The following is a 72,089-nucleotide window of genomic DNA, read 5'->3' on the forward strand; positions in this document are numbered from 1 at the left end:
CCATCAATTTCATTGTCACTTTGATAATCCATTTTCTTTGCAATTATTTTTCAGCCTAAAAAGGAGTCCAATAACATTAAATAATTTACTCGTGAGCGAAAATTTATAGACCCAAAATCTAATAATAAATACAAATAAATTAAAATAAATCTATAAATAAGAAACAAATTTTGCTTGCAATAATAAATTAATCATAAATGTTGTATGAATTAGCAATTATTTTCGTCAATGCATAAATCTATAACATATTGCTTTATCTTTCTCAAGTCTTTTATCCCTTGACGGAGCTTTATCATTTCTTCTTCTTGTAGTTTTTCTTTCGCCCATAATGATAGTATTAGTTTAAGTAGTTCTGAGATTTCATTTTGTTGTTCTTCAATCTCTTGGTGTTTTTCATTCAGCTCCTTGTAGTTGAAGTCTTCAATTTCAAAAAGGTTTTTGTCTTTTAGGTAATTGATTGCACTCCATGCTACTGAGTTTTCAGACTTTTCTTTTGTAGTTGATGGAATTCCAGATATGGTTTCTGTTTTGGAGTCATCAAATATGGTAACCTGAGATATATGTAGATTGTCTTCAAATTTTGAGGTGTAAGTTGCTTCTTCTATGTGAAGTGAATCAAGTATTTCCTCAAGCATTTCTTTTTGTGACGTAGAGTATTTATATTCGTAATCCATATCCTGCAATATTTAATAATAATAAATGTCAAAAAAATATATATCAAGGGTAAACTTATGATATTTAATATATTCCATAGAGTTGTACAATATGATATTGATGGTTCTTTAAATTTATGCACTCTACTAATTATGATTACACCCTTACGATAAGACATAGACTTTTAATTACTTTTGATGTTAGCTAATGATAATTTACATTAATGTATTCGTCGTGAAAATAAAGATTTATTTTAGTTGAACTTGTTACAGGTTGGACAAAATATAATTTTGTAGAATAGAGTTAGCTTAAGCATAACAAATACATAATAAGGTAATTATTTCAACTAATTTTTTTAATTTAATATGATCTGTTACTTTATAAATTTTGTAAATAAGAGGAAAATGTTGTACCTGTATGATTGCTTTACTGGAATTATAGAATAGCCTGCAATATACAAAAGAAGAATTTAGAAACTGTAAAAATATTTTGATAAATCGTAGAATTTATATGTATAGTACTTGCGTTTTCTAATAATACCTTTGTTTGGAGGAGAGAAGCTTTGGAGATTAGTGGAGTATGGTGTTTGTTTGTGATTTATAGTTGTTTTTTTGGATAAAGATTCATAGGTATTGAGATAGTTATAGTAGTAGAGTTCTAAGACTTCTAAGACTCTAAGTGTTGTGTTAGTTTTAGACTTTTAATTGTATAAGACTTCTAATTGTCTAAGAACTGAGTTAGCTTTAGACTTTTAATTGTATAAGACTTCTTAAAATTTTCCTTGGACATTCATAATAGTGTTTAGAGCCTATAACTGAACATAAGGAACCTCGACTTTACAAAGTATAGAAGAAAATATAAGCCAAGGGCCCAACTGAGGAGGCCAACGTATCCTCTTCTATTACACATCTAAAACTAATGAAAATTTACATCCACGAATAAGATTAACAAATTTAGTACAATTAGAGAGCTAGGTTATTGGTTAGAACTTAGAATAGCTGATAAAATAAACAAACATTAAAAAATCAAGTGCACACACAAGTAGAAAGACATTGGATCCCATAAGGTATTCAATCCTAGAACCTTTAGTGGATTATGGGTATTCAGACTGTTTCTTTTGGTACTTCCTGGTCTTCTTTTGTCAAAACTTTTGTCTATGTAAGCACTGGCTGGTCTTCTTTTTAAGCTTAAAGTCGGTCATGTTCTTGTTATGTTTTTGGCAAGTCAAATCAAAATTCTATGAAGAATCCATTTTTATTTTTCTGGTCCTGCAATGCTTCCTAATCTGCAATCTTGAACTCTCCATCTAGAACTTTTTCATTTGGTGACGAAAAGTTAGGGGGTGTAATATATTAGAATACTTGTAACGAAAATCAAAAGTGGGAACTAAAAAAAAAAAGTCAGACATTAAAAAGGGACTACCATAAAAAAGCAAAATGGATAACTTTATCACTTTTGGTGAGGCAGATCAATTGTACCTAAGGAATTTATCTTGTCTATGAATCCTTATTCCATAAACTTTGGAAGTGCTTAAAATCCAACTAATATATGTGAAGGTCTTGCTCCTGCTTATGCATCAAGTCATGTGGGATTGTCAGTCCTCTCATGCAAGTCCTTTTCACATTCTTATGGTAATGCTAAATGAATTTTCAAAAGTAAAACAAATGCTTAAAGAATTTCGATAGTCCATCAAATATAGAGACATGTAGTATGATAACATAGCGCTCAGTTAGAGTCAACTTGGATCGAACATGCTACCTTGAAACAATTGGGAATACTGAATATAGTCTCTAGTTATATCAGAACTCTGTAGCTATTGTTGTTGATGTTGAAGATCTTGATGATGAGATTGTAAGAAAGGTTGTGGTGTTTGAGAAACTGGCAAAAGGGGTGCTGGAGAATCATAAGTAATGAAATTGGTCACTGGCGAAACGGGTAAAGGTGGTCGAAGCCTTACGTTTTGTTTTGTTTTGCTCTGTTTCCTCCTCGAACTTGAGTGCGGCTTCATCATAAGCTCTTTTTGTATCAAATGTACCTAACCAAACTGCATAGCTAGTAAATTAAATGAAAAAGTTGGTCAATTATTAAGCCTAAGATTGAAATTTTTCAACAATAATACTTTTAAATATTCGGTCCAATAAAACGCTTAACGGTAAAAATACGATATCGTGTTTTAAAAGCGGGTATATCTGAATATATTTCTTTAAAAATTAGCTATATATTTTACATTTAAAATTTTGATATATAAGTATATAACGTTTTTATTTTTATTTTACAATTTTATTCATGAAAAAATAATACAAATGTCATTTTATTAAGCCAAACCTTATAATTAAGTGAATAATTAGCGAATAATTAAAACAATTATAAGCAACCAATTCGCGAATTAAACCATTATCATTCAAAAATTCGCCGAATTATTCGTTTTATTCGCCAAACCTTATAATTCGCGAATAATTCGTGAATAATTCGGCGAATTACTAGCTATGCCAAACTGTAGCTGCTTTGTGTGGATCTCTTCTTTCTGCTGCCCATTTTCCCTAGGGCCTTTGTCTTACTCCTCTATATCTTCTCTTACTTTCTCCACCACCGCCACTAACAATAGCAAATTCCTTCTCCGTCTCCTGCATTGTAAGTAGTGGTTTATTCTTTTGGAATTGCTACTTGAGTTTCAGCTGTGGTAGTTCATTGTAGTTGATGTGATGCTTCCACCTTCTTGTTTTACTGTAGAAAGATAGGAAATAAAGTCAAAACAAACACCTGATTCCCTCAAATGAGGTGGCCTAATTTTTACGTGGAAGTGAATATATATATTAGAAGAAAGAGTAATGTTCGATAAAGATGAAATAATATTAGTTCACCAACAGAGTTGTAAAAGTATGTTAAAGAAATGTTTCATAGGAAAATTCAAAATCACTAGACACAAAAATTTAAATGAAGCAGATAATTGAAAATGAGACAGGAATAATAAAAAGGACACTATTATAACTATAGACTACTGGTGGTTTGATTAAGGGAATCAGGGAAACCTACCTCTCCACATCAATTGAAAATCTGGAGTATCAGAAACCATAGCTATTGTTAAGAAGTTGAGAGGAGAGGAATCAACAGAGAAAATGTGAACAACTACAACTGGTGAAAGGAGTTTCCAAAAAATAATATGCAACAAATGAGAAGCAGTATTATGGAAATAACGCCAAAAGTAGATGAAGACAAAAGAAAAAGTAGCGGTTCATTAATCAATCAACAACATAATAGAGAAAGGTAAATAAGAAAAAACTTACAATGATAGTGAGGAGTAGAGAATGTCAAGGAAGATTGTTAAAGACTTCTTGGAAGACAATATTTTTGGTATGCTAATGCAATTTGTCTTCTCTATCGTTTAATAAAATCTTCAAGCCAGAGCGTGAAGTCACACGTGACACTGCAACATATAACTACCCATGCGAGAATACAGAATTTTTGAGATATACTGCAATGTTGCTTAGAGTTTGGCCTTGGCTTTTGTTTATTGTCATACAATAACAAAGCTTTATTGGATACTGCGTTCGGCGTAAGACAAAAGGCCAATTTTTATTTTCTGACTTCATCACAATCCAAGGAATGGTGTGTTCATCTCCACTTCGTACTCCAGTAATGATTTATGCTTTTAGGACATAATCTGTTATTTTTGTCACTTTCATCCGAGTACCATTGCAAAGTCCCTTACTTTGGTTTTTGTTTCTAATAAGCATGATAGGAGCTCCCTCTTTTAGTTGAATTTGATGATTTGCAATCCCTGATATTTGAAAGAGTGTTAAGGAATTTCGTAGGATACAAAATGTCTTGATCTGTGATTTTATCAGATGCCGCACTTAATGTGTCTGCACTCAAGTATTCATGTATTTCACCTGGAATTAATGAGAGAACACATTTGTTTAACTCATCTACAGAAGCATTCGTAGGTGTCAGAATGCATCGACTTCTCAAGTATTCTACACCTTTGTAGTTCCTTGAAAGTTCTGTATAAATAGTATTTACAATCTCTTCTATCCCATCTCCTTCGGAAACGAATAATTAGATCTTCAGGTATTTCAATCCATGACGGTTCTTCCCCTTCAATGATTGACTGGGCAGTTTTCCTTCACCAATAGCTAATATCCAATTGTTAAACTCTACATCGGATTGGGTACTTGGTGATGTAGAATCTATTCTACTCAAATGCATGTTTATGGAAAGACGAAAAACCTTGAAGTGACGCCATAAGTAGGATCTGTTTATCGAAGCTGACACAATAGTTTCTCTTGAGCCTTTTTCTATAACTGGAAGTGTCTGCCTGAAGTCACCTCCCAAAACAACTGTTTTCCCACCAAATGGTTTATCTTTCAAGCTTTTATCAATCACAGACATTATATCTCTAAATGTCTTGTCAACAGACTCAAAGTCATTTTTCTTACTCATTAGTGCTTCATCCCATATGACCAAATCTGTATTCTGAATGAGTTTTGCCAAGTGCATCTTTATTGTGACATTGCAAGTTGTAGATTCATCTAATCGAATGGGAATTTTGAACCTTGAGTGGGCGGTTCGACCACCTGGTAATAAAAGAGATGATATGCCTAATGATGCTACAGGTAGAACTGTTTTTCTTTCAGAGTGCAACTTTGCAATTATTGTATTCCATAGATAAGTTTTTCCTGTTCCTCCACTTCCATATACAAAGAAGAGACTTCCAACATTACTTTCAACAATGCTAATGACAGAATCAAAAACATATTTTTGTTCGACATTCAATCCACCATGAAGCTGTAAGTACTGTGAGGAAAGTAAATTACAATTATAATTTAGTTCCTCTTGTATCATTATGTTCTCAGCTTCATTTGCTTTTGGGATATCAAACTTATAATCTTTTAGACTCCACCCATTTTCGTTCATTAGATTTCAACTTCAAGAAGTGTTTTCTTTTCCAGTTCCGATTCAGATAAATTTGGATTAGCCCTTAAGATATCATCAGATAGTAACTCCCAATGGCAGTTCCACATATTAATAGCATTGGATAACTCACAAAACACTAAGAGTGTTACAAATAACTGACGTAATGACAGACTGGAAGACCATTCAGCTGCTTCTTTAATGGCAAGATGCCATTCATTGTCATCTTGTAAAAGACCAAGCGCACGACAAGCTGATTTGTAATCATCATAGAGAGTACCATTAACAGTTCTGATTTTCTTCAAAATTTCTAGCTCCCTTTACAATGTTTAGAAGCATACGCATATAGTATCTTTCAATTCGCCTTGTGTTGGTTGAGCATAAAATATTTTTCCAATCTTCAATCCTTGGCTTCTTCTTTTCCATTCCTGAAAAAAAATTAACAAACATGTATGTTATGAATAAATATAAATTTTATATTTAATTTCAAATATTAATTTTTGTTTGGAAATTGTAATGTATTGAGACCTTTGCATTTCTGTCCCACACAAATTCTAAAGGGAAGTCAACATTGATAGGGTTATATACTAAAATCATTACTTTTGTATTAACTCAAATTCTTTATATTTTGAATGAGAATCATATGGGCAAATGTTATGCATATTATATATGTTATTAGTTATATGCATGTGTCTAATACTTTATGTTGTAGATGATATGGTGTGAACACCGCGAAAGATCATATCATCAATACCTTATAAAGTATAAGTAATCGTTCACAACCTAGATGGATTTGGACAAACCATTAGTACGGTTGTAGTATAATCTGGTATTAGTCTATCTTGACTATATGATTACACTAGTACACTTTGTGTATATTGGACAGGACCAAGTGAGGTTGTTTCTCCTTATACTGACTATATAAGAGAACAAATGCCTCTGTTATTATGGATGCTTGTCCTCCTAATCCGGATATAATAACGGGCACTTACATGCATTGTACATTGCTTTAAATCATCAATGAGTGAGATTCATTTGTGAATCAACAAACTTGATGGATTGGGTAATGACATTGTATGTAAGGTGTGATGTTGATTATAGAAGGAATCCGTGTCCCGCAAGAAGTCGGGTTAATGATGTCCCCTTGAGGAGCTTAAAAAGATTGTCATGTAAACCCTGCAGGTGGATTTATTCCGACATGACAATGAGGTTGAGTGGTACTACTCAAGGACATAAGAAATTGATTAATGTAGTTGTCAGTAACTTGACTTAATCAACGGACATTCGATATCTTAAACACGGGGAGATCAACGAGCATATAATATGGAGCCCATAAACGCTGACACGTAATTTGGGATTAGAGCGGTAGTGCAACAATGGCCTTTAGTGGAATAAGCCATTTGTTGTCGGACTTGGGCCGTGTGTTCTGGGCGAACATGGGAAGCCCAAGCCCGTCAGGAGGCCCAACCCTAATTTCTCCTCATGATCCCTGTTGTAGCCTATAAATAGAATACTCTATCTCTGGCTGAAATTCACTATTCATTGTTCTGAAAAAGAGGCAAGAAAAGTAGATCTGAATTCGTTTATGATCTTGAGAGAAAGAAGGGGGTTGGTAGATTGTTGTCCACACAACGTCCAATCTATTCTAAAGGAATACAACAGAAGATCAAAAGGTTGATTTCAGATTTCATAAAGCTTGGATTCTCAAAGTTATCTAAACCGATTCTCAAAGGTATGTTTTCCAATCACAAATCATGGACACCCATTAATTCCTGCTGCGCGTGGTGTTCGCGGTTTGTAGAAATAGTCATTCTGAAATAACGGTTCCTACAAACATATGTAAGATGTCTTCCACTTGGGTCATTTTCATTAATACACATCCACTCAGTGAACATAGTTTTTTTTTTTTTTTCACTTGCAACAATTTCAACTGGATCCCCATTTGCACGAAAAACAATATTCTACTGATTTTCAAGATGGAAACTCATTCTTTCAACAGAAGGATCTTTGTACTGGATGTCAAATTCATAAATCCTCCAACTTGCTTCTGATGTAGATACATATCTGAAGTCTAGATAGTGCTTAATCTCATCAACTTGATGTACGACCCACTTCTGGTTATCTTTGTCATAGACATTATTTTCTTCAACAATACCTATAGCTCGATCTTGCCCTTTTGAAATGTACTTGAATAAGTATTTAGTCATCCGTGAACGGTTACAATGTTCAACATTGATGTGACACTGAAATTCTTTGGTAAGTTCAGGGTTGTAAGGAACAACCCACCGCTTGTCAATTTCAACCGGATTTTGACGGCCCACCATTGCAATTCTTTTATTATCTCGCCTTCGATAAATTGCAAAACCTTTCACATCAAATGTCGTTTCACTGCAAAAATCGTTTGGAAATTTCCTTGTACATTTGTTCTTCTTAGTGTCCATACATAGAGAACCCTTTTTTCTCACCACACGGACTATGAAACATTGTTTGGACTATAATATCATACAGTAAAGGTTCACTGGCTTTGTCTAGCAATTCAGCTGATATCATCTTGTCTATATCCGAAGCACTTTTAGATTTATCTTCCGGATGTAAAAACAATAAAATGTGAGCATGTGGCAGTCCTCATTTTTGAAATTCAATAACGTACAATACTGCACACAAAAAAGAAAAATTTATTTAGTAGCAGTCTTTAAATAATTATAAAGGTATATGATCTTATCAATAAGTAAGAAATGTATCTTCCTATTAATTTGTAATATAAAAGACTTCTCACAAATCTGTAAGTGTTACTCTATAGAACGAATCCTAGAGTTATTTTTAGCCAATCAATTAACTGATGTATCCATTCTATCTGCATGCCACTTTAAGTGTGTGTGCTGTCATAAGACATGACTAAGTCAAACATTAAATGACAGACTGTCCCTACTCCAAGTCAATTACCCTCATAACTATTGGTTGCCTTCAGAATTCAGATCACCTTAAAACATGAAGAATGTCCATCCTGCAAGCTAAAGTAGCTACATAGAATTCAGTACCAAAAGGTCACACAGAGATGGCAGTAACTGATTTCTTCGTAGGAGAACTAACACTGACAGTTAATAGCAAACATGAATTCCACATTTATGAATAAATTATTAACTATTGTTTCACATTTTACAGGTTTTTGCTCTACGTCAATTTATAGTCCTACTGGACATGATATATTCTATATAAAAAAAAAGGTATGTGATTATAATTAACCTGCAATGACTCTGCCGGAATGATTTTCATAATGCAATCTTTTCATGATGCACTCGAACTTCATTTTGAATACTCGACACACAACATCAGGAACATCATTAGGCAATAGTCTAGGGTCTTTTTGTGGATAACTAAGAATTTCATTCCAATTTGGATTGCAAGTCACAGTAATAAAAAGATCAGGTGGTCCTACCCATCTACATATGGCAATAGCATCTTGGTAGGTCTGTATCATGTATCTAGGGCCTCCTGTAAATGTTGATGGAATGATCAAATGTTTACCAATTGATGCTGCTGAAGTATCACCTATGTTTATTTTAAAATGGGTTATTGATAGATTAAAACAAATCATAAGCTAATGGAAATAAAATTTAAAATTTAAATAATATTACTTATATACCTGCGACCACTGCATCCATCACATTGCTATATAAATCAGCCCTAATTTCTTCTTGGTGTGTCCGATACCAATGCATTCTTTGATCTTCTATACATGTATAACCATCAACAATGACTGTTTGACATAAACGTCCATCTATCCAGAGTAATCAACTTTCTAGTGTCCTTCTTTGTAGTCTAAAAGCCCAATATTGTCTCATAGTAACCGTATCTCTTTTATGATCATCTATATTAAAAACTTTTCATTTTCCTCACTATTAGGAAGGTTTCTATAAGGAATCCCAGGTCTATAGCCATCTTCACCACGGGGAAACATTAAAGGATATTGCAAAGCCATGAATTTAGGATGCAATTCATTTATTCTCTCCAAACCTCCTCTAGTTTCAATAATTATGTCCCTAAAATCATTAACATTAAATCCATCTCCTTCAATTAAAGCTGCAACTTCATTGCCAGTTGGCAGATTATATTGTCTTCCATCACTCTGCCGAGAATTAATAAGTCTTAGGCGGACATCAATCATTTCATCTTCTTTAAATCTGTCTCTAGCCATCCTAAAAGATCGTAACTTTTATTGTGTTGATCAAACATTTTGATCAATCCATCAACAATTGCAGGATCAGGAAGTTCATTATATTCATTGAATATTTGCATCATATTCTTCAATTCATTTTGAGTGTCATATACATATAACTGGGCAAATTGAGGAGGCTTATTTTCGAATGGAAGAAGAGACCCAATTTTATGATGGTTTTGCCCACTTATTCTGAAAACGCAAGGACCTCCTCCATTATTGATAGTCTTATCTATCTTCCCTCCTGCAGAAGTAAATTGAAACATGGAGTTGTATGTCCGTATATATCTTCTAAATTTAGTAGATCTTATTCCTCTTTTCAAGTCTAAGAGTTTATTAATAAACTCAGGGGCATCCTCAAATAGTGGAAGTTGAACTTTTCCTTCTCCACAACATATAGAGAACGTTGGAATAGATGATTTTCCTTTGTTGTTTCTTTCTTCTTCCTAAAGAATTGCTCCACGTTACATACACTCTTCAATTGGTGGTCCAAAGTCATGAACTCCTAAAATATAAAAATTATTAGTGAATTTGGCAAACATTCTGAATAAAATATCAGAATTGAAGAAGAAAACACATACCATCACTGTTAGTATACTTGCTTAGATCACGATGATTTTTTTTTTTTTTTTTTTTTTTTTTTACAAATGTTTATTCCTTTCACTGATATTTGTGATTAGAGATATTGAAGTCATTATACGACGCATAGCATCTGTAAGATTCAAAGTACCTGTTTGGCCTGTGTAATAAAAATTATCAAATTTCAAGAACTTTAATTAATCCTCAACCGAATATAGAATACAATTTTACCTTTATTTGAATGCAAATTGTGTTCTTTGGATGCCAACAAACGATTAAGTTTCTTTAAAGCCAACAAACGACTTCGATTAAGGCGAGCTATTTTAGCAGTTTGTTCCTTTGTAGATTCAACATTGACTGTTTGAGAATTATACCAAAAAAGGGTCAACTTTAGCCATTTCTTGTTGAAAGGATATTAGAATTGTTTTGTCATTATAAAATCAGTAAGTTCGTACTAGTACTATTGGTTAAATGATTGCTCTGTTGCTCATTTAATTCCTGTGTGTGTATCAATTCCTCTGTAATAAAGGCATAAAGAAAAATATAGATATCAGTTACTTACATCTACATAATATCTTAAAATCTAATGAGAGTAAAAAACGGTATTTTTTTTATTTGGCAAGTTACATACCAGTGTGACTTTGATATTCCATTAGTTGTGGATGTTTTCTTCTATGCTCTTTTAGCACTTTTTCTCTATGGTTGATGTTTGTACTTGCAGACATCATAATTCTTCTATGACGCATAAGATTAGAACCTTCAATATATTCGCATAAGGTTAGATCCTTCAATATATTATTTTGTTAGAATATTTATCAAGTATGTAAAATAAAAATTAACACTTCGTACCATTATTCTTTTTCAGTGCAAGAATACATCATCTATTGTACCGAGCAATTCTGGAGGTATATATTTTTTCCTCATCCATAAGGTCTACCTCAACAATTTTTCCCCTTTTTGGCTAAAGCCTAAATTCCTCTTATAGTTGCTGTATCAGCAACCTTTGATGATTTCTTAGCAATTGTGTAATCTCAAACTATAAAACAGTTTGTTTAACGTAAGATATTTGTGTCTAGAGCTTTTGCCAAGAGGAGACAACACTGAAGAGGATCTTGAGCTTATGAGCATGAGTCTTTGCAACCTCTGTCAAGAAAAAACAATTTGCTTAGAGCTTTTGTGGAGAGATTTTGTTTAGTATGAACTAATGAGGAGAAGATGTATAAACACTCAGATATCTTTTCTTATGATATATTTTTTTTTGTGAAAGTATACGTATTCATTGGTTTATTCCATGTTTTTTTTTTTAATCACACCGAGAGTTTTTTTTTTAATGAAACTCTGCAAGGTTTTTGATAAGTTGTTTGTAAATTTAAGGCAATGACAGCTGTGGAAACAGCTCATAGTCAGTAGATTATGGCCGAGTGTTCACTGGGTGCTTAAGAAAAAGTGAAAGTTGTGCAAGATGAACGAACCGAGCAATCTGGGTGGAGTACCTTTGGTAGATCCCTTGCTATTCTTCAGTGATAAGTTTGGTTGTTGTATAATTGAGCATCATGAAAACAAACAACTCAGTACTTTGGAGTGATCTTGGTAGACTTAGTACGTATCAAGTCATAGGGGAGGTTACAAATTGAAGGGTTTAGTAATTGCTTGAACATATAAGCTATGCATATTTTGTCATCAATGGGGAGTGTGGAAAATCTCTTCATTGGCTATTCTTCATTCTTTTGTTGCCATTAGAAATTTTGATTCGAGCTTTAAAAAAGTAGGGATTAAGTTTGAGCTAGGCTGCAGGGTCTGTGGTAAGGTAAATATGATGGGAGAGATTCAAAAAATCATTGTAGAGGTTTTGTAGTTATGCATATCTGAAATCCAGAAAGAAGGCTTTCACAGTTGACTTAGATTGTTGCTTATTTTTTCTTTCATGGCTTTAGTTTAATCATTAAAAGGATCAACCTAGAGTTGAATTTCTATGCAAGTAAGATAATGTTAATGTGAAGTAATAAAGTACTTTGAAAGTTTGCAAAGGGGGATACTTCATTCATTATTAATATGAACGATTGTACCATCATGGCACTGCTTCACCAACATAATATATAATAATACAAAACGTACCAGTTTGTTTATTAAGAGCATAAAATGAATGGAGATTTTCATTTGTATTGAAAAGGTACATCATTCTGTTGTGCAAACACAATTTAGTTTACCAATCAACTTCACTTCATTGACATCGTCATGCAGGTCCTTTTCACCTTCCTTTGGTAATGGTAAATGAATTTTCATAATTAAAACAAATGATTAAAGAATTTCGATGCTCCACTTTTGCAGCTCCACCTATTTTTCCCATCATTCATGACAACCTCGATCTCAATGCCACCGACATTGGTAATGTAGGGATTGCATCAGTTACTGGTGCAGTCTTTGCGCGAATTGCCATGGGAACAACATGTGAGCTTTTTGGCCCCTGACTTGCATCTGCCTCAGTCATCCTCCTTACTTCACCTGCAGTGTACTTCACTGCACTACCAACTCTCCAATATTTTTCCTCCTTGTTCGTTTCTTTACAAGATTCTCACTCTCAACCTTTGTCTCCACTCAATTCTGGATGAGCAGCATGTTCTCTGCTCCCGTTGTAGGGCTTACCAAAGGAGTTGCGGGTGGCTAGGGAAACCTTGGTGTTGGCGCCACCTAGCTCCTCTTCCAAATCAAAGAATATCTTCATTAGTTAGTAAAAGGAAAGAGAAGAAGACCCTACGGACTCACTATGTCCCCCCCCCCCCCCCCCGCTCTTACAGTGAGATGTAGGGATAGCAGAAGATTGGTGTCACATTGATAACTAATAGAATCAATGACATTTGATACCTATATCATGCAAACATTTGGTGTCACATTGATAACTAATAGAGTCAATGACATTTGATACCATTCTATTCGAATTAGGTCAACAAAACTGAAACACAAATTCCCAAAACATAACAAAACCCATAAATGAAACAAAGTGTAACACAAAAACATATTCAAGAGCTAGTAAACTTGGTAACTACCTTAATTGGTACCCTTGAAATTTCAACACAAACCCATTACAAAATTCAGTATTATTTGGATAAAAAAACAACAACAACTACTTGATGGCAAAGTCCTAATTGAGCCTCCTTTAAGATATATAAGGTACATATGTAATAAAACATCTAAAACGCCCCACATCACATCTGAAATGCTTTTGTTTAAACATAGAGATAACTCTCCTTAGTACATGATAACAGTTTAGCACTATCCAAATGTGAATTGATACAAATATTTAATAGTAAACGCACATAAATCTCAATGCATTTGTAGTTGAGAAATTGTACTCAAGAAATCTATTTGATCAAGATGACTGAGAATATTACTCCAAAGACCATTAAGACTGGGAACAATGTAGAAATATCTTGGTCACTTAGTCAGAGCAATTTGTAAAAAGCAATTCTTACATCACTCACCAAGGATAGTAACTTCAATGCAATAGAGATTGGTTAAAATCTAAAAGCATTATAGGTTTATATCGGGTACACGGTGATAACTTTCTAAGTGAAGATAATTACCTGTCTAAAGGCATAGAGTTGTCAAATACATTTGAGGAGAGCTTTCTCTATAAAAGACTGTTCTTTTGACTCCCATAACTGGCTGCACAAATGAAACATTTATAAGCTATGGCTTTGTTAAATTAGATTGCAAACTAACTAAAATCATTAGACCTCGAGTGGAGTTTACCTTTGCAAAGAGAAAATATTGTGCGGATCCTCTCGCCTTCTCGAGCAATTGGTTGATGATGGACGTGAATTAGCAAAATAATCCATGTCTTAGCTTGAGTACACATCCTTTAACTTATGTCAAGCCAGTTCAAAGCATAAAAATAGATCAACACATGAATCTAAGTTAATCCCCTACTTGATCTTAATTCTAAAAAGTTGTCTAACCAAAATCAAAGCAACACACTACAAAATTTTATCAAACTTCATAACAATCACATAAAATTTCAAAGGATTTCCACCTTCACTGCACATGTACAAAATACTGAAATCTATTAAAATATAACCTAAACCATATAAAGCTACTATATCCAATGTTCTAATCTAATTATCCTAGTCAAAGCCACTTTAAACAAAATATCAAATCATCAAATCTTTACATACGGTATGTGAACCTTTTCATATTCTATTGTTTCGATATGTTCCACCAAAGTATAGTCATATCACATTATAGAATTTGATATTAGATAATCTGATTGGTTGGAAAGTGCACTGTGGATTGCTACTAAAAAAGAAAAACAGATGCTCACGACAGAAAATACATTGTTTCGCTGTACTTACATTTCTCATAAGTAGGGAAGCTTCCATATGATGCCTTAGAGTACTATGATGAAGAAGGCAATGATTCTCTATTACGCAGTTTTTCTTAACTTTGAACCTCATTCACTCGCTCTATCCCTCTTTGGCTAAAGCATAAACTCCTCTTATAGCTGATGCTTACCTCTAAAGGACCGGAATCACCCACCATCCCTGTTGGCTGAACTCAAGACAAATATCGATCTTATTCATTGCAAGCTGATAATGATTTAGAAATTGTCTTCTTGGACAGCACTTGCTGGACTATATCACCAACCTTTGCGGATTTGGACTTTTTCTGTGTTAGATAGACATATGTTGTAGTAGCCACCATTGTACTTTGGCTGACGGATCAGTTACAACATTAACCTCTCCTTGTAGTATTAACAATGGTAGAGATACATGTATCATATACTCTTATTAACATTATTAACCCACAACATCAATCAAAATTGAAACTGATAATTGAAAAATAGAGTTCATCTTTTAATAATACCAAACTACAACAAAAAAAATACTTGGCCTGATATTTCTCTCCCTCTAAAAAGGTGGAAGAAGACAATGGGTCTCTACGCAAGAGGGTATTCCAAAATCTTAAAATTTCCTTTCATAAGACCAATAACAACTCACAACTCCACTCTGAGATGGCAGAATAGAGAAACTTTTGCTGAGTTTCTGTCTTTCTACCTATCAAATGACAAAGAAGATCACTGTAGTCTATATGTAAGCTACCTTTTTCCGTTACATAGAAGTATGGTACTTTATTAATCTCCTCATTTTCTTTCTCAACCATATTTGTACTTAATATAGAATCGAGCATTTGGCCAAAACCTTACCTCGACAGTCGGCACGGAGCCAAATACTATACATTCCATGCAAGGACATCTGTTGGATTTCATCTCATTTTCTGCAAAAAAGGAAGACACACATATCATTAGGGAGCATAGAAAAAGTAAGGCACATTTAAGTGCTTTCATCATATTTATACAAATCATTCAAATCTTTCAAACGGTCCACCTGCTTGAGTTTCACCAAAATCTTCAATCACAGGGTCAATGTCAGCATTAATGATGCCTTCCACTCCCGTTTTTGTGGTAGAAATTTGAGAAGTAATCAAGCTAAAGATATTACTCTCTGCAGGAAAAGACAATCTCAAATGAGATTCTAGCGGCTCAAATTTGCAAATGAGTGCCAAACCAAGTCTTACTCTATTTTCATATTGTACAAACGGGAACTCAAGAATATGATTGAATATGACTTTTGGGAATCGAGTGAGGAATACATGCAACATGTCAACAAATAACTGCTCTATGTGATCATACAACTCTTTACTTGATGCATATGATCGGCGGTGATGGGGGAAGGGCAACCCATAGTTAATTCAAAATTATTAGTGTTAATAAGAAGACTAAAGAACAATTAATAAGAACACTAACACAAACCCTCATTTGAATATTGTCAAAACATAATGAGTAAGCTCATGAATAGCTCATCATTTGAACAACTTTGCAAATCCTAAAATCTCCTCATTTGAAACACGGGCTCCTTTCTTGACCTACATAAACATAATGTGTGCTTATATGTGAGATCATCATCAATGAATAGCTCATCATTTGAAACACGTGCTCCTTTCCTAACCTACATAAAACATAGGCCTCGACCCCAACCAATGTGTGCTTATATGTGAGATCATCATCAATGAATAGATTAATCAACCCAATAACTTTAATAACCATGCCTTAATGAAATCAAAATACAATGAAATTATTACTTTGCTTAAAAAGTCATCCGGATCTTGATATTTTTATTCACATCCAAGCCAAGTCAAAACTGACACAAAATATTGCATCTTTTTTTGTGTGTGGAGGGCTTGAAGGGATGACCTTAGTTTAATTTTGGAAGAAGAATTAATTTGTTTGAGATGGTTTGAAAACCAAAACTATTATGATGATTTTTTTTGATAATATAATTATTTGTTACGAGTTTTAAAATGGGTGTTTTTACAAATTATAAATCCATAATTTTAATTTGTCTTAATGTATTTTCAATTTTAAAATGTAGAGTGGAAAGAAGAGTTTTGGTTTTTCTATTTTGAGTTTGTAGATTATTACCTTTGACATTTTGTAATATAAATGAGTTTTAAACCAATTGAAAAAAAGAAAATATCTGCAAAAAAGGGGCTTTAGGGTAGGGAGTAAAGTAGATTTTAGACTTTTTTTTGAAGGGCTTTAATTATTTAGGGTTGTAAAAATCATGTGTCACCCCTAGTCTTTTGTACAATTTTTAAAAAGAAAAAGGGTTTTATCTATTTTGACGGGGTCAAAAAAAGAGAGCATTCTTTTTATCTCAAAATTACTCAGTACTCATAGTCTTTTTGATATGTGGGAGGAATAAAATCGGTCTTTGATATGTGAGGGAGGGGTAAAACCGTCCATTTATACAATGAAATTCGGATGCATCTCTCTTGATTTATCACATCCAGTATTCCAATTAACTAGTTCCAATCTAACAGCCATCTGAATACAAATTCCATTTGTTAGACTCAATTGTGATTTGACGCAAGTTTAAGTAATAGAAGTGGTGGTTAGCGAAAAAAAAAAAAAAAAAAAAAAAAGCCTTCTGAAAACAAATTCCATTTTAATCTAACAAATTTTCCCGCCAATTTAACAAAAATCCTTCTAGAAGATAAAACCAACCAATTACACTTCTCCAACAAGCTTTATCATTTTATATATATAAACGAGCTCACTCAAAAATAATTGAAAAGAAAAAATCTGATGGAGTTAAACAGAAGAAGAAAACCCTTATCAAATATTACAAACATTCTCCCCGTTTCTACTTTGATTAAACCCAAATCAAACGATACTAATACTACAAGTATCGGTTCTAACAAAACCGAAAACCCTAGAACCCGGTCTCATACACTTTCATCTCTTCACCGACTGAAATCTGTTGATATTTTCGGTATGTTTCGACATTTCATGAGTTTAATTGTTCTGTTTTTAGAGTAGATATTATTGATTTGTTTGAATTTTATGTTGTAGTTGATGGTGCCTGTGATAAAGGGACCAAGAATACTCGGTATGTCAAATCAAATCATAAGTTTGCAGAGAGAAATGGAACTTATTATATTTAATTTTTATCTGTCCCTATATAATAACATTGTAACATCTATGTCTATCAGTGGCATTACCCTGAAAGTAGTTTTCCTTTCCCTTCTCTTTTTGTTGATAAATAAGTAGTGTAATTCGACCTGATCACTTTTTTATTCTGTAAATGTTCCCGCAACCACTTCTTATTGTTAATGACCATGGAACGTCCCTTAATTTGACAAACATGCTTTCCATTTTAATGTAGGCAGTTGTAAGAGCTGGAACCTTTATATTTGCATCACACTATAGGCTATATGCAAATTATCAGCTTTTCAGGTCATGTTAACATTACTCGGTTTGTTCCTTGTCTTGTAATAGGTTTGAATTGGACAAAGAGCATCCTGATAGGAATAAACTACACAAAGAACAGATTGGTGTTTCTCTGTCCAAAAGCTCGATAGTTCCTCGTCAGGAAAGCACCAGATCCAAGAATTCTGAGAACTCAAGGTCTCAATCTCAAGCGTGTACTCCTGAGCGACTGAAATCTCCCGCTGATTTTGGTAATTTAACACCATTTCTTGTATATGAAGAAATTGTATTATATCTTCACATAATATGGGAATCTATCTAGAGTAATGGTCTTTGTGGGATCAGCTTTTGTTCCTTGAAGATTAGAGTGGCTATGGAATGCTCTTATATTTATTTTTTAGGAGTTCTCTGGTAGTTGAGTTTAAAGCCTTAAATTTGAACTGCTGCTAAAGTCTGGGCTTAGACACATTCTCAAATTCTTATTAGCTATGTTGAATTTAATTTTATGGTGATGAACATTTATATTAGACACTAGATTCTGCTAACGAGTATTTTGATAAATGGTAGTTCTTTGTGTTCTGATGTGTGGAGTTATTTGTGGATATTGTAGATGATGTCGATTTTGACGGTTCCAAGACGAAAACAGTTTACAGTCGAAGACAAGGTCTAACAAAAGTAGAAAATAAAGGGAAAGTGGTTGCAGCTACACCACTAAGTTGTCCACCACCCAAAAGAACAAAGACTTTATGGTATGCTAAATGATTCTCTTTTTCTTGGTTAGTCTCTATGTTACATGGACATGCCGTATTTTTAAAATAATCTGTGTTGGATACGTGTCTATGTGTCAGTGTCGGACACGACACACACATATTGTACATGATATACTTAATTTTTGGTATTTTTCCGTGTCGGACACTTCGTATCCGTGTCGGATGCGGATACACGTATCCGTGTCAATGTAACTTAGGTTAGTCTGATATTCTTGATTGATTATCCATTGTAGATAGCAATATATTGTTTTTGCTTACCATTTGAAAAGATAAAATGATTTAGTCCATGATGGAGGATGAAAGTTGCCTCTCTTGTTTATTTTCTGATCAATATATCCTTCAGCCATTGTGTTTGTGACTGTCTATGTGTGCATGTCTGCTCAATTATCAAAAAAGGGAAGTTTGTGTTTTTTTTCCTTGTAATTATTGTATGACACTATGATTTTAACTTTTATTTTGCAATTTTATTCTTCCTGATATTGTTGCAAATTGTGGATGTTGAGGATCCAGTCTAGTGTTCCAACTGCCCTGCTTTCAGTTCTCCTTGTAGGAATATTTACTCTGGTCTCCATGAAAAACTCATTCTAGTTCTGCACAGAGCTCATGGTGATTCTCCCCAACTAGAGCATACCAATCACCACCTCGGCCTACATATTTCTTTTTTAATGAAATTCACCTTTACAGAGCAAAATTAAAATAAAAATAAAAAACGAAAACAGTAACAAGGAAACTGGAAAACATGATGCTTGATTAACTATAAAAAGGGCTTGAGCTTTATGATTGTTTTAATATTTTGCCTAGGGATAATGTTCTGGTTAGAGGTGCTGAGGTGGGATCGCTAAATTTTGGTACAGCCATACAGCTGTTAATGCTATAAGTTTGTTCTTATTCTTTCTATTTCTACCATTAGTGTTTGTGATACTTTACTTTACTATGTCTTTAGGAAATAATGAGAAATTATAACATAATTGCCTCCTGCAATATTGATTCTTACACTACACTTCTCATTTTGACTCTATGGGGATTTTATGATTCTTGCCTTCAAATAGGGATGATTCGGAGAAAGAACAAGGTGGTGTTTGTTCGTCTAAGACCTGCATCGTTCGTAATCCAAAGGGCAAAAAGGTATGTAATAGTTATCATCATATACATGTTCTTTGCTGGCAGCCGTTTTAGGTTTGAAACTGGGTTTAGACTCTGGAATTATCATTGAGCAAGCCAGTTAAAGTTATGCTGTTGAAAATTCTTGCTAAGATGTCACGTGGTGCTTATCTTTTACCTAATGATCATGCATATATGTACGATATATCATTTTGGAGCTTTTGGGGATATACAAGATTACAGACACCTGATCTGCAGTTGAAAAATGCCTTAAAACCTAAAGACTTTCACATTTTTTAACCTCAGAATATGGCTATGCTATTTCTTCTCATATTGAGCTGTTTCCGTTTCCTGTGATGTGATTCCTCTGAGTATTGTTTGAACTGTGTAGCTCGAGCAATGTCTTTCCCCAACCCCTCAGCTTAAACTTCTGTGGTTGCAGGATACGTATTTGTGACCATTGAAACCCACTTAACATAATGCATATGCCTTAACAATAGGTTTCCTTTCAATTTGGTCTTACTCTCGATCTATACTTGAGAGAGTGAGTGTGTTCCTTTACAAATTTACCTAGCAGTGTTCGCCCTTGTAGAAATGTCCAAAGAGAGTGCTTGCTAGTTTACGTATTCTTCACTGTCAGATTTTCTATTTCCTTTCTCGTTGGGTTTTATCTACACAACGTTCTCTACTTTGGTCGAGTCTAATTTAATCAATGATGTTGCCACTCTGTCATATTCTCTTCTTATTGTTGTTTGACTTTTGATTCTCGTGACTTTTGGTCTGTTATTGACACACTTAATACTTGTCGTCCATCACAGAGGCGTTTCTCAATGCCTGAAGTGTCTCAAGATTTTATCAACCAGCAAAACGCATACTTTGCAGAGATTGATGATTTTGAGCTATCAACGGAAGAAGTTGCCTCAGAGAGTGAGTTGGAGTAACTGGGGAAATGGATGCAAATTTTCGATAATGTGATTATTACTGGGTCACACTAACGATCACTTCCTGTATAGATAGTGACACTAACTTTCAAGTAACTGGAAATTTTGGCTACGGCATGGTTACTTGGTGCATACGGGATGTCAATATGGTCATATCGCTACTTCTTGTGTACTTGATTTACACAAATCTGTTGTAATTGCTTAGGAGTGAACATGAAAAAGAAAAAAGGGACACCGTTCGAAAAAACACGTCAAACTTCCTCAACCAGTGATGAAGAATATGTCATCTATAATTTTACTTTCGCAACCTTCAGTTATTGGTTTGAGTATATGAGAAATATTTCCTTGAACATCTTCGTAAATAATTAAGTAAAGAGTACCATCATGAGCCATGGCATGTTAATGCTGCAATTTGTGGTGCTAATTCATTTTTGGGTGAAAAATATCTAAACTCGAGCAGTGCAACTCCCCAAATACAAGTATCTCCATGTTGGTACAGAACGAATGGACATTTTCACTTCACTAAGCGTATTTTCTCGTTTGTACACAAACCAGTGACATTTGTCCAAAGCTGAACATGGCATTAAGATGTCTCCGAAACAACATTAATGGGAACGACAAGCTCTACAAATCTCTTACAATTTCTTCCTGAATTACTTGTTAACTCTGTTAAAGTAAGCAAATTATCAGCCCAATTCCTGCAATTTCTTGTTTGAAATACACTTTCAGCATCCTAAATCCTCGGAAATACACTTCCGGCACTTCATATGCACCATCACATTGTGCCAAGTGCTCTTGTTGGGTGGGTCTATTGAACCGTATGGGTATAGTTGGGGAACTGGTAGTCCGATATGTCAACTACGTATATCAGAATCAAAGTTCTGATACATCAGACTTGCCTTTGTCAGATAGGTAGATGTTAGGATCAGAGCAACACAGAACTAATTTAGTAACAGGGAACCAATTCTGCGAGTCGTAACTAACATTGTGTTAAGGAGGAACATCTGCATAATTGACTCTGGTATAGTTGGTGTCTTGGGGAACTGGTAGTCCGATATGTCAACTACGTATATCAGAATCAAAATTCTGATACATCAGACTTGCCTTTGTCAGATAGGTAGATGTTAGGATCACAGCAACACAGAACTAATTTAGTAACAGGGAACCAATTCTGCGAGTCGAAACTAACATTGTGTTAAGGAGGAACATCTGCAGTGTTAAGGAGGAACATCTGCATAACTGAATCTGGGATTGTTGATTCACCGCATGATAACGGAGCAATTTACAATATATACTACGAGGCAAGTTAATGGTATGTCATTCTTTCTCCATTTTAGTGTTCATTCTCCACAGTAATACTCACAAGTTGCAGTTCACATACATTACCTGCAAAAAAAAAATCCAAAAAAATTGCAATAAGAATTGGAATAGTAATTAATAATTATGCAAATAGGTATTTTCAGCAATCAATGGCAGGACATGCAAACAGTTGATAATAATATCGAGATTTCATATCTTCAGTTCTTCACTGAATGTGTAAGAAATCCAAGATAGAAAGTTCGGTACCCTTTCAGTATATTTTTAGCATAGCTAACGTTTATAGAATTGCAAATGGGAAATAATAAAGCATCCAGGAATAACTAGAAAAAGTGAAGACACAGGAATAGAGGGCATTGACCTTAAAAACCTGTTCAATACTTTGTAACATTCTCCCAATGTTATATCAAACAATAACATTAAATTGCTATTACTAACAATACGAGTCAAAAGAGATAAAATGTACCAACACAAAAAACAAGAACAGAGGATATCAAGTCGAACATCCATTACCAAGAGATTTTATCAGCATAAGCTGCATATTAGTATGTTCATGAAAGGTCATCCATAAACGGCCTTCGCCAATCCAAAGGGTAACAGAAGATGAACAAAAAGTAAGACAATATTTTATGGCCACCAAACGAGTAAGATGACGAGTAATGATACACCACAGAATGCATTTTTCAGAATGATCTCATTTCTCCTAAAATTTTCATCAAAATATGGCCAAAATACTAATGACACCAAGCACACCTAACATTTACAAATTCTTTCGAAGGGAAAGGTTTCAATTTTCATCACAACAATGTTCTTTTTTGATAGTTAACATGTTATTCCCAATCCCTTGAACTCCCTTTTTTCTCCTGACAAAGGTGGGAATCGAACCCAAGATCTTCGGTCCAACCTCCCTAGTCTTGACCAGTAAACCACTGGACACCTTCAACAAGGTTCTACAGATTAGATACCCAAAAATGTTTGAGGAAGAACTCTTTTTCATCTCTCCTACTGTGAACACCAATTTTCTAAAGGAGAGCCAACCAAAAAAAAAAACACCAATTTTCTAGCAAGAATAAACAAAGCCATTACACACTGCAAACAACTACAAAATTAAACTAAAAACCAGAACTTCATCCTCTTTCAAAAGTTCCATCAAAATTGGATGATTTGTGAATCTAAATCTAACCCACCCCCCCCCCCCCAAATATATATATATAAGCTATATGAAGTCATTCTTTGCACTACCTATATACACTATCTCCAAAAGGCCATCTTTTCCCTCACTATAGGGAGTTGTACAAACTTGAAAGTTTCAGAGTCATATGAAAATTACTAATGATTGCACATCACACCCTTATCTCTCTGCCTCCCCCCATGAGTTCAACTGTTTACATAGTGGTTCTTTCTATGTCTGTTACCAACACTTTTCTTAAGCCTCTCAAAACTTGGTCGCAGTTCATCCTCAGCATTGATCTACAGAAACCCTCAAAACTACCCGGTTCCATGCATCACATGCATGCTATGATGCACGGATACTCCTAAAATGCTATTGCAGCCGTATTGGTCGGGTACAATACCGATACGGGTACTGGATACTTCTGGGGTACTGGAATCCCTAAAATAGACTTGATCTGATAGTTCTACTCCATTGAAATGTAAATTGTTCTCGAGGCTTCAAGCTGTATTGACTTTGACATGTGTTATAATAGTTTTTCACATGTTCCTGACTAACCTTTCAGAATACACATAAGTTTAGTACAAGCAAACTAACATCCCAGCTCACTATATAGACACCAGCACTATCCCAAAAACACAAGACACAGCCATAAGCATAAACATCTTACATTCACCAATGCGATAACCATACGCTTAAGATTCTAAAACAAAGAAAGTAAATTCCAAAACTTGACAATGCATATGAGTATATTATTTAACTATCCGAAAGGCCGGTAGGTAAAAGCCTACGCTCCAACACTCGACAATGCATATGAGTATATTATTCTAAAAAGCTTCATCTGAACTAACATGCAAGCTCATTCTTGTAAGCACTATCACAAACAAAACAAGATAACATCCAGTACTTAAGATTCCAAAAGATTTTAAATTTCAGCACTTGACAATGTGTAACTCAATACACTGAGTACAATACCAGAAATTGTTTGTGTAACATAGAGTTATCACCATCATAAAATGTAACAAGAACAAAACATGTAACTTATTCTAAAAAACAAAAACATAAACCCTCGATTAAACCCCTCTCTAAAACAACATGAAAATTGTCATAATCAAATAGGAACATATCTTTTAACAACATGTTTCCCAGCAGCCAAACCACCAATAACACCAGCAACAACCGCAGTTCCTCTCTAACAACAACATGAAAATTGTCATAATCAAATAGGAACATATCTTTTAACATGTTTCCCAGCAGCAACAGCACCAGCAGCCCATCAACAACCGCAGTTCTAGAACCCGAAGCAAGTTTATAAAAAGACCCAGTGCCCAAACCAGCTAAAACATTATTCCAAACATCATTAGTATTTCTATAAACCACAATCCCAGTTTCTAATCCACCATAAATCAAACCCAATGCAGCTAGTTTCGAACCCCTGGCTCCAGTCGAATTCAGTATCCGGCTAACCCTGATTTTTCTCGACTCACCTTTTTCTCCTGACCTAATTCCTTCGTAAATTCCTCTCGACCCACCTAATAATATACCGGTTAAGTAACCTGAACCGGTATAGTAAGCCACGTTTTCACCCCATGACCGTCTTTGGATACCGGCTTCTTCTTGGAATAAGAGATCGAAGTTGTAGATGTTGTTTAAGTCGTATTTTGGGTTGTTAGGGTTTTTTTTTTTTTTTGTAACAAAGTTTGTTGTTCCACCTCGAGGAAAGGAGGTGGTGCTTATTTTTTTTCGGTTGAAATAAAAGACTTGGAAAAGTGTCGGGCACTGTACACCGTTCAATAGACCTAAAACGTGTGTTTCACTTCTCGTGGTGGACAGATATGGGCCTTCTGTAAAAAGGTCCGTTGTATTAGTCAGCCCAAGTTCGCGACTTTAAGTCATTTTACCAGCCCAATTCTATAGACCTAAAACGTGTGTTGACTTCCCGGGGTTTATAATGGGCCATTCGAAGAAAGGCCCATGGAATTTATAGTTTGCCCAAGTGCAACTTTAAGTCATTTTAAAGGCCCACGGTTGTCAGCGCCCAGCCCAAGTACAACTATAATCATAGCAGTAAGACTTGTGTTGTTGCAGGTTTTTTACTTTAAGTTCTTCACATTTAAAATCCCTAGTTGCATAGTCGCATGTTTTTTCAGTTGCCTATGTGCTTGCTGGATGAGTGGATGGGCTTGAGGCAACATGCCAACATTACAAGGAGAGCTTTTTGAATCCTTTAATTTAGGGTTAATTAGTGAAAACCCCCCATTTTATGACATGCATTTGTGTTTACCCTCCAAATTTTGAATCATCACAAAAGTCCTCCCATTCCATTCTGGCCTCGTTAAAAATCATCTATATTTGCTTTATTGCCTAAAATACCCTTGGGGGGTAAACACAAATTATTGCAAAAAAGAGTCGTTGGCATCTGTTTGTCATTGGCAGTCGATTGAAATACCTATTTTAGCCCTTTTGACTTTGACAATTGTTGACTTTATCGTGAAAAACCATATTTAACCTTTGTAACAATGGGAAATCATTATATTTCCCCCCAAACTCTTAATAGTATAAAACCCCCCAAATGATTACAATCTTAATTAAGAAACCCTAGTTCTCATAACTGCTACTGTCGTGGACACGGATCTAGCTATTTATGCAACACTTGTTCTCATAATTTCAACCATAATTAAGAAACCCTAATTCTCATAATTGGTACCGATCTAGCTGTTTGTGCAACACTTGAGGTACGTTGTTGAACTTTTACTTAAGCATTTGAAGTTTTGTTTGTAATCTAGTTCTTGACCTTGCTGTATTTTTTAATAATGTTTGTATTATCACCTCGATCTCACCATTTGTACTTCATTCCACTAAAAAATGTTACTTTTGTGTGCATATTGTTTCCTTGTTTGTTTGTAGGACAAAAATGGTTGTGTACGATGAATAGAACTTTTAGAACTTTTAGATTTAATTATGGTGGGAGTTTTAAAGTAACTAAGAGGAGGCACAATGTTGAAGTGTTACATTACGAGGGAGGGGAAATTGTGGATACTGATTGTTTGGAGGCTGAAGAAACAACCTTGTTGGGATTGGTTTCTTAGGTGACAAAGACAATTTCGTGCCCTCCTATTCCTGTGATTGAAGTCAGTTGGATTGAAGGTCATGATGTTAAAGTTATTATTTCAGATGCAAACTTGTTGTATATGTGGTCTCATGCTGTGAGTGATAACGAAGGATACACTCACTTGTATTTGAAGATTAGTGAAACAGTTGTGATGAGTATGATAGTGATGAGGACAATGACATTGACAGTGAAGGTGAATATTTTAGTGCTGGTGGTGGGTACTATAATGGAGATTATGACAGTGAGGGTGGAGATTCAGGTGATGGCTGCCCTCACAGTGATGATGACAGTGTGCATGAGTTTGGAGGATATACTGGTAGAAAATATAAGGTGGGGAAGGTGTTTGACTTAGCTGAGTGGCCTGATATTGGAGTATATGACAAGCTGGACAACTTGACAAAAGGCAGGTTCCAAATGAAACACAAATTGTTGGAATATAATATTGAGAAGGGTAGTGGGGTTAAGGGGCATGAACCAAATGGAGGGGACCACTTTGTTGAAATATCATCAATAAATAAGAGTAAAAGGGGATCTGCTAGTTCGACCAACCAAAAGGGAAAGACTATTCAGATTAAATGTATTTTTCTTCTCACACTACTATTTTCATAAGTCATTTTTCTCTAAACTTTGTTTTCAATGATTACAATATTGCAGAGGATGTTGCAGCTAATGTCAATGCTTCAAAATGTTTGAAATATTTACTGATTTACATATGGGGTTGAAACATGTATTTGTGTTTTCATTTATTTTTTTTTTTTTTTTTTAATTTGTTGATTTGTTTATATTCATTTATAGATGGCCCTGTGAGGGTATAAATCAATTTTGATCAAATTGATGCAGAAGAGTGATATCATAGTGATACTTCATCATATAAGGATTATGTGCCTATTGAGGGTGAGTCTGATAGTGATGAAACTGTTGGGGGTTTTGTAGATGAGACTGAGGTGCATCAAACTAGAAATGCTCAGAACCAAGTTGATGTAGATGATGATCTTGTAGATAGTGTAATACATAATACATTTCAGATACCAACTGATAAAGGTGTGACTGGTGAGGAAAAAGGGTTAAAACTTTTTGTTGGGTAGAGGTACGGTGGAGTTATAGATATGAATGTAGAAAGTATGTAAGATTGTATGCTATTAAGAATAAGTTTGTAATATGGTTTAAAAGTAATGACAGTGAGAAGATATAAGGTATTTGTAAGAACAAAGGCAAGGAGCCTTGTCATTGGAGGTGTTACATCAGGGTAATGACAAATAAACATACCATGAAGCCTAGAAAACTTAACAATGAGCATACATGTGAAGCTGATGCTGAAGATAAAAATTCAATGTCTAATGATACATGGATTGCAGAACAAGTTAAGAAGGACATGAGGTTACATCACAAAACTTTTAAGCGTACTGACATAAAAAAACATAGGTTCAAAGTTAGAATTAAGTATTAGCAAGCTTAGAATGCTAGGAACCTAGCCATGGAGAAGATACATGGAAACTATGATTTGTCATATGCTAAAGTGGCTGAGATTAGGGATGTCAATGGGCTAGGGCAAGGCCCGAAGCCCGACCAAGCCTAGTCCGATAATTTAGGACCTATACCTCAAAATATGTCCGAAACGCAGGGTCCGGTCCGATAAGCTATTGGACCAGTTCTGGACTCAACATGTTCGAACCCGATAAGAGCCCGACCCGAACTTAGATATAATGAAGTGCAACAAATATATTAACCTAGCCCATTAAGATGCCACCATTAATAATTCCCCAACTAGAAGTCAAGAATCCTCCACCAACGTTGAGAATTGAGATGGCTTCTTCTTTTCTTCTAATGTAAACCTTTTCCTATTCCAAGATAATGATCTTCATCCAATAAATACTAATAAACCCAACTACTTGATTGTTAAAAACTACACCTGTAAATACATAAAAGATGTGAGAAAGGTTCATCATTACCAATTATCAACTTATCCAGTGAAGATTTGTTTTCTCCAATCCCTACAAGGTATTCTTCTTCAACTTCATTCAATAATTACAAAAATACTTCTTCCATATCTGTAATTCTTTGTGACTTTGTATGTATTAGTGACTTGGAGTTTTTTGTTTTGAATTTATATCTTGCAGAAGAACATGGATGAAATTCAACATGAACCAATTGCAGTGGATGCCGTCGATCGACCTTTCTCCAATTGAACACAAGCTAAGGTCAAACATTTGGCAAAAGTTTAAGAAGGTGAAAGGTAACAATGGTGAGCAGTGGGCTTTCTGTAACCTTTGTAACAAACGATTTACAGGTGCGAGTAGTAGTGGTACTACGCATTTTTAAAAGGCATTTGACAAAATGCCCAAGGAAAATATCTATAGATGTTGGTCAACAGATGTTGTCTGCTGTAGCAAATGCTCAAGATAAATCTGTCATTATAAAAAATTGGAAGTTTAATCAAGAAAGAAGTCGATTAGACTTGGCTCGTGCAATTCTGAAACATGAATACCCATTTAACATGGTTGAGCATAAGTTTTTTAGGATATTTCTGAAAAACATGCAACCTTTGTTTTATGTCGTCTCGCGAAACACAATAAAAAATGATATAATAGAAATTTTTAGGATTAAAAAAGAAAAGTTTTGTAGGAACCATTATGGTTGCAACGAATGATCTACGAACCGCGAAAACCCACGCGCAGCGGAATAAAGGGTGTCCACGGTTTTAGATAGAAATCATACCTTTAGATCGGCTAAGATAACTCTGAGAATCCAAAATATACGAATCTGAATCAACCTCTTGATCTTCTATTGTATTCCTATCAATGAAATGGACGTTGTGTGGGCAACGATCTACCACCCTCTTCTTTCTCTCTTGGCCTCTCTCACTCACAGAATTTGGAACCGATTTTAGATCTATTTTTCTTGAGCAAAACCTTGATTAAAAAACCGCCAGAGAAAGAGGTTTCTATTTATAGGCTACAACAAGGACCATGAGGAGAAATTAGGGTTGGGCCTCCTGACGGGCTTGGGCTTCCCATATGCATGTTCGCCCAGAACACACGGCCCAAGTCCGTCAACAAATGGCTTATTCCACTAAAGACCATTGTTGCACTACTACCCTAATCCCAAATTACATGTTACATTTATGGGCTCCATATTATATGCTTGTTGATCTCCCCGTGTTAAAGATATCGAATGCCCGTTGATTAAGTCAAGTTACTGACAACTACATTAATCAACTTCTTATGTTCTTGAGTAGTACCACTCAACCTCATTGTCATGTCGGATTAAATCCACCTGCAGGGTTTACATACAATCCTTATGGACATCATCAGCCCGACTTCTTGTGGGTCACGGATTTCTTCTATAATCAACAACATACCTTACATATAATGTCATTACCCAATCCATCGAGTTTGTTGATTCACAAATGAATCTCACTCATTGATGATTTAAAACAATGTACAATGCACGTAAGTGCACGTTATTATATCCAGATTATGAGGACAAGCATCCATAATAATATAGGTGTTTGTTCTCTTATATAGTCAGTATAAAGAGAAACAACCCCACTTGGTCCTGTTCAATACACACAAAGTGTACTAGCGTAATCATGTAGTCAAGATAGACTAATACCAAATTATACTACAACCGTATCAATGGTCTGTCCAAATCCATCTAGGTTGTGAACGTTTACTTATACTTTATAAGGTACTGATGATATGATCTTCTGTGTGTCACCACATACCATATCATCTACAACATAAAATATTAGACATATACATATAACTAATAACATATATAATATGCATAACATTTGCCCATATGATTCTCATTTAAAATATAAAGAATTAGAATTAATATAAAAATAATGCTTTTAGTATATAACCATATCAGCTTTATCGTCAGTTTGATATAGTCTCACTTCTCGAATTAGTCTTACCACAAATATGTGGACGAGCGGGCAAAATGATGGGTATCTATGTTTGACAACATTATGTTAATGCTGAGTGGAATTTGCAAAAGAAAATTATTAATTTTGTAATGGTAGGTGATTCTCCGAATGTTGAAACACTTTATAGGGTTGTTCTAAGGTGTTTATTAGATTGGAATATTGACAAGAAGATTTCTACTATAACATTAGACAATTGTTCTACCAATGACTTTATGATCACTAAGCTTAAGGTTTCGATTGGTCAAGATAAAAACCTCCTTTTGAATGGGGATGTTTTTCATATCCGTTGTTGTGCACACATTTTGAACTTAATTGTGCAAAATGGATTGAGTGTGATCAAGCATGTCTTAGTGAAAATAAGAGAAAGTGTAAAGTATATCCGAGCTTCACCTGTGAGAAAGCAAAGATGGGAGGCAACAATTGGTCAATTAAAACTACAAGGGAACAAGGGTGTTAGCTATGATGTTCCGACAAGGTGGAACTCAACTTACCTTATGCTTGAATCTGCACTTGAATACAAAGATGCATTTTCTCGTTTGGAGCAAGCCAATAACGATTATAAGGTGATAAACCTTATTCCAAGATTAATAAGTAATCTGCATTTTAAATTACTTATTTTTTATGTAAATAACTAATTGAGCCTTTAATTTATATACCTTGTAGGCAGCACCATCAAAAGAAGATTGGGTGATGGCAAAAGTTATTTGTGATATTTTGAAGAACTTTTATGATGCTTCAAAGTTATTTTCAGGTACAACATTTTTAGTATGTTCAGCTTTTGTTAAATAGAAACATGGAGTAACTAACACTCGTGTCTATTATGTATCTAAAGGCACTTAATATCCAACTACAAACCAGTATTTTCCTGAGGTAGGTGATATCCATTTAAATCTGATTAGGTGGTTTGAAAGTGACAATTCAATTGTAAGCACCATGGCTGAAAAGATGAAGACAAAGTTTGATAAGTACTGGTTTGTTTGCAATCTGGTTTTGGCTATTGTAGTTGTTTTAGATCCTCGTTTTAAGTTGAAGATAGTCAAGTACTACTTTAATTTGATCTATGGTTTTGATTCTTACACTCATTTTATGAGGATTCGAGATGGACTTTATGATATTTACTCTTGTTATGAGAGAACTTTTCCATCTAGTTCTTCCTTGAATGTCAATGTTGGTACTAGTTCTGGCAGCTCATCATATGATATTAGGAGTAGTAGTCAGGAGAAGCTCAAGGCCTTTGATAGTTGGTACAACAATGGGGTTTCTACTGGACAAAATAGAAAATCAGATTCGGACTTGTACCTAGAAGAGCCAATCTTTCCAAGGGTGGAAAACTTTGACATTTTAGTTTGGTGGAAAGCGAATGCACCTAAGTATCCCACACTAGCAAAGATGGCTTGTGACATTTTGATGATTCCAATTTCAACTGTGGCATTTGAATCAACTTTCAGCACAAGTGGCAGGTGCTTGATCAATATCGGAGTTCTATGCTTCCTGAAACTGTGAAGGCTTTGATTTGTGGACAAGATTTGGTGCAGTATGAAGAAATGGGTAATATTTTGTTATCTAAAATGCTTATTTCTTTTATATTACCGTAGATGTTACTAATTCATCTTTATTCTTATTCTTTAGATGTTGGCACTTGTTCTTCTAGTGGCGGAATCACCAATGAAACCAATCCAAATGCTCCTATTTCATCTTATCAGGTGAGAGTATTAGAAGTTATATGAGACTTTACTTTGATTCTATTCCTTTTTGGAGAGTATTCAAAGTAGTGATTCATTTAAAATTTTGCAGGTTTAACTCAAGGATGTTGGAGTATGCTGGATGCAGTTTTTGAAGGTTATTGTTGTTGTTGCACTGTTTGAAGTTGAAGTCTATTTTAATGCATTTTCTAGCTTAGAATTTGTAGTAGGAAGTTTTTTGTTTTTTGTTTGTTGTTTTGCTTGTTTTTTTTTTTCTCTTTCTTCAAGTTCGAAAGCTAAGTGATAGAATGGCATTTTGTGGACTAAGGATTCATGTTTAGAAGTGTTTAGAATCCACTTGATATTTTGTTATTTTTTGTGGGGAGGACCTACCCCAGTTGTTAGGTCCAGTTATTTTCTTATGGAATGTATGCAATTTTCGTTTAGCTTGTTTCCATTTTTCTTGTGCAAAATGAATGAATGAATATCAATTTTATATAGTTAAAAAAAAATCATATTCCCATTTATTATTTTATTTGATGTCCTTAATATATAGTTGTGTTTTTCTGGATCTTCATGAAATGAATCAAGTGAAGGTTTTCGGGCTGGTTGGATTTGGGCTGGGCCGGTTCTGGACTCCCAAAAATATTCTCTAGGCGAGTCGGGCCTAAACACATACATTTAACAAATGGGCCGGACCTAGACTTATGTAGGTCCGGCTCGAATCCGACCCGTTGACAGCCTAGCTGAGATATGTAGGCAACTGCTAATTTCTAATCCTGGTAGTGTTGCTAGATATAGTAAGGATGCAAGCTATATGAGTTTCACAGGTTGTTGTGTATCTTTCAAAACTTGCATAGATGGTTTCATCGAAGGGTGCAGACCTCTTCTTGGACTTGATGGATGTTTTATGAAGGGGAAGTATAAGGGAGTTTGCCTCTCAATCATTTCTTTAGATGGTAATAATGGGATGTTTCCCCTTGCATTTTATGTCTGTGTTGCCGAGAACATTGAGACCTGGAACACTTTTTTAGATATTATGGCACCACATCTCCTTAATCACCCTGAGAAGCTAACCATTATATCGATAGGCAGAAAAATTTAGTGAATGCTGTTGGAAACTATTTCCCCAACTGCAATCACAGATTTTGCTTTAGGCACATGGTAAAGAACATGAAAACTAGATGGAGGGGCTTGGAGCTTGAAGCTTGGAATGCTGCAAAGACTTTCTCCCTAACAGAATTTGTGAAACTCATGGATGTGCTTGGGAAGACGGAGGAGAATGCAAAGCAGTATTTGTTGTCTAAAGACATTACTCTTTGGGCAATATCACATTTTGATCAAACAGCCAAGTCAGACCATCTTTCTAACAATTTTATAGAAGCATGGAATAGTTTCATATTGGAAGCTAGGGACAAACCAATTGTAAAGATGGTGTCCTGTATCATGATTTTACAGATGAAGTTGTTGTATGATAGGAAGGAGAAAAGTAAAGATTGGACTGATGATGAGCTGGTGTCTAGGATTAAGGAGATAATCCACAAAAAGGAAAATTCAATTGGGGAATTCACTGTTGCTCCAGCAGATGACAACAAGTTTCTTGTGAGAAATACTTATGGAAAGTGGTGGGTTATTAGTTTGGTGAACATGACATGTGAATGCAATGAATGACAAGTTACAGGGATCCTTTGCATTCATGTTGTGGCTGTGTTAAAACCAAGGAAGTTTCAATATGTTGAGTAAGTAGTTATGTTTTGTTTTTAAAATTATTAAATGTGTTTTACTCATTTTTACTGATTTACATATTGTTTTATTTGGTGTTGGGGGTTTTGAAGGTACTGTAGCCTTTACTTAACTGCCAAAGCTTACAAAGTTGCCTGTAGTGGTCATATCACACCTTACTTTCATGAGGATGAGTGGGAGTTGGTTAGTTTATGGCTAATTGTTTTATACTTGTTGCCGGTATATATAGATGCTTATTTGTTGTACTTTTATTTTAAAGCCTCAATCAGCTAAGTACACTTACCCCCCAGTGAGACAAAGATAACCAGGGAAGCCTAGAGTCAACAGAATGAGAGCTGATGATGAAAATGTGAACTCAACTAGGTGTTCAAGGTGTAAAGTGATTGGACATAATGTAAGGGGGTGCCAAGGTGGTGAGGTGGGTTCAAATCCATTTTCAAAACCAAAGGGAAGAGGTGGGAGGCCTAGAACTAGATTACTTCCAAACCCATACCTAACTTGACCACTTGACCCTGAAACTGGGTTACAAGTTCCTGAAGGTACTGAACCTGTAAGAGCAGAGGAAGGGGCACTAGGGGAAGAGGAGCACAAGGCAATCAAACTAATCAAGTTCCTGAAGGTACTGAGTGATCTCTACACTTCTACGGTCTAAAGATACGAATAACTCGTTTCGGTGTAGATTTCAAATCCTTACTCATGTATTTGTGCATATAGTTTAAGTAAGGGTAACCAATCTAAATTCTATGACATCATACAAATTTCTAATGCTCTAAGTTAGGAAACATAGTGAGTAAGTTTTTATTTTAATTTATGACAAACATGGTTGGTTATACTAAACTACTTGGGTTCCTTCTAGATTTTTAAGTTTACTTAACATGGAAACTACAATAAAATGAAAATCGATTTATAAAAGTGTGTAAGGAGTAAATCCACTCATGTTTTGAGACACCTTCTTGCTTGACTCTAGTTATTGCATATTAATCTTCCTTAAAATTCCTAGACAAATTTTAAATAAGATTATATTTTGATCCCTAACAATATAACTCACCTCTAAGATTATGTTGCTAGCATGAGAAACTAAAACAATGACTTATCTCTAAGTCATCACCTTAGTTCCTAACTAAACTCCACACCAACAACCATTTTGGGGTAGGATGTAGAGTCTAGCTTATGGTTCTAAACAACTACTATAATTAAATTAAAAGGGTTATTCCTCACATGAGCATCATTAACCTCCACAAAAGGAGAGTCTAGCTCATGATCATGGGTTAAAATGAAAGTTACAAGATAGATAAGTAAAAAGAGATAGAAAGAAGAAATGAATACAAAACAAACTAATTACCTAAGGAAAATAGAAGTTTTTATTTAGAACTAGAAGTGTTGTCCACCATTAAAGTGTTACAAGCTTTTCTCTAAAAACAACAAAAGCTAAAAAAAACAAAAACTAAAGACAAGGCATGTAAAAGAAATAAAAGTCAAGGAAGTAAATGCTAGCTCCTTCCAAAATCAGCCCCCCTTTACATAAGAGAGCATTTTTCTCTTTTCCCACGTGAAACATTCCCCCTTCATTTACTTTCCTCTTATCCAAAACTAATCCCCATTTGACACATCTCCTTTTTTTAGATAATCATCACTTAAATCCAACCACTTCATTAATTTCATACAAGGTATTAAATTTGCACCAATTATTTGCACCTTTGTCTTGACTTTTATGATGACTCATCAAATCTTGCGGGCCCGCCTAGTGGGTCCATGTGCAGTGTCCAGTGGCGGTCCGGTCTTTTGACATTTTTACAACTTTCCACCTATGCGTAGAGTTCATCGCACTGATCATCTGAGCAGCTCACTCATCGCATTCAGAGTCCTGGTTCAAGAGATATGAGCTTCGATAGTTTGATGCTTCGCGTAACGTAAATCCCGCTTTATTCTCATTACGTATTGTTTGAGTATTTGGGCTTTAGTCTGGATTTGTTGGGCTTCACATGGGCTTGATCGGAAAGCTTATGTATACTCTTTATTCCATGCTTAGATGCTGGCTTTATCATTATTTGTACGTTAATTGCTCAAACCTGCAAAAACACAAAAATGCGATTATTTCATGATTATTAATCACAAAATTAACCGAAATGTTATGTTTCTATGGGGTTTTATAGTACAATTTTCGGTGCTTATCACACCTTCCCCAAACAACACTTTGTTTGTCCTCAAGCAAAGAAGAGACATTAAAACAGATAAGTGGCCAAAACTGTGCATTATAAGCTAAGTCTCGTTTCGTAGAGTGCGGTTGCATTAACAGTATGCAACAAGGCCTTAAACCACTAGGAATTCCCTAGTGGACGAGTTATAGCCTCGTGAGAGTTTTCTAAAGAAGATACTCACAAACTTCATTTATACTACAACGACTTAGTAACAAAAGCTTGTTTCCTAAATTAATCTCAGATATCTATACATCTCCTTAGCGGGGAACGAGGATTAATTCCTTTGAAACTCAAGTTAATATGCATACAATAATTAAAATATCTACATATGAACATACATACAGTGAACTTTATATTGAAATGCACTAGCGGGTCGTTTCTGGATCCTTTGGAGAGCATACCTAAATGGGTTCTCACAGGTATATGTCGAAACACAAATTTGCTCATAATTTTTCCACTCAGGTTTCGTTAACTCCAGTGTGTAGTGGGCACACGTTTCCTCACATACTCGATGACAACAGAGGAGTTGAGGTCGATTGATCAAGTCTACTACTTAATATCTCACTATCCTACTTTTAATTGAGCTAGAGGTCTTTATTAGTATTGTGGGGCTTAGGTGATGGTGTAGAAGAAAATGAAAATGGATAATCAAAAATGATAAGTATGAGAGAATAGGGTCTTCAAGATATTTACACTCGAGAAATCCTTGTTTTCTTTTCCTGCTTCTACCTAAGTTTTTCCACTTTGCTCTTAAGCCTTGTACTTTTTTTTTTTTTTTTTTAAAAAAAAATATGATTCTATTTTCCTTTCCTAAAGCAAGTAACTAACTTTTATTTGGGTCAAGTCTTTCTCTTTACCTTTCTATATTTCATTATATTTTTCATACTTATCACTTAGGTAGGTTTTTTTATTTAGGATTAATAGATAGGTAAGGAATTTTTGGTGAAAGTGAAAAGTTTAATGAAAGTTTCAGTGGAATGACTAGCGGTAAAATTTGTAACAGGTAAGAATTTTTAGCTATGTCGATCCAAAGAAGGCCTAAATTCTCACCTAGGATTCGGATGGTGATGAAGTAAGTCGACGCGTGATTTTCTCTATTCGAAAAACTACTCCTCTGTGTCATCACACACATATCACTCATGTCGAGGCTTTTGGTTAGATTCTCACAGGATTGATAGTTTAAGTAGACTAACCGTAGGTTCCAGAAACTTACTGCTATGTACAATCAATGATACTTAGTGCATGAATACTCATGAAAAGATATAAAAACTATTGCGTACGTATTATCTTAATTTTTTAAAAACGAATCCTAATTCGAATGCTAATGTGAGACTTCTAGACAATTTTCATCATTGAAAAGGAAACAAGACTTTGTCACTAATTATATTTACTAACAAGAAAATATACAGACTACAAGTTACCTAATTTTTGCTACAGGTTTAAAACACTCCCAAACAGAATGATGCTTAGTCTTCAAAGTAAAAAAAATAGATAAAGAAAGGAATTACCTAATAACCGTGAGCAAAATTAGAGCTAGATTGCTGGAACAGAAAGTTGTGGTAACATAATATATTATACAGAAAAAAGAAAAACAATAGCACACTATATACAACTATATACAATTTCCTACTCAAGTTTACCATCCAGGATGTGGTGATGGTCTGCATCTTCTTTAGTGAAATGCATTCCCTTAGCATCACGCCAAAAGATAATCCTTTCCCAAATGGTGGCCCATTCTTGTTCACCGGATTTGTTCAAATGTTTCAACATCTTATCATTGTTTGGATAACAACGAACATGTCTCAAGTACCGTGCAGGATGTTTCCATTGCCTAAACCTTAATGAATGAATGATTTTGTTTGCTGGGGACATAGAATCTACCTTGACCCAGTCATGAAAAGTAGCTGAAAACTGTGGAAAATGTGTCTTCATGATTCGGCAAGCGGTTACAGGTAAAAGTATATACTGATCCCGAAAAGTGTGAGCTCATTTCAGATTGGAGATAACACAGTTTAAGAGATCAAAGAATGCATGACCTTGGGCAAGCGCATTGAAGACTACACATGCAGCATCATTGGCAGTCGAAAAATGCCAATCTCCCATGATGTTTAGAAAGACAAACAACATTGCATTTCCCACGTTCATAGTCATGCTGGCTAAGGGAATGGTGATGTCTAGCCATTTGCCAAGTTTAGTTCCCTCATCTTTAATTTCAAGACCATCACCGTATGCTACGCGAAAAGCAGGCCATGAAAATGAATGAGTAGAGTTGTGATAAATGTATAACTATGTTGCTGCTGGCTCGTGATATGGAAGATCCAAAGTTAGGGCAAGCGTTGGCTCAGAAAAGACATGGTGTGTGCCACCAACTTGGATTGTGAATCCATCTAAGAAAAAGCCATGAGCAGCGTTGAATGTTGGTGTATCTTCCATATTAGCATAAAAGTAGGCCGCCAAACTTGGAGAATAAGTTTGGTCAGGGCGAATAACAAGGGAAGACCACCCGATGTTAGTGATGTAATCACGGAAATAAATGCCATAAGCATTGGAATCCATCATAGCCTGAAAGGATTGCTCAGGTATGATTTTCGGAGGTGCCATGCTTGATGAAGATGCTACGTTTGATGAAGAAGCCTATAGGAACCATTATGGTTTCATGTAATAATTTACTACAAACCGCGAAAACCCATACGCAACGGAATAAAGGGTGTTCACGATTTTGGTTAGAATCATACCTTTGATCAGCTGTGATAACTCTAAGAATCTAAGCTCTACGAATCAGTAACCTCTTGATCTTCTGTTGTATTCCTATCCCTAGAATGGACGTTGTGTGGCCAACGATCTTCCAGCCCCTTCTTTCTCTCTTGGCCTCTCTCACGCACAAAGTTGGAACCGAATTTTGGAACTCACTTTTCTTGAGTAATCAATCAATATTTCGGCGAAGAAGGGTTTCTATTTATAGGCTACAACAGGGACCATGAGGAGAAATTAGGGTTAGGTCTCCTGACGGGCTTGGGCTTCCCATGTTCACCCAGAACACACGACCCAAGTCCGTCAACAAATGACTTATTCCACTAAAGGCCATTGTTGCACTACTGCCTTAATCCCAAATTACGTGTTATGTTTATGGGCTCCATATTATATACTTGTTGATCTCCCATGTTAAGATATTGAATGCCCATTGATTAAGTCAAGTTACTGACAACTACATTAATCAACTTCTTATGTTCTTGAGTAGTACCACTCAACCTCATTGTCATGTCAGATTAAATCCACTTGCAGGGTTTACATGACAATCCTTATGAGCTCCTCAAGGGAACATCATCAACTCGACTTCTTGCGGGTCAGGGATTCTTTCTATAATCAACAGCACACCTTACATACAATGTCATTACCCAATCCATCAAGTTTGTTGATTCACAAATAAATCTCACTCATTGATGATTTAAAGCAATGTACAATGCACGTAAGTGCCCGTTATTATATCCGGATTAAGAGGACAAACATCCATAATAACATAGGTGTTTGTTCTCTTATATAGTCAGTATAAAGAGAAACAACCTCACTTGGTCTTGTTTAATACACACAAAGTGTACTTGTGTAATCCTGTAGTCAAGATAGACTAATTAATACCAGATTATACTACAACCATACCAATGGTTTGTCCAAATCCATCTAGGTTGTGAACATTTACTTATACTTTATAAGGTACTGATGATATTATCTTCTGTGTGTCATCACATACCATATCATATACAACATAAAGTATTAGATGCATACATATAACTAATAACATATATAATATGCATAACATTTTCTCATATGATTTCATTCAAAATATGAAGAATTAGAGTTAATACAAAAGTAATGCTTTTAGTATATAACCCTATCAGAAGCCATGTGTGATGGAGTAGAGTGATGGGTAATGCAAAGATTCCTGACATACTATCAATCAGTGTATGTGAGGAAGCGTCCAAAATGAAGTAGCCACGTTGCGAATAGTAACGTGAGAGTCCAATCGGAAACAAATCAAGTATGTCGCCCACGCTTAAAGATGGTTCTGAAGAAAAATGTCCAATAAAGTTTGATTAGATGGATGACAGAGTATGGAAGAAGATAGACTCCTCCTGTAATCAAATTTAAAATACATGTTAAAATTTGATTATTGGATACAACAACATGAATTCTTATAATTCTAGTATGTCTAATTTATAAAAGATGACAAAAATATAACAACAATATTAATTAAAGGAGCACACGATGAAACACTTAATAATAATTTTATTTTATTTATTTTGGGGAAAGTTAAGTTTTGTAAAAACAGAACGCAACCCCCTTTTTCTTTTATTATTATTATTATTATTTTATGGTAGAAAATCATGGTTCATAATGATGATGAGGATGGTGATAGGAATGCAGATCATGGACAACACTGTTCAGTTCATTAATTTGTTGGCTAAGCTGGAGTTGAAGGGCCCCCTGGTTGCCAGAGATCGTAGTTTGATTCTCTATTAGAAGAGTGTGATTTTCTAATTACTGAGAGTGAGTTTCCAAGATTGCCTCTTGATCAACATCATGCATTGCTTGACGTTCTTGGAAATCCATAAGACTTTTGATGATGATTTCCTAACGTGCGTGTAGTTCATTCCCTCATGCCTTGATGAAGAAATTGAATACCTTCCATGGGATTAAAAATGTTTTGCATGGCATTTTCATCAAATAAATGTGCAGAGTTTGAGTTTTGGCCGTCCATTTCACCTGGCAGAGTATCTGGCGTCCAAGAACCATCGGCACAGTCTTTGTGAAGTACAGTAACAGCCTCTCTTTGAAAAGGTATTTCTGGAGAAACTGTTGGATAACCCCAACGCATCATAATTTTTGTGACTAAAGTAGGCAGAGGTGCTAACCTTTTTGTTTTCCTGGTGATCGCGTTCTAGAGGTGTTTGATTATGCAAAAATCATTTCTTTGATTTTGCATAATCCAAAGTAGGTGGAGTTGAGGCTTGGTGACTTCAGATTGTTGTGACGTACCAACCACATTGTGTCCCAACCAGTGGAGCACAGCTCGTTGATTCTGTTTCAAAGAGCATTGAAGAACAACGTGATTTTTATTTCCAACTTCGCCATGAGATATGGTGGCCCGTAGTAAATTTTTGACGGAATTAAATGTGGACTCTGAAAGATGGAACTCCGAGTTATTCATTGGAATTTGAAGTATGTCGGAGATAATTTTCCTAGCCAATTCAAATTGTTGTCTATAGTCATGGAAATAGAATTTTCCATTTTCAGGTCCGCTAAATTGGTAGAACATCAAGACCAAATCTCTCAAATAAGCTGCTTTTGCATGATATAGAAGAGGCATCCATCCTCGATGTACAATTTATGTGTCATAAAAAGGAGAAAATCAGTTATCATCAAAAAAATTCAGGTAGTTCTTCTTAGGCACTATCTTTCTTGGTTGATCCATTTGGAATGATAAGTGAGGGAAGGATAGTGAAGAATGCATGAGAAGAAACTGGCTGAAAAGAAGAGATTTATAGCCAATATATGAGTCTGTACGAATCAATATGCCAAGTGCAATTAGATCCATAATTAAAATCTAAAAACACAAGCGAATCATGTAATGTTGTTTCACATAAGTATGTACAACAACTATGGGTATCCATAGTACGTCTTTTCATATCAGATTTCCAAAAACAATTAATGAGGTGTTCCAATGTTAGAAAACACGGAGGAATGTTTCACACGGTAGTTAGACCTACAGTTATTTTCTGAATTGATGATCATACCTCAATAATGGAAGATGGATAGATAAATCGAGCGGCGTGCGCGACAAGTTTTAGGTGTACCATATAACGTGCGCGATTTTCCATGAACACAATGAGTTTAGATTGAATTATTTTCGTGAGTTATTGATTTTCCTTCTTTGTTATGGATTTGATAATAATTTTATTTATGTTTATGATAAAGTGAAAATAATGATACACACAAATATTAAAATAGGGGACTTAATACACACAAATATTAAATAGGGGACTTCTCCATTTAATGTTATGCATGAACCAACGCAAATACAAATGTTTTGAGAATTATTTAACACACCATAGTAATTTACAAAATGACAAAAGGAAAGAGAGATGTAAGTTACATAAATCCAGATATTCTAAAGGATGTTACGCATGATTAACAGTATCACAACGATAAATACTGCTATCGGTCTGATTTGTGGAATGCCCCATCACGTTGCTCGGGCGTGAGAACTGAAGAGTAGATTTACATTTTACCCTCTCCACATGATGTCTTGTTTTGTAAAAGCCTTTTCTTTAATAGAATTTTAACTTACTTAGCAAAAAAAACAATTCGATAATTTCTCGATCCCCATCACGATACATTATGTTGAAGAAGATGAAAATATATGAAGATTAAGTTATGGAGAGTAAGAGAATGGAATGAGTGAAGTTAGATGAGAAGTGATGGATTTTATAGTCGAAAATCTGACCTTTTTTTGATATATGACCGTTTGGGTATCTAACCGTACACGTGATTTGGGTCGGGTTTTTTTTTTTTGCCTAAGCCCAAATGAATTCCGGAAATTCCCTTTATGTTCTGAAATGTCTTGAAATTTCAAATGCGGAATTTCGATTCGTTTTAACTCTAAATTGAACGAATGAGATGTCAAAACGATCGACATTAAAAATGTCATCCAATGGAATATGACAAAGGCACATTCAACCTTTTGTATTTGCATTTTTTATTTTTTGGGGGTTTGAGTCTTGTAAAAACAGAACGCAAATTTTTTATTTTTACTTTTTTTTTTTATGTACAAATTTACAAGGGGAGATGAACGTGTCAACAACACCGCGGCTTTAAGAAGAAAACCATTATAGTAAAATCAGGCAACTGTCATGTCGGCTCTGGGATGAATCCAATCCAGCCAGACTGTGGCTTAACCTTTATGTTTTGGGGGCCTAGGGTTCAGGATGGTACCATCCCTGACCAATATGCAATGGTCTAATAATAATATTACCCTTAGTACATATGGTATAGCCTCAAACCACCCGAACTGTCATCAAATAGAAAACTATTCGGGGTTGGCCTGGTGAAATCCATTGCCCGTGCGAACGAGGGACCATCCGATGTTGCACATCACGACTCTCTCTGTGCACAATGCTTAGTGCAAAGGTGAAAATAAAAGACACGAGTATATACATGTTGAGTCTTTTAACGTCAAATCCTCAAGACGAAGGTGAGTCTTTTAACATCAGATCCTCAAGATGAAGATGAGTTTTTAACATCAAATCCTCAAGACGAATCCCAACCTATGGGAACAACGGGGTGACGACGAAGTTTATCCTGCTAAGCTGGTGTCAGACAATAATATACCTTATACCGGCTCATATCGGATAGTAGTTCAAGACCTAGACAAAAAGGTGTTTGACAATTCATACACCACCCCATCCTTCGCGCACGTCGCTTTTGAGCAAAAGTACTACGACCATTACCTATTCGAGATGGGTGAGATTTACACCAAATGATATGCTGGAGCTCGAGAGGAAAAGAATAGAAAAGGGAAGAGAAGGAAGGATGGGAAATTTTTGGTACCCATTGTTGACCAGAAGGCACGTTTGCTCGATTATCATAAGACATTTATACTCAGTTCTGAAATAGAGTTTTTGTGGACTCAGGTTTCGGCGCTTGCAACCACACACTCTAGGATATTTGAGAGAAGAAAATAGAAGAGGGCCCGGCTACTATAATGGTGTACTTTCCCTATTTTAAACACCTGGAAAGAAGTACACCAACGAATCTTTAGTCTTTGTAGACTGGATCTTTGAGAAGAGTCTTTTCGACATCTGGAGAACACAACTCATGATAATATTTAAGGCGTTGGCCATTTACTTTAAATTCGTTGTCATTGTTTAAATTTTTCAAAGAAATATCCCCATAAGGGGTGACAGCAGAGATAGTGAAAGGACCAGACCATTGAGTTTTTAATTTTCCTGGAAAAATGTGTAATCTCAAGTTGTACAACAAAACTTTTTGACCAATTTTGAATTCTTTTCTTAATATGTGCTTGTCATGCACTCTTTTAATGTTGGCTTTATAGGATTTTGAAAGATCATAGGCATCACTCCGAATCTCCTCAAACTCATTTAACTACAATTTTCGCTTCTCGCCTTCCGCATTGGTATTATAATTTAGGTTTTTGATGGCCCATAGAGCACGATGCTCAAGTTCAACCGGAAGATGACAAGGTTTACCAAAAACGAGGCGGTAAGGGGACATGCCTATAGGTGTCTTAAAAGCCATTCTATATGCCCACAAGGCATTAGATAATCGAAGAGACTAGTCTTTTCTAGATGGATTAACTGTCTTTTCTAAAATTGATTTAATCTCTCTATTAGAGACTTCTACTTGGCCATTGGTCTAAGGATGATACGGAGTTGCCACTTTGTGAGTGACTCCATATTTCTTTACTAATGATTCAAAAAATTTATTACAGAAATATTTTTCCCCATCACTAATTATAGCTTTGGGAACACCAAATCGAGAGAAAATATTTTCATTTACAAACAAAATAATAGTTTTGTGATCATTAGCACGGCATGCCATTGCCTCAATCCATTTTGACACGTAGTCAACAACTACCAGTATGTAGAGAAAACCATGACAATTTGGAAATGGACCCATGAAGTCGATGTCCCACACATCAAATATTTCGACAATTAAAATTGGATTTAAGGGCATCATATTGCGTTGAGTAATGCATCCTAGTTGCTAGCAGCGACTGCATGCTTTGCAATGCTCATGTGCATATTTAAACAGTGTTAGCCAAAAAAATCCACATTGTAGAACCTTGGCCACAGTTTTCTTACCACTGAGATGACTACCACAAGATTGTTCATGGCAGAATGCTAACACGTCATTGTGTTTCCAGTCGGGAATGCAACGATGTATCAATTGGTCGGAACAATACTTGAAGAGGTAGGGATCATCCCAGAAATAAAATTTTATTGTGGATAAGAACTTTTTCCGATCCGTACGAGTCCAAGATGAAGGGACTTCCTCGGTAACTAGGTAGTTTACTATATCAGCGTACCAAAGAGTTGAAAAAAATGGAATACAAGTGTTCATCTAGGAATGAATCATAGATGGGTTCGGCATCATTATCGACATCATTGACGAGTCATGATAAATGGTCTGCAACCACATTCTCGCAATCTTTTTTATCTCTAATTTCTAGAGTAAACTCTTGCAAGAGGAGTATCCAGCGGATCAACCTCTGTTTGGCATCTTTCTTTGCTAAGAGATAACGAAGCGCCACATGGTCAGTGTAGACTATTGTGGAAGAACCAACTAGGTGAGGACGAAACTTATCCAGGGCATAGACAACTGCGAGAAATTCTTTCTCAGTGGTGGTATAATTACGTTGAGCTTCATTATGAGTTTTACTAGCATAGTAAATGACAATTGGTTTATTCTCTCGGCGTTGCCCTAGGACAGCTCCAATAGTGTAGTCACTCGCGTCACACATTAATTCAAAAGGTTTAGACCAATCAGGGGGTTGAATTATCAGAGTTGTAATCAGGGTAGACTTTAAGGTCTCAAAAGCTTGTTTGCAATCGAAAGTGAAGTCAAATACGACATCTTTAAGCAGGAGATTTGTTAAAGGTCGAGCAACCTCTGAGAAATCTTAAATAAATCTCTTATAGAATCCTGCGTGTTCTAGAAATACACGTATGTCGTGAGCTGATTTTGGTATAGGAAGTAAAACAATTTTTTCAATCTTAGCTTTATTGACTTTGATTCCATCCTTTGAAACGATATGACCTAGAACTATTCCTTTTGTAATCATAAAATGACATTTTTCCCAATTAAGAACGAGATTTTTCTCTTCACAACGTACTAAAACTTTTTCAAGATTTGATAGACACTATCGAAAAGAATTACCATATATTGAGAAATCATCCATGAACACTTCCATAAAGCGTTCAACCATATCACTAAAAATGTGAAGCATACAACGTTGAATGTACCCAGTGCATTGCAAAGGCCAAAAGGCATTCGGTTTATATGCAAATGTACCAAAAGGACAATTGAATGTTGTTTTTTCTGATCGCCAGGATCTATGATTATTTGAAAATATCCTGAATAACCATCAAGAAAATAGTAAAATGCATGACCCGCTAACCGTTCAAGCATCTGGTCAATGAAAGGAAGTGGGAAATGATCTTTACGAGTGATTGCATTAAGTTTGCAATAGTCAATGCATATTCACCACCTCACTGGAATACGAGCGGAGATGCATTCATCTTTATCATTTCGCACAACTGTAATGCTAGACTTCTTGGGAACAATGTGCACTAGACTCACCCAAACACTATCCGAGATAGGGTAAATAATACCGGCATCCAGTAACCTTAAAATTTCTTCCCGTACAACCTCCTTCATGGTAGGATTAAGAAGACATTGCGACTCACGTGATGTCTTGGCATTTTCTTCAATATGTATGCGATGGGTGCACACTTTAGGGTCAATGCCTTTAATGTCATCAAGAGACCATCCAATAGCAGAACGGTGTTCTTAGATGACCTTAATTAAATGTGATTCCTGATCGGCAGCCAATTGTGATGATATGATAATTGGGTGACTATCATCTAGATCTAAATGTAGGTATTTTAAGTCCGAAGGAATAGACTTTAAGTTAGAGGTGGGAGGAGTGGGTATTAAAGATTCTTGAGGAATGTCGTCTTCCATATAGAAAATAGATTGATGTTCATCCAAGTCGCTTGATAGGACTATAGTAGAGTCAATTAGTGGTATTGACTCTAAGAACTCGTTAACATCCTGTGAATAAGCATCCACATCAAATTCAAAATCACCACATGAAAGGAATTGGTGTACTTCATCCTCAGGAAAAGTGTTTGTGAAATATTCCTGCACAAGGGTGTCAATCAGGTTAACCTCCCCATCAATGTCATTCTCTGGAATTTGTTTCATCAACTTGAACACATTAATCTCGACCGAAAGATTTCCGAAGGATATGGTCATAGAACCATCCCTATAGTTTATGAGTGCATTAGCAGTTGCTAGGAACGGATGCCCTAATATGATAGGAATAGAATCACAGGCAACTTCTGTATCCAAAATGACAAAATCGATGGGATAGAAAAAGTCTTGGACTTTTACAAGTATGTTTTCCACAATGCCTTTTGGATACTTAATGGAATGATCGGCTAATTGTAGAGTCATCGTGATAGGTTTAAGCTCATGAAGACTTAGTTGTTTGAATAAGTAATAAGGAAGTAAGTTCACACTCACTCCTAGGTCTAGTAATGCAGTGGTCGTATATTTGTCACCTAATGTGCATGGAACTGTTGGTCTACTAGGGTCCTTGTATTTGACTATTCCATTGTATTCGGTGATTGACGGAAACTATTCAGTAAGAAATGCTTGTTGAGGAACATTTGTTCTCCTTTTTGTGGTGCACATATCTTTCAGAAATTTTGCATGTTTTGGCAATTGTTTTAGGGCATCGAGAAAGGGTAAGTTGATTGTCAAATTCTTAAAAGTTTATCGAATTTCATCAAAATTTTCATCAGGTTTATTCTTTGCTAAACGGGTAGGAAATGGTGCCTTAGGGCGGAATTTGGCATAAGGATTCGCTCGTTCGTTTCCCGATTTTTGAGTTTGTGACTTTGATGAACTAGGTGTTTCCACTGTTGGTTCATTATCTGGAGTATATTCATTGGAATCTTTGTTTACTTTTGTTTGATCATCTGGCATACGGATTTGATTGTCAATGGTTTTGCCCGAACGAAGAGTAGTTATTGCATTCATCTCACCTTGGTTTGGAGCATTTATACTAGGTGCATTTGTGACTTCACAGGCAGTGTTCGCTGGCTTAGGGCTTGGAATTGCTTGGGCGGGAAGCACGCCTTTCTGACTCTTTTCTTGTGCTAATTGTTGAAGTGATTGTTGGATAGACGTTAGGATTTGGGATTGCTGGTTCATGTAAGCGAAGAAAGTCTTGTTTGTCCTATCGGTAGCGAGAGGCATAGGTTGTGCAACAAGGACGAGTTCACGATTATTGCTTAGAAGTGGTTGATTATAGCCAAAATTTGGATTGGCTGGAACAAGGTTGCGGTTGTTTTGATAGTTAGCATTGGAATTACTTTGAAACGGATTTTGACTTTGTTGGTATTGCTGATTATTTCCTTGGCGGTATGGAATAAAATTGTTGATTGGTCGAACAATTGGATTGGCAAAACCTGGATGAGCCATCTGTTGATTATTCGGGGACCAAGTGAAATTCGGATGTTGTCTCCAAGGTGCATTATGAATGTTGAATGCACATGCCTCCTCCTGTGTTTGGGTAGGGGGAGTATGTAACAAGGGACAATAAGCATCGGGATGGTCTGGACTGAGACATAAAACACATGGGGAAGTGTTAACGTTCATAACCTGTTGTGGAAGTTGATTGTTTACTTGAATTGCAAGAGCATCTACTTTTTTAGTGAAGGATTATATCAGTTTCTTCAATTCGAGATCTGGTTTTACCTCAAAAATAGACATAGCTTTTGTAGATGACCTAGAAGAATCAGGTTACCCCCCCCATGTGTACCTCTTTTTAAACTTGTTTTTCAAGAAAAGTATATGCTTCAGTAGCTCCTTTGTCCATGAAGCAACCGCCGTTCATTATATCAAGAGTTTCTTTTTGATAATCAAAAAGTCCATTAAAGAATGAACGAACAAGGACAACTTTGTCTAGCTGGTGATGAGGACATTTATCGGTAAATCAACTCCATGCTTCCATAAAGGATTCATGAGGATTTTGACAAAAGAATTGAATTTTCTGAAGCATTTCAGTAGTTTTCTTCTGAGTATAAAATTGTAGCATGAAAGCTTAAACAAGTTTATTCCATGTGTCTATGGATTGTGGTTGTTGTCCTGCTAGCCAAACTGATGCTTTATCCGCTAAAGTGAATGGAAACAACCGAAGCAAGAGACGGCTGGATGGTGAAATGTTGTGGCCACTTGCTGAAGCCTACGAAGGTGATTATACGATTTTTCATGATCCAAATCATGATACACAGGTAACAAACTAAAAACGTTGGGCAGAATTCAAAAATCACCTACAATATCCTCGAGTTTGATGTAGGAAGAAGGTCCTTCCTGTAATGCTGTGTAGAACTCCGAAAGGGACTTCTCAGCTGGTGGATTTTCGTCAACCATAACGAATGAAGGGAATGATGACAAAGAATCTTGTTGATTTGGATTAATAAATGAAGAACATTGTGGAGGTGAGAATCTACGCAAATGCTTATCGTATTTTCTCTTACGATAAGTATGTTCAAATTCTTTAGTTGAACCAGACCTTCATCTCATGCAAGCATAAAATTAGATCTAATTGACAAAAGGAACGTATTATTACTTGGATTTTATGATTATCTTTAAGCATTAGAGTTGAACAACTTAGGCCTAAGTTGCTATTAACGTGGCAGTGAAGTTAGGAATACGTGTGCATAAACCAACAGCCAGGTCACAAGAGAGATAGGAAACTAAAATACAACTTTTGTTTTGTATAATAATTCGATTTCGTCAATACTCATTGAGATTGTGATTGTCATATAAAGAGCAGCTTCACCCTATTATAAACAACTTATCCAACTCAGATTTTAACCCTTGTTGGAATGTTCTCTTTTTTCATGACAAAATCGACTTATTAAACAAGACAATTTTCTAAAATAATGATTTTGGAGGATAAAACAGTGGATTTTGACCTTGAAAATGACCTCAAAACATAATAAGTAAGTTTTTATTTTACTTTATGACAAACATGGTTGGTTATACTAAACTACTTGGGTTCCTTCTAGATTTTTAAGTTTACTTAACATGCAAACTACAATAAAATGAAAATCGATTTATAAAAGTGTGGAGAGAGTAAATCCACTCATGTTTTGAAACACCCTTCTTGCTTGACTCTAGTTGTTGCATATTAATCTTCCTTAAAATTCCTAGACAAATTTTAAATAAGATTATATTTTGATCCCTAACAACATAACTCATCTCTAAGATTATGTTGCTAGCATGAGAAACTAAAACAATGACTTATCTCTAAGTCATCACCTTAGTTTCTAACTAAACTCCACACCAACTACCATTTTGGGGTAGGATGTAGAGTCTAGCTTATGGTTCTAAACAACTACTAGAATTAAATTAAAAGGGTTATTACTCACATGAGCATCATTAACCCTCCACAAAAGGAGAGTCTAGCTCATGATCATGGGTTAAAATAAAAGTTACAAGATAGATAAGTAAAAATAGATAGAAAGAAGAAATGAATACAAAACAAACTAATTACCTAAAGAAAATAGAAGTTTTTATTTAGAACTAGAAGTGTTGTCTACCATTAAAGTGTTACAAGCTTTTCTCTAAAAACAACAAAAGCTAAAAAAAAAACAAAAACTAAAGACAAGGCATGTAAAAGAAATAAAAGTCAAGGAAGTAAATGCTAGCTCCTCCCAAAATAAGCCCCCCTTTACATAAGAGAGCCTTTTTCTCCTTTCCCACGTGAAACACTCCCCCCTCATTTATTTTCCTCTTATCCAAAACTAACTCCCATTTGACACCTCTCCTTTTTTTAGATAATCATCACCTAAATCCAACCACTTCATTAATTTCATGCAAGGTGTCAAATTTGCAACAATTATTTGCACCTTTGTTTTGACTTTCATGATGACTCATCAAGTCTTGCGGGCCCGCCTGAGTGAGTCCATGTGCAGTGTCCAGTGGTGGTCCGGTCTTTTGGCATTTTTACAACTTTCCGCCTATGCGTACAGTTCATCGCACTAATCATCTGGGAAGCTCACTCGTCGCATTTGGAGTCCTGGTTCAAGATATATGAGCTTCGATAGTTTGATGCTTATGTGCATGTAATCCCGTTTCTGACTGGATTCTATACTATTTGAATCTTTGGGCTTTAGTCTGAATTTGTTGGGCTTCACATGGGCTTGATCGAAAAGCTTATGTATACTCCATATTCCGTGCTTATATGCTGGCTTTATCATTATTTGTACGTTAGTTGCTCAAACCTGCAAAAACACGAAAATGCGATTATTTTATAATTATTAAGTACAAAATTAACCGAAATGTTATGTCTCTACGGGGTTTTATAGTACAGTTTTGGGTGCTTATCACTGAGGATGCTACTCAAGTTGTGAGAGGCAATGAAACTAATCAAGTCAATGAAAGTGTTGAAGGTGCTGATGCTATGAGAGGAAGGGGAATAGGAAGGGGCACTAAGGGAAGGGGAAGATGAAGAGTCAGTGGTCAAGTGATTGAAGCTAACACAAGCAATGAGGGTGATGTACCTGTGAGGGGTAGAGGAAAGGGCAGTAGGGGTGGCAGGGGAAAAGGAAAGGGTAGGGCAAATGTAGAAAACCAAACTGAAGCATCTTATGGTGATGGACAGACTCAGCCACCAGGTCAGTCACATACTACAACTGTCACAGCACCCATGCCTCCACCAAAGATAAGAAGGAAAGAAACTTCCTTGAATGATATATCAAGTCAAGCATCTTGCACTGGAGGTGTTTCACAGCCAGCTTCACAACAAGGATGACCTAATATTATCCTTGGTATTTTGGAAACATGTTGTTTGTTAGACAGTTGGTTATTGTTATTTGCAACTTGGTTATTGTAATATTTTGGTGTTTGGTTATGATGTCAATAATTGTGTTGTAATGCTATGGTTGCAGTGCTATGTTTGGGCATGTACTTATGTTTGCAGTACTATGGCTGTTTTGGGGACTTATGTACTTATGTATGCTGTCAGTAATGAATGTGTGTTTCTTAGATTTTAAATGTGGTTAATAATGTTGCAGACATATCTCCAAATTTGAAATGTCATCCATTAATTTAGGGAATATTCAGATATATTATTTTGGAACTGATAACTTCTTGACAAGTTCTGCTACATCAGATACATTGCTCTCTATTTGCATCTTAAGAAGGCCATCAATACATAGCTTCAGTTTACCCTCTTCTTATGTTGGCTTCTTCAGTTTACCTTCTTCTTCTATTGGCTTCTTCAGTTTACCATTTTCTTCTTTTTGCTTCTCCAGTTCATCAAACCACTTAAAGCCACTGCATATTGGTGATCCCTTACACCTAAGAAACCTTTTTCCCATGTTGTGTTCTTGGTCACTCTTCCTAACTACCATGGTTAGCTTGCAACCAGGGTAGACACATGGATAATCTAGCCATTTGCACTGGTACTTCCAATGATCCGATTCTCCACAGTTAAAACAACCTCCAAAACCTTCATTATTGTCACATGATGCTATTCCTCGACACCTAATGCTATTTCCTCCCTGATATTAACACAGAAAAACAAACAAAATCTTAATTTGTATAAACCTCTTTTAATTTGTATAAACCCCTCATTTTTTAACTTTAATTTGTTTTGACTCCTAAATTGGCAGAGAGAGACTTCATCCACAAAAGGAGATGAGGAAGATGAGGAAGTCTATTATAACTTATAACAGATGCAAAACAAGTTCAAAAATTACTAACCTGACTTGATAAGGCACTTCCAAAACCACCACCACCCATTTTCTCCAAAACATGAAAGAAATGAGATTGGAGGTGAAAACAAGAAATTGGAGACTAATGAACCCAATTTATAGTGGTTACATCACGAAAGGTAAAATTGGTATTTCACGTATAGTTAAATTTGTTAGAGTCAAATTAACCCAACGGCTCTTTTTTAGGGATATTTTAGGCAATAGAGCAAATATGGATGATTTCTGAACGGGGCAGGATGGAATGGAGGGACTTTTGTGATGATTCAAAATTTGGGGGTAAACACAAATCCATGTTATAAAATGGGGGGTTTTCACTAATTAACTTTTTAATTTATCATGTTTCAATGAAGGAATTTATCCTCCTCTAACAACTCTTGAACAAGGCAACTTTGTCAGTTACATGAACAAGGTAGCACTTTCTGAAAATCCATTATGAAGCGCCAACTATGCGGTAAGATGTGTGTACGTAAGTTGGGAATCTGACAATCTGTAACGGAGAAGATTGGATTCTGGAACAACAATAACAGACAGCGTATTTTTGGAGTCAGATCAAACCTGCACCCATTTAGATCCAACAAGGCTAGTGTGTTTATCGGTTTACGCAAGCAAGTCTTCAAAGATTTAATTATTTTTTTCAGAAATTGACAAAATAAGAAAAAGAAAAGGAAACTTCCACTGCAAAGCAGATTGCGGTGGTAGACAAAGACTGCAATCACAATAATTTTATCACACATTTTCTTCGATGGATATACGGTATAGGATAATGATCTATTAGACCCCATTTGGTATTTTGTTAATTAACAAACATCATTTTCTTTGATTTCATAGCTTTAAAGTCTTAACATAGTTGTACGGTTGTACCTATGATCTACTTTAAAGTTGTACATTGTAATAAAAAAACGATTTGCAGAAGTTTGATATTGTAACTCCTTCTAACGACTTTACAGACAACAATTAAGACATGATATAATCAGCCAAACGGGGCCCTAAACATGTTGAACTTTTACCTATGCAATGTATTCAACTGAGCCAATTCAAGCACATGCCGGAATAAGAAAGAGAAAAACAGATAAGAAACTGAATCCAACTACTCCTGGTCTAGGGGTCTAGACTCTAGAGTAACATATTATTGCTTATCCCAGAAGCAAAACAGAAAACTGTCTCAATAAACTATTAGTGTTGATCAAGAAAAAAGTAAATTTGTTTGGTGGCCTGATCATGGTGAATTATAGCCTCCTCATTAAAAGTGAGGAAAGACCCAGTCTGAAATTTCAACTGGCTTTCGGTGTTACTGCTACTATGTGCCCTGTAGCTCTGAACTTCATAGTTCATAATTTTGTTTTAACATTTGTTTACCATAATAGCATCAATTAACAATATAGTAATGTTCTGTGTCTGAACTCTGAATCAGACGGTCAAACCCCTACTGAAGTTGCATTGAAGCTACCTGACTTTGACTGGGTGAAATTGTTCCTGTCAATGTATCTCATCTCATCTGCAAAATGGCTACTTCTTATGGTTGATATGAAATGGGACTACTTCCGTACCATCCATCTCTATTCTACTTTTAAAGGCCATTCCCCGATCGAGCTCCAATTACATTGAAAAACTTACTGCCTGACAAAGCTCACCCTAAATTTTCTTTCTTAATAAGTTCAATAAATGACAACAATCAAGCTTGAGGGATCGGTCTTGGGCATTGACAATCAAATCATGTTATTCCCGACCAACCACTTAAAAAATCATATATGGCAACTTGCATTAGGAAAACGCCTTCCTTTTACTGTTTCATGCAACACAATTTGTTTCAACATGCAACGAATCAGCACAAGTTTGGATTTCTACAAGTCAAGAAAATTGGGTAAAAGGTTCCTATAAAGTAGTTATAATTTCTGTTATACAAGTTTTATAGAACTAAAATGAGTATGCCGGGTCCACTACAAGACTCTTTCAAAAATATATTTTAAAATGTTAATTTCTTTCTTGTAACAGTGGATACGGACATGCAGTTAGAAGGTTTGAATTTTATTCTCTAGAAGGCTAGAAGCAAAACACACAGACTTTAGTAACATATACATATATGAATAACTTTCACCATCATAAACAGAATAAAAGATGTCTGAGCACCCTTAACATTGAAGTGTTTATAAATAGCAATATCACATTAGACAAAGATAAAGACATTAAGTGTAACTTGAAAATTTTACCTTCTGCTTATTAACATGGCTGCAGTTGCACGTAGTTTTCTCTATGTTCATCTCTTCATCACGGTTGCTCTTGCAGCCACCACAGCTGCTTCTCTCTCTCCCACTTTCTACGACAAAGTGTGCCCTAAAGCATTGTCAACCATTAGGAGTGGTGTTGAAATGGCAGTGCAGAAGGAGCGTCGTATGGGTGCTTCTTTGCTTCGTCTCCATTTTCACGATTGTTTTGTCAATGTAAGATCAATTACAATTTACTGATATGATCCATTGGTTTCTTAGCTTAAATATGCTTAATTATGATGTCCTAATGAACTTGATATAAATAATGTAGGGTTGTGACGCATCAGTTCTATTAGATGACTCCTCAACTATCGATAGTGAAAAGAATGCTGCGCCCAATCTTAATTCGGCTAGAGGATTTGAAGTTATTGACAAAATCAAATCAGAGGTGGACAAGGTTTGTGGATCCCCAGTGGTGTCATGTGCAGATATCTTGGCTGTTGCTGCTCGTGACTCGGTGGCTGCAGTAAGTACAGTTACTAATCACTAGTTAATATTTGCTTAGAATCAGCAAAATTCTTTGGCTTGCATCCTTCTACTTTCTGTTCATTTGGAATGCTAAAAATCACACACTACATCAAACCAGCTGATATCGAGACAAAAGATGGAGACTGATTCATGATATCAATAACCCTATTTAATCTCTTACAGTTTTTTTTTTTGTCTTTCTATAGTTAGGTGGCCCAACATGGAAGGTGGAACTAGGTAGGAGAGACTCTACCACTGCAAGTAGAACAGGAGCGAACAACGGTATTCCTTCACCATTTATGGATCTTCCCGCACTCATCAACAACTTCAGGAACCAAGGTTTAAATGAACGTGATCTAGTTGCGCTCTCCGGCGGACACACACTAGGGTTTTCTGCATGCGGTCTCTTCAGAAATCGGATTTATAATGAGGCTAACATTGACACTAAATTCGCTCAAGATCGGCAAGCAAGATGCCCCAATCTGGAGGTGACAACAACCTTGCACCACTAGACCACACAGCTGCAGTCTTTGACATAGGCTACTTCAAGAATTTGGTGCAGAAGAAAGGCTTGCTTCACTCAGACCAGGCATTATTTAATGGGGGAAGAGTGGACGAACTAGTTAAGACATACAGCTCAGACTCTGGAGCTTTTTGGTCAGATTTTGCCAAATCTATGATCAAAATGGGAAACATAAAACCCCTGACAGGGAAAAATGGCCAAATTCGATCAAACTGTAGGAGGGTGGCTTAAACTAGAACGTAAAATTTACGGTCTTCAGTTTTATTATCTTCTAAGAAAGAAGTTGGCTATTGAATTCTTTTACATTTGATTGAGCAGTGCTAATGTAAGCTGTAGTGCAATGTCTTTTTGAATAAAATAATATGATAAAAGTAATACATATCGTTTTTTGCTAAACAACTATACACCGCTAACACATGCAAACTCACTAAAAGCGTGTAGCGTGTTGTTCATATGACAGTAACAAGCACACTATCATACCATGCCCAACAAATATACCTTAAAAATATAACAAGCAAGCAAGTCAATGGAAATTTCAATAGCCTTAGCAATGAGGTCTAAGGTTCATAGGGACCGTTTCTTTTATCGTTGAATAAAGTAGATTATCCAAGTGAATAAGATAATAAGAACAGTTAATTTTTCTCCGACAACTGAAGGTAGTCTCGCTAATCTTGATATAATTGACGAATTTGATGCAAGGTTGTTACTTCTAAATTCTAGAAAGTCCGGACTATATGCTAGTCGACAACTCGACATTGCAATCACAACTAAACTTAGATGTGTGCATGAGCACGCTGACCATGAAAGGTGCAACACGGTCTCTGAAGTCTGAAACTTAAATTCAATGACCTTTGTGTGTGAGTTGTCTGACTGCTGCCTACGCCAAAACAGTGAAACCCCCTTCCTCATCAGAGTGCAAACCAAAACCAAATCAAAGGCCTCTCTGAACAACCGCCAAGAGGCCAGCTCAATAGCTTATCAGTGTTATTCCTTGTCTCAGCAGTGTCCAATTCTTTCAACCAATTATTTCCAATATTCCAACCTTAAGCTACAAATAGTTTAGTATTATCATGTAAATGTAGCTTCCAAGTACAATCGATAAAGAGAAGAGCAATTTCCAAAAATAAATCACAGTAAACTGCAAAGTATGGATTCCATTATCCATCCTTCTGAGACACATATAGTGGTTGAACTCTTCCAGAAATGCATGGACGATATTAAATATGTCTGTATACTTATAATAAGTAGACTATATATAAAAACCAATTACTCAGCTTCCAACACCAATTCAGTGAGACATGTAACTATAAATACAAATAAGTAGAACCAAAACAAATGATGCCTAAGAAAATATGATATCGTCAATTTAAGTTACCTATACAAAGTACAAGAACGAGACTGTGAAACACTTTGAGGTTGCCCGGAACCAAATAAATCCTGCCTTGGGCCTTTGCGATTAGAAGATAAGTAGTTCAGGCTTGGTAAATGTTACGTATGGCAACATTAATACTCTTACAATCATAATCCATTATCTTCATCCAATTTTCAAAGTCACCAATCTCCTGTGTTACCAAAAACCAAATGTTAACACTCCAGCTGTATTGACAAGTGTGTTGGGCAGTTTTGAGATTATTCCTCCTTCAACTAAATTTATTACAAAACATGAAATTCAAGAATGTAAAAAGTGAAATTAAAACAAATGATTTTACTTTTACCTTTAATGCAGAATTAATAGAATGAGAAGCAGCAAGCCATTGATCAGTTTGTTTCGTGTACCGCAACACGGTAGCAGCTAATGCTCTAATCTCAAGTTCAATTCTCTTCTCATTTAAAAAAGATACTTGAACTCCCCCATTTACTGTTTCCACTAAAAGATCCGAAACATGTATTGCGGTTTTCAATGCTTCTTTCTTTGCTTTCTCTGTTTGTTGTTGGAGTTTAAGTGAGGTTTGGTTATGATCGTGTAGTAACTGATGTAACGAAGATTCTAATCCTTGTGGGCCCAAGATGTGTGTTTCTTGTTTCGATTTTTGTTTCTCGGTTCGATCAAACATTGAAGAAGAAGAAGAGAGAGTTGTAGTACGAGGAAGAAAGAGATTCGGACGCATCTTTGATTTTGAGTTCGGTTCCGTTTGTTGAAATGCAAAGTGTTTTAAGGCCTTAAACATAGGCCCAACCTGAAAGGCCCAATACAGGTCCAACTAAAATGTTAAAAAGAAATTGAAGTTGAGATGCGTCATTGAAGGATACTGAAGATTTGTCCCCTTATTTTTGATAGATGACAACTTATCAAAGCTTCAGTGTCCCTTCATATAGAGGTAACTTGGGGTCCCAATTGTCTTAACTAGAATTTGGCATAGATGCTGCAAGTGGATGCCATTACCTTAGAATTCATGCACCTTTCCATTACTTCCTTCTATGTCGCCAGTTATAAATCCTTTTCATCGATATTTTGGTACAAGATTCGAATCAAGTATGTCTTGGTTTAAATTCCTCGATCTGAGGAGGCTTTGCCTCGGGTAGGTAATTTGAGATAAAACCTACAGATAGTAGACACCAATAGGCCACTTGAGCAGTGGTCCAAAACCAATGTTGGCATACTAATGCATTGACCACGTTCTTTTGGGCTATCATCGTCCTCGTCCGGCTTCGATTGCCTATGAAATCGGTATCACTGAAAATGATACAACTGACTTACAGACTTAGTAGCTAGTATATCACTATTTATATCCAAATATAAGTTGCTTCTCATTTATTAAGAGTTATTACGAACTTTAGGCGTGCGCGAAGGAAATCAGAAAAAACCATTCCTAAGATTCCTTCTTGATGTAGGCATGTAGCCGTAACTAATTTTTCAACTTAAACATCAACATCCCCTACTTTCTCAGGCATGAAGATATTAGTCCCTACTGTGGTAAGCAACTTCAACAGAATCGGAACATGGACATATCTACGGTGAGAGGTTACCCATACGTACAGGGGCGGACTCTGCATTTCAACTCTCTCCTGGCTAAACAACGATAACAAGAGTCTTAAACAAAAAAAATAATAGACACATTCCAAAGAAACAATTGAAACACTAGAATTTACAAGTAGCCAAATATATATTAATTCATCAAAATATCTAATCAAGTTCGACTACAAATCTATTTAAAAAGTAAAACTACTTAAACGGTATTTTTATGGGTCTTGCGGGCGTCAAAATCATTTCTTTCCACAATTTTGATTCTAACAAGCACCAAAATTCAAATCCAAAGAAGAAAAATAATACATCTCGACACGACGACACATTAACACATAACATACAAAATTTTATAACCAACGAACCATATCAACATTTCAATTTTCAAACAACAATTTTCACATATCTAAAACCTACATTCCACCAAATCAAACAATGCAATTTAAGGACCCGACTTGTCTGTATCTCATCGATAACTGTCATTCAAGTGAAATAAACTTAGGAGTCACTAAAATGCTATTGTAATTGAATGTGGTGTAGCTCAATCCATGGCCAAAAGCAAAGATGGTATTTCCGTTGTAGAACTAACTTATATGTTTGTCCAAGATAACCCTTTGCAGTATCTGGTCTGAGTTGCATTGAAGTTATGGGGAGCTTGGTTACGTATTCTTGTAATCTTGTGGAAACCAATATGAGTGGAAGTCAGCCAGCTAAAAGAACAATGAGAGAATACATAGTAAATATGATCTATCAGTATTGTCAGACCCTAACTAGCTAATTATGAAATGGTCTAGAAACAACAAAGTTTTATTTTCTCACCTGGGTTATATTTAGGTAGTATAGTATTTTTTTTTTTTCCAAAAAAGGACCCCTATCAAGTCCTGGGTCCAAATTCTCTCCTAGGTAATGCATGATAATGATAATGATGTTCAGTTTAGCGTCCAAACCCTATTTTGTGGTTAAACACCATTAACTTGCATAGAACAGACTAATTCAACCTCCATTTACTACGAAGTACTCCTTCAAAAAACTGCATTTGACTGAAAATCTGAAACAGTAGCCCTCTTCATCAACCAACATTAATGTAATAATGCATTGACCACACAAATTAGCAATGTATTTGCCTTAGTCCAGTAATCCAGTTCGAGTACTTGCACATTCATATAATTCACAATTCCAATTTTGAGCTTGTGTTAGTATCACTGAACATGATTGATGTTAAATTCTATGTTAGTGGTGATGCTATGAGAGTTGTGACATTGATATATTGAGAAAAACCAAGAAGAAAACATAATTGATAAGAGAGGAGACTAGAATAATAGGGTTAGAGTTTCTTATCTTGTTCTCCACCCAGAGTTACATATTTATACTAACCTCAAACGTGATAATAGAAACTATTAGATATGGATGTCCACACTTATAAAAACGTGGGACTTTACATATATGACATATTCTAATAGTCCCCCTCAAGAATTACAGCTTGAATGGTAGAAATAAAAGATAAGAATACAACTCTCCCTTCTGCATAGAATTGTCTTTATTTGAAGAACTTGAACAACTGTTGAGACGAGACATTCTAGAAAGTGAAACTGTTGGTGTAGGCAATGACCTAACCTGAATACTGTAGGTGTACCACAATCACAAACTGAAATCATAACACCGGTTTAGTGGCTTGTTGTTTGGCTACTACTCACTCCATTCTCTGTTATGGCTGTCATAATATAAATTGAAAACAATAACACTGATTTGATGTGCGCTTCATAGCTACTACTATCAATATCACTGTTAATGTCAACAAAATACTACTACGAGTACTCCCCGAATCTTGGTGCGCTTATAACTTGTCGCTACACGAATCTTGATGAGTGCAGTTTTAGACATGATCAAGCACGGAATATACATGCGGTTTTAGGCTTGATCTACACGAAACATACGTGCAGTTTAGGCATGACTGCTACCTGAATACTAATGAGTGCAATTTAGGCATGACTGCTACCTAGAACATATGTGCAGTTTAGGCATGACTGCTACCTAGAACATACATATAATTTAGGCGTGACAGCTACCTAAAACATACGTGCATTTTAGGCTTGACTGCTATCTGAATACTGAATAGTGGGGATATCATATTGTTGAGATGTAGAGGAGGCGCACGCCCTTGGATATCCCTTGTCATGAAGTGAGTTCGCCAAGGCATGCTTGAATATGGAGACATAAGTACTCTTCCTCATACGTCTCCATATTCCCCACCCCCAAAGTTAGAATATATAAGGTTACGTTGAAACATACAAAGGCTTGTCTATTCCAACTTGAACTTGAAACAGAGGGGACCAAATACTAACTTAATAAATAAACTGATCACCCCACCAATTCGAAACGTAAAACTTGATATTATACAACCAACCAATGCCCACTTCAAAAAACAATGTCCTCATACTCCAATGCACAAAAAAAAATTCTAACAGGACCTATATCAAACAATACTTACTATAGAGGGTGGAGGGCGGGTCGCGCCTTTAGTAAGGCAATTAAGAGGAAGATAGAACTTCTGGAACAGTACCAGCAATTGAGGAAGATATAAAGAATAATTTCTTGCGAGATAGAGGTCGTGTGCCCCTATACTACTTCAAACAAACAACTTGATCATGTTCTAGAAACTGAGACAGAAGACATCAATACCAATTGCGTAGAAGCTTTCTTCAGAAAGCCACGGATGCGCTAAAAAATAAAGTAAACAAGGGCGCGGGGGCGCTCCGAGTACTAAGTCGATATATATATATATTCCAAGAATAATAAAGGCGCGCACGCCGTAAATAGAGTAAATAAGGGCTTGGCCATCTCGAAAGCTCGTGTGTCGAAAAACATTCCAGTCGACTTCCAGGAGCAAAAATTCACGAGGGACTGCGAGATACATAGAGGTTGTACCCCTCTTATCAATACTAAGACAGAGAGATTGCAGAAGACGTAGACTGCGGAAGCGAAACAATACTAAAAAACCAATACTGAGAAATTTCGGATCTCTCTCTTAGCATTCTTCAAACAAACTTTAAACACCAGTCGAAATTTCTTGTGAGAAAGATTAAAACTTGAATTGAATGCAATACTGAAAAACTTAAAAAGAATTGGTTTTTTTTTTTTTCTTGTATATTTATTTTGGGGGTTATATCTCCTAGCATACCACTAAACTTAGATTTGAACCTGATGCTCTGATATTATGTTAGTATTGATGCTAGAAGAGTTTAAACATGATTGTAATAAGAAATCAGTAAGAAGAAAAATGAAAAATAGTGGAAGCTAAAATAATAGGGTTAAAGTTTCTTATCTTGTTCTCTATCCAGAATTACATATTTATACTAATTTCAAACATGATAATAGAAACTATTGGATATGGATGTCCACCGTTATAGAAACGTGAGACTTTAAATATATGACATATTATAATAGTGACATATTCTAATAATTGATATTGATATTGAATATCAATTGTTTCCGGATTGATATTTAGAGTTGGAGTCAAATTATTGCAACCATTATATAGACGCAGGCGGAATGTAGCTGGGAATACTGATCATCAGGTCCACAAGAACCAATGTGATTCAAAAATGATGCAGAGGACATTGATATTCAAGATATAATCATTGCTGCATCAAAAAGGAATCTCTGGTGTAGAATTTGAACAACAGTGTCATTAGACTGGTCATTCCCACCTGCTTTTTCAGCATCAGTAACCCCCGGCATCATTTTTGAATCAAACAAAGTTTCAACTAACTAACAGAATACTAGGAGCATAAATTGCAATGTGCTACAGTATACTTTTTTGGTTGGATTCAATATTTCATGCAGACTCAGGCGATAGCGCACATGGTCATGGCTCCAACCCCTAAGACCGAGACTTCGGTTATGTTTTAGGCACATTCACTTTTTCAAAATATTTTTGTAGTTATTTGTAGGCATTGCAATACATGGTGCACTAGGGGTGGGAATTTGGCCCTAACGAAATCCGCCCCCGATAAAGCCCTCACAACTAAAGCCCTCACAGAGTTTAGGGCGGGGCGGCCCTGCCCTAATGCCTTCTAGGCGTGGCTAGGGCTAAGATTCTAAAACATAGGCCCGACCCTAACCAAGCCCTAACCGGCCCTGTTTTATACTTTCACTATAAATACACATACCATAATTGTCCAACTCTTTGTTAAATATTTTCAATTAAAATAACATTGTCCTTTGTAATTTATCACTTACACCCAAGTGGTACTTCTAATAACTTATTTTATATAACAAAACTTGTCAACTTAGCAGCCCACGAAGAACAATGAAAGCACTAGCCTAATAAAAATAAAACTTTATTCCTTTGATCATCAAGTCAAAGTCCATAACTTATTATTCTCAATTTATTTTCTCACTTATTTCTTATAAATTATATTTTTATTCACATCCAAGCCAAGTCTAAAACTAAAGGTTTCCTTCCACACCATTAAAGCAAAATACGAGCGGACATTTGTAACATAGAAACCAAAACAACCTTTTGTCGAAAAATGACATTTGTAATCTCAAACATTTCTCCATCACTTGTTCAAAAGCCAATATTTTCATTTCCATATACAAAGCTTGAATCACTTTTAAATTAGAAGAAAGGTAATATTATATTTGTTTGAATCTATTATAGAAATAATTTATGATATTACAAATAGTTTAACAACTTCCATGACCCTTAACCAAAACTATTATGTTTCTTCTTTATATCTATTACTTCTTCCTTTAAAATGATAATATAATTATTTGCCTATGTATTTCAATGTTAAATGTAATTTTAGTGAGGTTTGAGTATAAGGAAGAACAAATTCCGAACTCTCGATGTACTTCAGTTCATTAGATTGTGGATGTGCATTTTAAATTTTTGGACTTATACAAGATTATTACTAGATTGGTTGGACTTTGAGTTTGTAGATTATTGTACATTTTTGTAATATAAATAAGTTTTAAAATTGATGTAGTAAAAAAAAATATATATATATAAAGCCCGACCCGGCAAAGCCTTTAAAGTGACCCGGCCGACCCGACCCTATGGTTTTAAGTCGGCTTGAATATCCGTTTAGACTTTAAATGTTTAGGGCCCGACCCGACCCGCCCATTGTTGTCCCCCCCTGGTGCACCATATGACCCTAACTCAGGTAGAGCAATAGGTCAAATATTAATATACTGTATCAGGTGTCCCAAAAGAAAAAAAAAATGTGATTTAATCGGGCACTCATCAAATTACATTGACAAGTTTTCGCCCTAAGTCCAACAACTAAGTCCAAGCCCAATACACTCTCCCACCTCAACGCATACCGGCTACTATTTTTTTCAAACTTTTTGTAACTGGTATCATCTCTCTCGCGAGACTGAACCCCAAACAAAAAAAAAACTTCGAGTTTACATCATGTTCATACTTCGAGTGTTGAGTTGTGAATCAACAATGAGAATTGAAATTGTCGATTTCACCCAATTCGAATCGTGGTCCATTTAAGTATATACTCAAACTTGATTGGGTTGATTAAACTTGATTAGGTTGATTAAATTTGATTGGGTGGAAGATTGAGTTAATTAAACTTGATTGGGGTGGAAGATTAGGTTGATAAAAACTGATGTTTTTTTAGAGTTTGGGTGGAAGATTGGGTTGATTAAACTTGAGTTCGAGTTTGCCTAAGCTTGATGAAGTCGTTTTCGAGTTTAGGTTGATTAAGTGGAAGTTGATTTTTAAAATGAACATCGTGACAAACAAACCGAATTTTTTAAGTCCAAACAACCCAGCCATGTCTCCCAAAAGAGTCCCCAAACGACCGCTCTAAGTCGCCCAAGAGAGTTCCCAAACGACCCCGCCATGTTGTCTAGCAAAAAACTAAGAGTTTTATCTTAAACGACACGCGCAGACCACTTGAGTGTACACTCAAACTACATGGTGAGATCGTTTGAGTGTACGCTCAAACTATATGGTGACATCGTTTGAGTGTACACTCAAACTATATAGTGAGGTCGTTTGAGTGTACACTCAAATGACCCGAGAGATTCGTTATGGCGAAACCGGTTAAATTGGTTGTTAAGCCTGGACTTTAATGACAAATTTGTAATATGACAAATTTGTAATTTTGGGGGGTTGCCCAATCCAATTTGATGAGTATACAGGAACCAAAAAAAAACAATGTATATCACGAATTTACTTCCACTGTGTTTGATTTTCTTTCCCAGTCAGTATGTGCTAAGAATGGTAAAGGTTGATCATCCGCAATGATGTTAGGATTTACGAAATTTTGTTATGGACGTTTCTAAAGGTTGGTAAAGGCAGTGAAATGTACAATTCTTAAATCCATTCTTATTCCGCTTCTTTTTCTCTGACCTGGTAACTAAAAAATTGCATCGTACATAGTGGGCCAAGCATATATATGATTATATGGTACTACCGTACCAGCTAGCGCACTATGTGCAAAACCACAGTCCACAGCCACAGAATGAACAAATGAACCCACTGACCCCTAAATCCTGCCTAAGAGTAGTACTCTCTTTATAGCGACCAAAACATTTTTAATCTTCTAAAGTAGGAAGCGGAGTGGCGACAACACGATTTTCTTCTTCCTTATCCTTTCTCTGTTTGAGCTTTATTCATCAGTGTTAAATAGTTAAGATTCAGAGGAAAGTTTTTTTTTTTTTTTTTCCGCTAATCAAGAAAGTATCTCATATATATATACAAACGATGGTGCAGTTTTACCAGTAACTATTACATTGAAATAAATTAAGTAATACACTTCTCTTGAAGTAACTGTCACTACGAATACTTTGTTCGTTCCCTCTCGGTACTTATACGCTGTCAGCCTATGAAGTTTAAGTTTAGGCTTAGAGAGTGGTTCCCTTTCTCTCATAAAAGCGGCGGTCTATATTAGAGCAAGCCGTTTTTCTTGTGTTCCAACTAATTATTCCGAATTGGAACAAACCAATGGAATGGGTTCCGCACCCATGAACTACAAGACCAAAAAACAAGTTGGCTACTTTTTTTATCTGGTTTACAGTAGGAAAAGTTGAACAATCAAAACTCAATATCTCAGAAGGCTTCTGTCACTGATTGAAGGGGTTTGAAAGCATTTAAAAAATAGTTCTCCATTTACGGTAGCTGAGTCGAAATTCTTGTCTCGTCGTACTCTATTTTTTCCATTAAAAAAGTAATAGATGTTGTAGTAAAAAAAACCCAATGGCCTCTTTGGCTGCATCACACTCTTAAATTTTGAATAATTGCCTGTAAATTGAAAGCTTGTTTAGTAATTTTCAATAAAGAGATCTCATGCTCTCGCATAAAGTTGAAGAACAAATTAACTAATTTTAGGCTTGTCTAACTTCAACTATAACCAAACCTTACCTAGACTTTCACGGTATCATTGATTTTAAACTCCCATAATTGTTAGTTGAGATTGAAAAAACTACTCTGTTGGTATTGGATAACTTCATGAGAGAAGGGAAGGAACAAGAGTGCTCGGCCCAGTTTTCCAAAGTATTTTAGATTACACTTTGTTTAGTAATTTTCAATAAAGAGATCTCATGCTCTCGCATAAAGTTGAAGAACAAATTAACTAATTTTAGGCTTGTCTAACTTCAACTATAACCAAACCTTACCTAGACTTTCACGGTATCATTGATTTTAAACTCCCATAATTGTTAGTTGAGATTGAAAAAACTACTCTGTTGGTATTGGATAACTTCATGAGAGAAGGGAAGGAACAAGAGTGCTCGGCCCAGTTTTCCAAAGTATTTTAGATTACACTTGGGTGTGTTTGGAAGTTTTCCTTTGGAATTGGAATTGAAAATATAATTCCAAAACTTACAATTTTAAGTAGTTAAAATTCCTGAATATATAGAAATCTCAAGTTTCTACCCCCATGTAAACTTGCAATTCTTTGTTATTGCAAACAGGCGACTCTTAATTTTCGGAAATATATTATGAATTCCACCCTAAAATCCTGGTTGGGGCATTTCTGTGAGAGAAAGTTATCAACTGGTCAACAAGTTGATTTCTCTTGTCTGGTATTTAATGGGTGGCGGAGCCCATTCCAAAGGTAATGGGCTGGCTAGCATTCCTCGAAATGCAACTGTGCAAATAAAGTTTAACCAACATCTAATTAAATCAGAAAAATGAAATGTATCAAAATTAGAAGTGATTCCGAATTGTAAGTTCACTTTAAAGACTGTGAGAACGGCAATTAAATTGGGGTTACTAAATATATGGACTGTGGTTGCATCCACTTGAACTGTCTAAATGGCGCGGCTGCCTGAAGATATCCATTTAGCAAGGGGGCACCAAGTTGAACCACTTGACTAGTTGACCCAACATCTTATTTTACACTACTGGTTGTCTAAATAAAGGATTCATTGACTTAATTACTACTAGAAGTGTAGCTTGACTTGCATCAGTGCAATCCTTGCTAATTTAAAATGTAAAGCCAGAGCTCATCTTTTCGAATAGTTGCAACTTTTTTGCCATCTCCATCATATCCCTCACCTTGCAAAGTTGCTAACCCCATATGCCAACTCGCCCAGTGACTTGCTTGGTGTGTGGAGTGATCGTGCCATGCCATCTCGATTGGGGTCTCAGACTTAAGTTGCAAGCGTCTCTGCACCACATGCATGACAACTGAAACGGCACCCCACCACGGAGCCCATGTCCTACTATCACACCGTAATGTATCTCATCTATGTATAACACGATATCCAGCAATTTAGTAGCATCAGGTAGAAGAATAGCTTAGGGAAGTAGCAAACGATTGAGAGTGACACTTCGCAATTTTAAGGATAGCTTGAAAACAACTTGCATTAGCTTTCCTCTATAACGAACTGTTTTCATCATTAAATGACAATGGCAAGTTGTTAATGAAATCAAGAAAAGTGAAAATTAATATTTATTGATGGCAGTGATTGGTCGTTTGTCTGTCTTTCGATTCTTAGTGGAATCAAACATCATATGACTCCCCACGTATGGGTCCTAAACTAGAAAGGCTAAAGTCTTAATAAACAGACAATCGCAACATTGTGGTATCGCTGAAGGATAATGTTGACGCACTCTCCGTGACTCCAAATTCATTCAGCTGCACCATCACTCTCTCTATTCCCAATTTCACATTAGCAAGATTTCTTTAGATTTGAAAACTAGAGTGATTTAGGATTACTAGCCTCTCTTTTTTGGGCTAGAATTATTTCTGTTACTAATATTATTATTTTGAAATTAAAATTACTATTTATTAGAAATTTATGATATTAGTATTTTCTATTTAGAGTTTAATTAGATTTAGAAGTCTAATTTCCATATTAATCAAGTGTGATTTATCTATATAAAGAGGTCATTCTCCAAAATCCTATTATACTTTTCTCTCTCAAACTTTTACAATTCTTCAATTCTTCAATTCAATATTCTTCCTCTTTAAATCTATTATCTTTTTTGAGGATCTCCGCATTTTTTCTTCTAAATCTCTCTTTCTTTCATATCAATTGGTATAAAGAGCCTCACTTTTTAGATTTTGATCTAGAAAATGATCCACCACCACCATTTTTGCAAACCACCAAATTTTTTCTCTATTAATAGCTGAATTTATTTCAAAGGAAGAACTACTAGACGCTATCAACACGCTTAAGTTAGAATTAAATCTTGAATGTGAAGCTATGGAGACAAGATTCATGAATATATTCAAAGAAGCATTCCCTCACACTTAAGCTTTTGCAAACTCTAACACCACCACTTCCACAAATCCCAAATCTATTTTCGCAGCCTGCACCACCACTTTTACAAACCCTAGCACCTCTGCAATAATCCATGAGACCATCATTCTCATATCCCCACCAAAGTTTTTTCTTACCACTCCAATTATACCTCCAATCCCACCTCCACCGACACTAGTATATACTCCTCAAAAAGTTGAAACTGTGAACGAAGAAGATGTTGGTTCTCCACATATTACAAAGAAATGAAAGAATACTCCACATATCGCTTATGAATATCCCAACTTTCGAAGTTTACAAATTGGACAAAAATGTGAGATTTAAAAAAAAAAACAAAGTTTTTTCAAAAAGGGAAGTGCACACCAACTTTTATCTTTCCAATTTACGAAGATCCTTTCGCGTTGTTCTCATCCCCACTAGTTACGTGTTATTCGAAGAATCACAAGAAATATCATAAGAAATGTCATCGAAAGAAGTTAGTTGGAAGTTTGTTTGAAGCTTATTTTGGACATGTGCTTACTTCAGGAGAAGACTACGAAAATTTTATCCAAGAAGTTAAAAGAAGCGTTGGAAAGATTGTGAAATATTGTTTTTGACAAAACAGGGTTATTTTATTTTATTTTTTCTATCATCAACTCGAGGTCGAGTTTTCAAAAAAAATGGAAGAATGATGTAGGATTACTGGCCCTCTTAATTTATTGTACTAGAATTCCTTCTGTTGCTAATACTATTGTTTTGAAATTAGAATTATTACTTATTAGAAATTAGTAATATTTAATATTTTCTATTTAGAATTTAATTAGATTTAGAAGTCTAATCTCCTTGTTAATCAAGTATGACTTATCTATATAAATATACCATTGTTGTTTAGTAGATGGAACCAATTATCAATTATCAAATCTCCCAAACCCTATTATACTTTTCTCCCTCAAACTTCTACAATTCTTCAATTCAATCTTATTCATCTTTAAATCTATTATCTCTTTTGAGGATCTCTGCATCCTTTCTTCTAAATATCTCTTTGTTTCGCATCACTTGGGGATGTTGTGCACATCATTTGGTAGAAGTATATATGGCTTATCTAGTAGGAAAGATATAATATCTATCTACAATGATGGCAATCTGTCCCCCTCACTAACCGGAAATGTAAATACACTATTTGCATTATTAATATGACTTGATCACTTAGAAAAAAAAATAATAAAATAACAACATTCGTCCTATAGCAGTAGGCATGGTTTGACATCGTCTTGTGTCTAAGATTGCTATGAAAGAGGTGGCTAGTGATATGGTCCAGTACCTAGGTGATTTTTAGTTTGGGGTTGCTATGTCTAGAGGAGCGGAAACAATTCTACATGTTGTTAATCAATTTGTACATGATAATGCAGATAATAGCTCTTTCTCTATGTTATTTGTGGATTTTCAGAATGCCTTCAACCTTGTTGATTGAGCATCTATGCTAAATGAGGTTCGCTTACAGTACCTTTCTATTGGTCCTGGAGTGGAATATCTATACAGGCAACCGGCTAGGCTAGTTGTACATGAGGGAAGATCACATTTGGTCCACAATAGGAATTCAACAGGGTAACCCATTTAGGTCCACTTCTTTTTGCACTAGTTTTACATCCACTAGTGTTGCGTATTCAATTTACTTGTCATTTAGAGTTACAGACATGGTACTTAGATGATGAGACTGTGATTGGTGACACAGAGCAGGTTGCGACAATGTTACATATTATTTGTGCGGCAGGGCAGTCATTAGGGCTAGTCCTTAATGAGACCAAGACAGAGATCTTTTGGCCTTTAGTGGACCCACGACACTCTAGTATATCCAAGTCGCAGCTTGGGGTTAGCTTACTTAGAGGAGTTGTTAGGATGGATACATATATTATCTCTAGTACGTCTAGTTCGTAAGCGTGTTGAGAAAAATCTTAAGCTGATGGATACACTACCACAGCTGAAATACCCACAATGTGAACTGATTTTTTTACGAGCATGTGTAGGGTTGCCTAAGTTGATATTTGCTCTACGTACTTGTCCACATGCTTACTTTAGGGAAGCAACTAGCATGTTTGACCATGGTCTTCGATCTGCTATCCAGGGCATTGTTGTTTATGATGGACCTGGTTTCGGTGATCTATAGTGGGGTTTGTCGACTCTTCCACTTTGTCTTGGTGGTCTTGGTATCTGTTATGTATAGGATGTCTTCAGATTTTCTTTTGTAGCCTCACGGATTCAGACTGAGGAGCTCCAAAACCACATTCTTTTTTGTAGATTTCGCATTCGTGACACTCCAAAACCACATTCTTAGATTTCGATATGGGGTGATATTTTTTATAGTGCCATCACTTTGACCGCATATACATCTTCCCCGATTTTGACCTTAGTATTCTTACCTCAAAGCCCCCGACCACCACATAATGTTTTGGCAGAAGTTTACTGATAAGCACCCAAAAATGTAGTTTAAACCCCTTAATAGTATTCTATTTAGGCCAATTATGTTTATAATAAATAAGAGTTAGTAATATTTACGTGTTTTTGTGTATTCTAGATTTTGAAGCTGTTTATGTGTTTAAAGACGCCATTTTGTATGGAAAACAAGTCAAGATGATTGTTGATGAAGTTCTACGTTTAAAGCCCAATGATAAACACCCAAAATTGTATTATAAAACCCCGTAGAGACGAAATATTTCGGTTAATTATGTACTTAATAATCATGAAATAATCTTATTTTCGTACTTTTGCAGGTTTGCACAACTAATGTAAAAATGATGATAAAGCCAGTATTTAAGCACAAAATAGTGAGTATACGTAAAGCTTTCTGAGAAAGCCCATGTGAAGCCCAACAAAGCTGGACTAAAGCCCAAGGACTCAAACATGACAGAATCCGAGAAAGCCCATGTGAAGCCCAACAAAGCTGGACTAAAGCCCAAAGACTCAAACATGACAGAATCCGAGAAAGCCCATGTGAAGCCCAACAAAGCTGGACTAAAGCCCAAATACTCAAACATGACAAAATCAAGTCAGAAACGGGATTACGTGCATAGAAGCATCAACCTTCCAAAACTCATATCTCTTGAACCAGGACTCCGAATTCGGCAAGTGAGCTACTCAGATGATCAATGACGAACTCTACGCAAAGGCGGGAAGTTATAAAAATACCAAAAGACCGGCCCGCTACTGGACACAGCACGTAGACCCACTATGCAGACCCACAAGATTTGATGAGACATCATGCAAGTCAAGACAAAATGTGCAAATAATTGGCACAAAATGGACACCTTGCATGACATTAATGGAGTTAGATGAATTTAGGTGCTAATAGTGAAAAAAATGCAAGGTGTTAATTTGCTTTGGTTTTTAGATAAGATACAAGTTAATATGGGAGGTGGTTTCACGTGGGATTGAGAAAAGGAATGCTTTCATATGTAGTAAATGAAAAAGGAAAGCATTCATTCCA

The 72,089-nt window shown here is 35.7% G+C and overlaps 4 protein-coding genes and 1 pseudogene across 5 annotated transcripts; 3 read left to right on the forward strand and 2 right to left on the reverse strand.

The window, feature by feature from the left end:
• Positions 1 to 7,526: 7,526 nt before the first annotated feature.
• Positions 7,527 to 9,760, reverse strand: LOC147490123 (uncharacterized). Its single transcript, XM_086574803.1, has 4 exons — positions 9,463 to 9,760; positions 9,209 to 9,322; positions 8,809 to 9,114; positions 7,527 to 8,038 (listed from the first exon to the last, which is right to left on the reverse strand). The coding sequence occupies exons 1-4, from the start codon at positions 9,758 to 9,760 to the stop codon at positions 7,527 to 7,529; spliced, it is 1,230 nt and encodes a 409-aa protein (XP_086430929.1).
• A 7,340-nt stretch (positions 9,761 to 17,100) lies between these two features.
• LOC147490124 (uncharacterized) lies at positions 17,101 to 21,252 on the forward strand. Its single transcript, XM_086572400.1, has 6 exons — positions 17,101 to 17,688; positions 17,769 to 17,805; positions 18,195 to 18,376; positions 18,736 to 18,874; positions 19,945 to 20,020; positions 20,815 to 21,252. Exons 1-6 carry the CDS (start codon positions 17,502 to 17,504, stop codon positions 20,935 to 20,937), a joined length of 744 nt encoding a protein of 247 aa, XP_086428526.1. The 5' UTR covers positions 17,101 to 17,501; the 3' UTR covers positions 20,938 to 21,252.
• A 9,305-nt stretch (positions 21,253 to 30,557) lies between these two features.
• LOC147490125 (zinc finger BED domain-containing protein RICESLEEPER 2-like) lies at positions 30,558 to 32,268 on the forward strand. Its single transcript, XM_086574804.1, has 6 exons — positions 30,558 to 31,031; positions 31,132 to 31,219; positions 31,343 to 31,725; positions 31,917 to 32,016; positions 32,098 to 32,171; positions 32,263 to 32,268. Exons 1-6 carry the CDS (start codon positions 30,558 to 30,560, stop codon positions 32,266 to 32,268), a joined length of 1,125 nt encoding a protein of 374 aa, XP_086430930.1.
• Positions 32,269 to 54,797: 22,529 nt separating this feature from the next.
• On the forward strand, positions 54,798 to 56,331 carry LOC147490126 (peroxidase 4-like; annotated as a pseudogene). Its single transcript, XR_015201144.1, has 3 exons — positions 54,798 to 55,118; positions 55,216 to 55,410; positions 55,619 to 56,331. The product of XR_015201144.1 is annotated as a peroxidase 4-like (transcript).
• Positions 56,332 to 57,165: 834 nt separating this feature from the next.
• BLOS1 (GCN5L1 family protein) lies at positions 57,166 to 58,084 on the reverse strand. The gene is made up of 2 exons (XM_086570917.1): positions 57,651 to 58,084; positions 57,166 to 57,497 (listed from the first exon to the last, which is right to left on the reverse strand). The coding sequence occupies exons 1-2, from the start codon at positions 58,041 to 58,043 to the stop codon at positions 57,408 to 57,410; spliced, it is 483 nt and encodes a 160-aa protein (XP_086427043.1). The 5' UTR covers positions 58,044 to 58,084; the 3' UTR covers positions 57,166 to 57,407.
• Positions 58,085 to 72,089: the final 14,005 nt, after the last annotated feature.

This window comes from Coptis chinensis, chromosome 7, assembly GCF_015680905.1.
Source record: "Coptis chinensis isolate HL-2020 chromosome 7, ASM1568090v1, whole genome shotgun sequence".
NCBI lineage: Eukaryota > Viridiplantae > Streptophyta > Magnoliopsida > Ranunculales > Ranunculaceae > Coptis > Coptis chinensis.

Excerpts from the sequence above, each read along its gene's own strand:
- LOC147490123 (XM_086574803.1), bottom strand. The coding sequence starts at position 9,760 with ATGGCTAGAGACAGATTTAAAGAAGATGAAATGATTGATGTCCGCCTA. Across the intron at positions 9,323-9,462 it reads TTATAGAAACCTTCCTAATA|TCATTGTTGATGGTTATACA; the intron begins GTGAGGAAAATG and ends TATGTCAAACAG. Across the intron at positions 8,039-8,808 it reads TTCCGGCAGAGTCATTGCAG|TCCGTGTGGTGAGAAAAAAG; the intron begins GTTAATTATAAT and ends AATGTTTCATAG.
- LOC147490124 (XM_086572400.1), top strand. The coding sequence starts at position 17,502 with ATGGAGTTAAACAGAAGAAGAAAACCCTTATCAAATATTACAAACATT. Across the intron at positions 17,806-18,194 it reads AAAGGGACCAAGAATACTCG|GTTTGAATTGGACAAAGAGC; the intron begins GTATGTCAAATC and ends GTCTTGTAATAG. Across the intron at positions 18,377-18,735 it reads GAAATCTCCCGCTGATTTTG|ATGATGTCGATTTTGACGGT; the intron begins GTAATTTAACAC and ends TGGATATTGTAG.
- LOC147490125 (XM_086574804.1), top strand. The coding sequence starts at position 30,558 with ATGGTAGGTGATTCTCCGAATGTTGAAACACTTTATAGGGTTGTTCTA. Across the intron at positions 31,032-31,131 it reads AAGCCAATAACGATTATAAG|GCAGCACCATCAAAAGAAGA; the intron begins GTGATAAACCTT and ends TATACCTTGTAG. Across the intron at positions 31,726-31,916 it reads ATAGTTGGTACAACAATGGG|CACAAGTGGCAGGTGCTTGA; the intron begins GTTTCTACTGGA and ends ATCAACTTTCAG.
- BLOS1 (XM_086570917.1), bottom strand. The coding sequence starts at position 58,043 with ATGCGTCCGAATCTCTTTCTTCCTCGTACTACAACTCTCTCTTCTTCT. Across the intron at positions 57,498-57,650 it reads CTATTAATTCTGCATTAAAG|GAGATTGGTGACTTTGAAAA; the intron begins GTAAAAGTAAAA and ends TTGGTAACACAG.